Raw genomic sequence first — 72,089 nt, 5'->3', positions numbered from 1 at the left:
AGGAGACATGAAGGAAGTTGGCAGAAAAGCTGGCTGCACAAATTGAGGTGAGATGCGAACACATTGATGAGAGTTGTTCTGCTACAATGGAGAATACTGGCATGGAGACTTCTGTTGAGAATACCAGGCTCAAAAGACATTCATGAGACATATTGAACCTCGCTGATACTGGCAGAAACATATGGAGTGTCAACGTGCACTTTAGGAAGGTACTCAATTCTCTGCACCAAGAACGGGTCCAAGATTACTGACGTCTAAAAGAGAAGAGATGGCAGAGATGATAAAAGCGCTCATGTTCTTGGAAGAGGTCGTGAGAATCCACACGTCCCAAGGGGCATTTATAAACCACTCAGACGACCAAGCACGAAGCACAGGTAAGCCTTTTCCCAGGGTTGGCCCTTGGTACCAAGCACTTGCTCTTCCCCCCTCCCCTCATGTATCCATTTCAAAGATTCAGCACTTGAGTTGCAATGAAGCCAGTAGGAGCTGAGCAAGCCCCTCCTTGTATCAGAGTTCCTCCTCCTTCACATTCTGTGCACAACAGTGAACTCCTCCATTGTCAACTACTCTCGACTAAAATAGATTGGTATTGAATTTTTCGCTCACACCTTGAAATGATGATCTTCCCCTAGATTCAGCAAATGCTGGGCTTATGTCTACTTTGGTGTGAAGGGAGTTTTGTAAGTGAGAGAATTTTTTGCCTGAATTTGGATATTTATTTATCCTCATTTTTTCAAAACAGTATTTGTAACTATTATAATTCAGTTATTGAAATGAAGTGTAATTGTTGGGATAGATATGTAGTGACACTTCTTTTGTGGACAGTCTTTTCCCTTTTGTCAAGTCCCAGGAGCAGGATATAATGTGATTGCTGTATTTTTTGGGTTAAATTGCTTTTCTCAACATAATTAGTCGATTAAACATTCTCATCTTTGATAGACGAGCACATGATTCTCAATAGCCTAGCAAAGCTGCGGCAGTGTTCTCATATCTATAATATCTCTAAGTGCTATTGAAACCAAGCCTATGTAAAAATACATTGTTTGGGTTTCTTTGTGGTTTCCTAAATAATAATTTTTCCCCTTGAATCGCCAACATTGACCAGTATGTGTCATTATTAGGAAAGGGCACCACATGCACAATGGAAACATAGGGTTGTGGTTGTTAATGGTTCTAAGAATTATTTCATTGTTTCTGTTAGTGCTGGAGGCACCAAGAGAAAACTGTTGACCTGCCTCCTTCATGACTTTTGGCTGCTAATTTATATTTTCTGTGCATTTTTCTTATTTGGATATTTCAAGCTGGTACCTAAATTTGGCAACTCTGTCTTATAGTTAGATACAGTATGTTTCTAAAACTGTATTTATTTTGATACATTTCCCATGTATGTAATTCAATTCTGTTTATTATTTGAAAGTCTGCAATGAGGTATGAACATATTGTCAGACCTGGAGTTTTTGGACACATCCTCCCACAACTGATATACAGAAAAATAGCTAAACAAGAATCAAGTGTCTGTGAGTTATGACTAAATTGTGTTAATTTATCCACGCCAAACTGGCAGAGTACCAGTGCAAACTTCGCTCACTCTCTCCCATGTATACAGCAAGATAAACATACACTCTCCCAGCCCTTGACTCAGGAACCCTGCTGAAAAATGCCCAAATATCTCTTACTTCAAAAGTCAGAAAATTCTCACATAACCTGGAAAGAGTAGAAGGCAAATTAGAGAATGGAAATCAGTGCAGGACCTGAGGGAGGTGAGGGAGCAGTAAAGGGGAAACTGTGTTTTACTGGAATGCACACTCTAAAGTGGACAGGTCATTTGAGATGGAAGACAATGTGCTGAGGGTTAAAAGAGTGCATAGTGGACGTTTGGTTGACATATCTGAAAGCAATAATCACAAAATTTCTCTGCAATTCATTCCCAGACCAATACTCCACCTGTTAATTTTGAGCTAGGAGTGCCTGTGGAATCTGTGTGTTAGGGCTGTGGCTGATGTCACAAATTTATTCCCAGGGGTTTGCAGATTGTTTTGGGCTGTGGTTGGTACTATCTAGAGAACAGATCTGCCTGGGTCCTCTCTTAATATTAAATCTGCTGGCATATGTGTTGTGGATTAGCTTAGTAACCCAGGGCCTTAGACACAGTCTTTCCACATCCACGGTATAATTGATCATTTTCTCCATAAAGGAGAAATGGGTCTCATTCAGAGCCATCTTCATCTAGTTTCTAGAATCCAGGGCAATTTATTGTTGAAATCAGATTCTATAGCCCAAGGATCTGCAACTTTCATAGGCAGGATTGAAATTTCTTATTGTCCAAAGCAGAGGTTTTTGAAATGCCCCATGCTTGCCTTTGAGTTCCAATGTCTTATTGCAAGAGTTCTTGGAGCAGAGATCTGCTGAACAATATGTGAATTTGAAGCCTTTCCATCAGACTTGACAACCACATGCTAATGCAACAATAGTTGTGGTGCTGACCCAGTACTAGACTAAGGACCCAACTGTGGCACTGCACGCTTCAACAGGTTCTAATGTGTGACATCATTAGATTTGTTTCCACTTTTGTTTTTGTTTGCAGAGAACCTGAGGGAACCCATTATAAAATTTTGACTTTTCCGTGGCAATAGTAAGGACGAATGCAATTTCATGAGAGTGTATTGGAACCATTCCCTATCCACATATCCAGCCGGCAGCCCAGAAACCATTTGGAAGCCTGTATTCCAGCAAAAATTACTAGTCCCAGCACTGTCAGAGCTATGATAAGCATTTAACCAAAATGACACTCTGCTAACTTTACTAGAATAGGTTGTATTCACCACAACAAAAACCACACTAGCAATCATAGATATAACAGGCAACAGACACAGAAGGAATGCATGGCATCATTACATACCAAAAACAATCCTCACAGCATTAATACTAAATGTGCACAGAAATGATGTCACTTACAAAAGCTGTTCAAGTCTATAATAGATAACTGATAATCCTTAACCCATAGCGATAGAGAGATACAATAAATTTAAAAGAACCATTCCAAATTTTCAAAAGACAGGAGTCTCCTGAAAGAACATGCAATGTTTTAGACCACCAAAATTTACTAGAACATGACTTGAAAAGGGAGGACATAAAAACACTGAAGGAAATCTTGAGTCTATGAATACACATGCAGGCTAGTATAAATGGAAAGAGAAACACTTTAGATGAGCCAAATAGAATCAGAAAACTCAATGGTGAGAATAGCTAAGCTAAAGACAGTCCAAATCGGACTAGATAATGCAGAGGAACAAATAAGTGACTTCGAAAGCAGGATAACCGCAATCACTCAGTCAGAAGACGACATAGAAAAGCAAGTGAAAACCAATGCAAGCAATGCAACTGAAACCTGGGATAAGAGAAAACATACCAGACTATGACTCATAGGGAACCCACATGGAAAAGAAGAAAAGCAAATGGTTTGAAAAGATATTTGAAGAAATCAGACTGAAATTTTCTTAAACCAAAGATAGAACCAGCTATCTCAACACAGGAAGCACAGAGGGTCCAAGCATAATGAACCCTAGTAGGCCTACAACAATATATATTCTAATTTAAATGGCCAAAGTTGATAATAAAGAAATGATTCTAAATGCACCAAAATAGAAACAAGTGCATTGCAAGAGAACTTTCTAATGTCTTCAGCTGATTTCTTAATAGATAGATTGGTAATTTTTTCTTCCCTCTTTCATTTTGTGTTGATCTCTATTCCAAGAACTGATGAAAGGCAGATTCCTTCAGTCTAAACAAGATGAGTTGGCAGAGATTCTATAAGTGTTCAAGTTCTTGGAAGAGGTCATCATAATCAACACATCTCAAGGGGCTTTTTCAGACAATACAAGAGACCATGCACCAAGCCCTGTTTATACTTTTACCAGGAGTGGGCCAATGTATTAAGACTTGCTGTTCCTTCACACTAAACCAGCCATGCACGTATACCTTCAGTCTGCTACTGCAGTTGAATTGGAGCCAGGTCCAATTTTACCAACACTGTAGGGAGAACCTGAGCCTGCTACTGCAGGAGACACAGCACTGTGTCCCATTTCACCAATCTTTCAAGGAGGCCCTGAGCCTACTCCTGCAGGAGACTCAGAGCCAAATCACATTCCACCAGCTGTGTAGGAAGAACCCCAAGCCTTCACTTGCAATGGATCCAGGAATGTGTCCAATTCCACTAGCCTTGTAGGGAGACCTTGAGCCTATTCCTGCAGGAGAACCAGATCTCTGTCATATTCCACCATCCCTCCAGGAAGATGCAGGGCCTCCTCCTGCAGGAGACTAAGGAATGGGTCCAATTTCACCAGTCCTGCAGGGAGACTCTGAGCCAATTCCTGCAGGAGACCCAGGACTGGGTCCCATTCCATCAACTCTGCACTAAGACCTTGAAGTGGGTCCAATTCCACTAGCCTTGCTGGGTGACCCACAAGCCTGATCCTGCAGGAAAATTAGAGATATGTCATATTCCAGAAGCCCTGCAGGAAGACTGAAAACCTGCTCCTGCAGGAGACCCAGGAATAGGTCCAAATCAACCAGCCTTGCTGGGAGAGCACAAACCTGATCCTGCAGGTGATACAGAGCGAGGTACAATTCCAACAGCCCTGCAGGGATATCCTGAGGCCACTTCAGCAGGAAACACATGACTGGGTCACATTCCAATATCCCAGAAGGGAGACTGTAAGCCTGTTACTCCAGGAAACCCAGGACTTCGTCCCATTCCACCAAACCTGCAGTCAAACACGGAGACTGCATCTGCAGAAAACAGAGTGGGTCACATAACACCAGCCCTGTAGTGAGACTACAAACCTGCTCCTGGGGGAGACCAAGCCCTTCACAGAGAACATGAGCCAGCTCCTGCAGAAGAACAAGAGTTGTGTGACATTCTACCAGCTCTGCAGGTAATCCCTAGGCTTGCTCCTGCAGGAGACAGACATCCCAGTCCAATTCCATCAGCCTTTCCAGGGAGAATCCCAGCTTCCTCTTGTAGGAGAGCCAGAACTAGATCTCATTCCACCAACCCTGCACGGAAACACTGAGCTTGCTCCTGCAGGATACCCACAGCCAAGTCATATTCCACAAACCCTGCAGGGAGACACTGAGTCTGCAATTGCAAGAGACTGAGGACTGGGATGAATTCCACCAGCTCTGCAGGGAATCCCTCACCTGCTCCATAGGAGACTAAGAGCCATAAGTTCTGGTGAGGTCCCTAAGCCTTCATCTGCAAAAAATACTACAGAGTGGAGTCACATTCCACCAGCCCTGCAAAGAGAACAGAACCTGCTGCTGCAGGAGACACAGGACTAGGTCCCATTCCACCAACCTTGCAGGGATACCCTGAGCCTTGGACCAAGGAATGGGACAAATTCTGCTAACCTTCTAGGGAGACCATGAGCCTCTCCTGCAAGAGAACCAGAGATGGGTTATATTACAGTATTCTTCCAGGAAGAACCAAGGCCTGTTCCTGCAGGAAATGCAAGAACAGGCGCAATTCCTCCAGCCTGAAGGTAGAGTCCAAATCTGTTCTGGCAGGTGACCCAGAGATGGGTCCCATTCCACCAGCCCTGCAGGGAGACTCTGAGCCTACTTCTACAGGAGACCCAGGAATGGGTCCCATTAAACCAACCCTGAAGGGAGACACAGAACCTACACTTGCAGGAGCCACAGAGCCAGGTCACATTCCATCAGCCCTGTAGTGACCCCTGAGCTGGGTCCAATTACACTATCCTTGCAAGGAGACCCTGTGCCTACTCCTGAAGCAGAATCAGTGATGGGGTCATGTTCCAACAGCCCTGCAGGAAGACCTGGAGCCTGCTTCTGCAGAAGACCCAGGACAGGGTCTGATTCCACCATCCCAGCAGGGAGAAAACTAGCCTGCTCCTGCAAGTGACCAAGGTCTGAGTCATATTCCACTAGCCCTGTAGGAAGAACATAAGACTGCTGTTACAGGAAACTCAGAGCCATGTGCCATTCCAGCAACACTGCAAGGAGACTCTGAACCTGCCCCTGCAGGAAACAGAAACCCAGTCACATTCCACAAGCCCTGCAGGGATACCTGAGCCTTCACATGCAGGAGACCCAGGCCTGGGGCCAATTCTACCAGCCCTGTGGAAAGACCCTGAATCAGCTCTGGCAGGAGACTAAGAGCCATGTCACATTCCACCAGCCCTACAGGTAATTTATCAGCCTGCTCCTGCAGAAGAACCAGAGCCAGGTCACATTCCATGAGCAATGCAGGGAAATTTAGAACCTACACCTTCAAAAGATCCAAGATTTGGACCAATTCCAATGGCACTGCACGGAGACCATGAGCCGTGTCCAATTCCACTAGCCCTGCAGGAAGGCCCCGAGCCTACTCCTGCAGGAGAACCTGAGATTGGTCATATTGCAACAGCTCTAGAATGACCCAGAGCCTGCTCCTCCAGGAGACCCAGGACTATGTCCCATCCACCAGCCCTGCAGGGAAACCCTGAGACTGTTCCTTTAGGAGAACCACAACTGGGTCACATTTCACCAGCAATGCAGGGAGACTTAGAGCCTGCACCTTCAAGACACCCAAGAATTGGACCAATTCCAACAGCACTGCAGGGAGACCATTAGCCAGGTCCAATTCCACTAGCCCTGCATAGATACCCCGAGCATGCTCCTGTAGGAGACCCAGCACTGGGTCTCATTCCACAAGGCTTGCAGGGAGAAACTCTGCCTGTTTCTGCAGGAGACCAACAGCTGAGTCACATTTCACCAGCCCTGAAAGAAGACCCCAATCCTGCACCTGCAAGGGACCTAGGACTGGAACAAAATTGACTAGCCCTGTAGAGGGACCCTGAGCCTGCTTCTGCAAGAGAATCAGAGATGGGTCATATTCCAACAACCCAGCAGGGACAGTCTGAGCCTGCTCCTGCAGGTGATACAGAGTAGCGTGAAATTGCAAAACCTTGCAGGGACACCATGAATCTGCTGCTGCAGGAGAAAAAGGATGGGGTCTCATTCCACAAGCCTTACAAGGAGACCCTGAGCCTGGTCTTGCATGAGATCCTGAGCTGGATCCTGCAGGAGACACAGGACTGGGTCCCATTCTACCAACCCTGCAGGGGAACCCGAACCTGCACCTGCAAAAAACACAGAACCGTGTCACATCCCACCAGCTCTGCAGGGAGACTGTAAGACTAGCCCTACAGGAGACCTAGAGCCAGGTTACATTACCAGTCCTGCAGGGAGACCCTGAGCCTGATCTTGTAGCTCCTCCTGCATCTACACACACACTTCTATGAGACCCAGAGCCAATTCAGGCATCACCACCACTACGGGCTGAGATGCCTCTGCAAACACCAACACTGTCATCTAATTCTCAGAATCAACCCACTCCCAGACCCGAACTTTACTTCCCTTCTCCTGGAATCATTTTTGTTTGTTTTTTTCTGTAATTTCCTTGTTTTCTTTCATGTCATTTAGAGTATCATCTATTTTTATGTTTTAAGTTTACAATAATAAAATTTAGATGTTTTTCCATTTTAAATTGTGCAATTCAGGAGTATTAAGTGCATTCACAATGCTGTGTAACCATCATCACTGTCTAGTTTCAGACTGTTTCTTTCCTCATAATAAAACCCTGTATCCAACCCACACATTCTCTTTTCTCCCTCCCCTAGCCCCTGACATGCCCTAATCCTCTTTCTCTCTGTGTGTCTTTCCCTACCCTGGATGTTCCCTATCAATGAAATCATAAAAAAGGTGGCTGTTTGTGTCTGCTCTCATATTTTAACAAGGGACTGGTGTTTTTTTTTTTTAACTTGAAGTAGTATTTTGGTTATTTGAAAGGGAAACCCAGGTGGATTAAACATGAGATGTACAAAATGAAAATTTTTAGTAACTATGTGCATAATCTCGAGATAGGCACTGCTATTCTATGTGTGATACCAGAGCCAGAAGGGAGATGCTTAGCTCTTCCTGTGGCAAAACATAACCTACAAAATAAAAAATAATAATATTCAAAAGCCATGAAAGTCAAACCACAACCTGGAAAAATCATTTTTCATAACCTAAAGTCAGAGAAAGGTTTCACATCCCTGTGGTCCAAAAACTTCTTGAAACACTGTGTTCTAAACAGAAACAGAACAAACACATGCAATTCCAACAAGAGGAAATGCAGGTGGCCAGTGTATATTAGAGGTGCTTGACCTCTCAAGTGAGGATGCACACAGATGTACACACTTTGGAGACAGCATTGGTCACCATCACACTGGCAGGACTTTAGCCTGGTTACAACCAGCTCTAGTGACAACATGAGGAGGCAGAGGCCACAGTAGATACCCTGGAGGGAAGAGTGAACAGACACTCCTCTCTGGGAGAACAGTATGCAGGATAAATTACAGTTCCACAAGTTCACCCCTTTCCGAGTAGTGCTGATGCTTATTGTTGATCATACTAAAATTCTTGCACAATTTTTCAAAGATGTCTTTTCAAGGATGTTCATCACAGTTCTGGTTTAACTAGTAGGAGATTGGAAGCAACACTAATGTTCATGGAGAAGGGGTGGGATTCATCAGTTCTGGTTCACATGGAGGAATGATTGTTGTGCAGCTGGAAAAATGACTGCTAGGTCTTTACCTGATGTCAAGGAAGCCCTCAGTTTGGATGCTTGTTAATCCATCATCTACATCCCAGATGCCATCTATGACCACATATGTGTCAAATCATCATAGATGTAAATGAATCTTGTGGTGTGTGAGAGACAGAGGCAGAGAGAATAAGAGAGATAGAGACTGAGAGATGTTCACCAAGCCATTCATGACGGTCACTTCTGGGGGTGGGATTTGCAAATCTCTGCACTTTTCCTTTAGGCAACATTTCAAGTGTTCATAAGGTATCTATATTGCTTTACTAATTCTAAGGTATTTAAAGCATATGTTACTTGAGATTCATTCATATTGAATCCACAGCATAAAGTTTATTATTTTTATTTTAAAGTATTTGTTACAAGTACAATCAGCATTTATGAGAGTAAAATGATAAATTCTAAAGAATTAAGAATCAGATAAAGAACAAAACTTTTTGGTGACTCAGACACAGGCCAGCTAGTTGGCAGCAAATGGCAGGGTGGGACAGGTTTCTCTAGAAGGTTGTGTATGTTCTGAATCAGCATCCAATAGAGGCAAGGAAAAATTACAAAACATGTATGCTGGAAACTACAACAGCTTGTTGAGAGTAATTAAGAAAGACCTAGCCCTATTTTAAAATTTGAAGGAGTCAAAGTGACAGAGTAGAAAGACTCACAGCTTGACCTCTCCCACAAATACACAAAGAATTACATCTACAAAAACATTGAATTGCACAGAAGCCTCCTGAAATCTGGCTGACTGTCTCTCATTTTGAAATACAGGAAGATTCTCACAAAATATGGTAAGGAATAAAAAGAAAAAAGACAAATTCAGTGCAGGACTGATCCTGCAGGGAAAAAGTAGCATAGGAAGAAAGGCACCCTCAAACTGGGACAAAACCTCTCTAGCTGGGAGATCAGCTAGGAAAGAAGCAGAGCTTCCAAGGTTTGGAGGACACAGTGGCAACTGCATGGCAGGCAGAACTGGGGAATACTGACACAGAGGGTCCCTGTGATGACCAGCCCTAGACATGAACTAGCAGGGATGAGCCAGGACTGGCTACTGGATTCAGTGAAGAGCCCAGGCAGAGGGTTTGGTCACACTGCAGAGAGGCAGCATCAGGAAACTAGAGGGCATTGTGAGCTCTGGCTGTGTGTGTGTGTGTGTGTGTGTGGAACAGAACAGACTGAAACTCTCATAAAAAAGCACCAATGTTGGTATAATGGGGGAGGAATGATGCATGGCTGTACCAAAGTCACTTTCTCCACTTGGCTCCATTGCTGGTGTGTTCTCATGAGAAGAGAAATGGGGCTTGGTCATAGTCAACACTGCTGCACAAAGGCAGAGCTGAATGTTGAATCTATATCCTGTGCCATTGCAACTTCACAGGCGGGACTGAGATTTGTTTACAGCCCCAGGCAGAGAGGGTGGATTTGCTCTCTCTGGTCACTTTGTGGATCCACACCTCTGGGACTTACAGGCAGTGAGTGGAGTTCTGACTCAAGAAGGGTGGCCAGTGAGGGTATTTACAACAGGGTGGTGTATGGTTCCATATGTGGATGCAGGATTGGGGTTTGAGCTGAAACTGTAGTGGACCACAAATTCATGTGTGTGACTACACACTTGCTAAGGCAGGTCCAAGGGACTGACACTGCTGGATCTGCACTGATGTTTCCTGGGGCTCAGAACCTGAGGGGCACCAGAGTAGGTGGCTGACATTCCCATAGCTAAAGCAGGGATAAAGCCAACATCAACAAATAGTACTTTGTAAGTCTGCATAACAAGTGACAGACAACACCACAGAGGGAACTCCCCAGTGGAAATCTCCTGCCTATTTTTCTTCACAACTGAAGTGCTCCCACCCTGCCTACTACACACCACAGCTCAGAAACGGGTCTAGAAGAAATACATAGAGCCAGAGAAATATAAGTAAATAAAGAAGCTGAGGAACCACTTTCAATTAAAAGAACAAGAGAAATCCCCTGAAAGAACAAACAGTAAAATAGATTGATAGTCTACTAGACTTCAAAAAGGGAATGATCAACACACTGAAAGAACTAAAAGAGACTATCAATAGAGACAGAAAACTTTGAAAAGAAAATTTAAACTATAAAGAAGAGCTAGTTAAAAATAGAAAGTTCAACTACAGGCAATCAAAAACAGACTAGATAATGCAGAGGAATGAATAAATGACTTAGGAGACAAGATAAAAGAAATAACCCAATACAGCAGGCATAAAAGCCAATAAAAACCAATTAAAGCAAGATAATATAAAGTGCGCCAGCCTATGCATAATAGTGGGTCCCAGAAGGAGAAGAAAGAGAAAAGGGGATTGAAAATATAGTTAAAGAAATCATGACTGAAAACTTTCCAAACCTTAAGAAGGAAAGAATTATCCAAGTACAGGAGGCACAGAGGGTCCCAAACAAGAAGAAACCAAACAGACCTACACCAAGATATATTATAATTGAAATGGTTAAAGTTAAAGATAAAGAAAATATTCTAAAGGCAGTGAGAGAAAAACAAAATTTTAGTTACAAGGGAGCCCCATAAGCATTCAGCAGATTTCTCTACATAAAAACTTCTGGCCAGAAGGGAGTGGCAAGATATATTCAAAGTCCTGAATGAGAAAAGGCTGCAAACTAGGATATTCTATCTAGAAAGACTCTCCTTTAGAACAGAAAGAGAGAGAAAGAATTTCACAGACAAGCAAAACTAAAAGAATTCAGCAGTACTAAATCTATGCTAAAAAAAAAATTGAAAGTTCTAATCTAAATAAAACATAAACAGGAAGCTATAGAAATTAGGAAACCATAATTGGAAATGCAATAAATACAGTGAATTGCAAGGGAAAACATGAAGATATAAATAAGTCAGTAAGTCAATAAAGAAAGCAAGAAAGAAAGAGAGAATAGCAAAGTCATAAAAGGTGAAAGAGGAGAGCAAGAGAATATAGATTTTGTTCCCTTTTTTTTTTTCTTCTTTCTTTTTGTCTTCTTTCTTTTTAGGATGCACTTGAGCCTACATGACTATCAACTAAAACCAAACAGATGAAGTAAGGGGTTACCATACTTGAAAGACAAGATAACCACAAATCAGAAGTATATAAAGAGTCATAAAACCCAAAAAGAAACCAAGCTTATAGAAAAGAAATTTATCATATGACAAAAATGAAAAAAAAATTAAAAGAAAGAAACAAATAAGAAATACCAAATCAACTGGAAAACAAATTTCAAAATGGCAATAAAACCACATCTATAAAATAACTACTATAAATGTCAATGGACTAAGTGTTCCAATCAAAAGAAAAAGTGAAGGAGGAGGAAAGATGGTGGAGTAAAAAAGATGCTCAGAGCTCACCCTTTCCCACAAATTCACCAAGAGTGACATCCACAGACACACCCACCACCCAGAACACCTGCTGAACTTTGACAGAATATTGCCTTCTTCAAAAGATAAAATTTTCCACAAATCTGGTAGGAGAAAAGAAGAAAAAGGAAAATAGTTCAGGACCATTCCAATGAGGAGGGAGCTGCAAAGGAGTAATAGCATTAATACACTGGGTCTACCCAACTCCAATGGCGAGTTCAGCAAGATGGAGAGGGAACATCTGCGGCTCGGATCTGTACAGAATAGCCTTTGACTGACAGAACTAAGTTAATTGGGCACAAAGAGTCCCAATGATCCCCAGCCCTAGACGTGAACCATCAGAGGTGGGATGGGACAGGCTGTCTGAGTCGAGCAGAGGATTCGGGCTGACTGTACAGAGGAAACCTTGGGGGACTGCAATGTTCTGTGTGCCATGGCTGGGAGAGTATACAGATTAGAACAGCCTGGGTCCCCCATAAAATCCAAAAAAAAAAAAAAATGGCAAAGCAACACTGCTGGTGTGCCCTGGGGGGAAGGGGATCCGTAGCCTTTGTGTCCACAGACCCACAGTGCCATTATTGGAGACTTCTTGGGAGAAGAGAGTCAAGGCTCAGCCATAGCCACCATATTTTCTGGTTCATGGTTCCCAGGTGAAGGAGGGGTCAAAAGCCGAATCCCTACCTAGGGGCTCCACAACCTCATAGGTGGGACTGAGATTTGTTTACAGTCCCAAGCAGAGGGGACCATTACACACCGATGCCTCTCTGAATTGGCTTTTCTAAGACAAATGGACAAGAAGCAGTGTTCTGGAACAGAGCAGGGATGAGGGCTAGTGCAGCTGTTTTCTCTGAGTCCACCTATGAAGCATGGACCTAATGCGGCAGGGGAGCTACCTGCCAACTACCTTGCACAAGTGTGGTGCTGGGACCAGGCATCTGGTGGGGGTGCAGACCACCCACAAACTAATGCTGGGACACAGACCAGGAGCACGACTGGAGGGCCTCTGGAACCAGCAAGTGGTGTTTTCACAGCAGGATTTGGGCAGGAGTGTGACAACCACAGGAAAAAAAGGAGCTCCTGCTCAATAGCCAGGGCAGACTCAGGCCACCAGAACACCAGCCACACCACCAAAAAAGGGGATAACAGGCAAAAGGCATGGAAGGAAGACGTGGCAACCACCCATAATTAAAAACAACCTTATGACAAAATTATTAAGAGTGCATATTCTTGGAGAAAGGCCAAGATAGTGGAGTAGAAGGATACTTGTATCTTATCCTCTCCAATAAATACACCAAGACTGACATTCACAGACACACCCATCCACTCAGAACATCTGCTGAACTTTGATAAAACATTGCCATCTTCAAAAGACGAAATGTGCCACCAATCTGGTAGGAGAAACGGAAAAAAGAAGGAAGAAATGCAAAATGGCTTGGGGTTGGTCCTTTGAAGAGGGAGCAGCAAAGGAGGGATAGTGCTGGTTGACTGGGTCTCCCCCTTTCCAACGGAGAGGTCAGCAGGATGGACAGGGAACCTCTGAGGCTCAGATGTGTACAGAACCGCCCTTGACTGACAAAATTAAGTTATATGGGCACAAAGTGTGTCAACAACCCCCAAACCTAAAAGTGAATCAGGGATGGGAAGGGACAGGCTGCTGGATCCAGGCAGACTCTGGTTGACTGTACAGAGGTAACCCTGGGGGACTACAGTGTGCTGTGGACAACTGCTTGGATTGTATACAGATCAGAACAGCCTGGGCCCCCCATAAAATAAGAAAAAAAAATAAAGCAAAGCAACTTTGCTGGCTTGCCTGAGGGAAGGGGAGGTTTGTCCTTTGTCTCTGCTGACCCACAGCAACATAACTGGTGATTTCTCAGAAGAAGAGAGATGAGGCTCAGCCACAGCCATCATACCCATCCAGGCAGAGGCAGGGTTGAAACCTGAATATGTACCTGGCAGTTCTGCAGCCTCATAGGTGGGACTGAGACTTGTTTACATCCCCAGACATATAGGAAGGTTCTGTCCTGGTGCGTCTATGAACTCGCACCTCTAAGACAAATGAACAACGAGCAGAGTTCTGGCAAAGAGCAGGGACTAGGGCTGGTGTGGCCATTTGCCTCAAGCCCACCTACAGAGTGTGGAACAGATGTGGAGTGGGGAGTAGCACTGAACAGAGGAGCAACCAACCCAACTACTGTGCAGGACTGCTGCACCTGGACACGGCATTGGGAAGGGGCACACCCTGCCCACCTACCATGCAGGAGAGCAGCACCAAGATGCAGCATTGGGAGGAGATGTGACATGTCTACCTACAGGCACTGGGAGCAGCACAGACCAAGGGTGTGACCAGAGGGTCTCTGGAACAAATGAGCTGAGTTCATGAAACAAGGCAGGGGCAGGAGCTGTGACAACCACAAAACAAATAGGAGTCCCCATTCAATAGTCAGGGTAGGCTCTGGTTAACAGGTTAACGGCCACATCCGTAACCAAAGGGATAACAGACAAAAGGCACAGAAGTAAGACTTGGCAACCACACTTATTTAAGAAAGACCTCTTGATAAAATTATTAAGGGCACACAATCTCCACGGGAACATCCTCTCTTCTTTTTCTGTTCCATTTTCTTTTACTTTTTAAATGTTACTTCTTAAATAATTTTTATATTTCTATTTTTAATCCCTTTTAAAATTTTCTTTTAAAATACTAATATTATTATCTTTCAATTTGTCCAATTTCATTTTTATCTTTGTTTTGTTCTTCTGTTATGATGATACTCTGTTCTCAAATATTTTTCTTCCTTTAATGTTTTAAAAATTCATCCCAACTCAATTGTTATCTTGTTTCAATATGTTCTTCTGTTATTGATTATACTGCTTTTAAAACTAATTTCTTTGTGCTTAGTTTTATTTCTGCATCCACTTTATATAAATAAATAAACTCCTAAAGGACGACAGTAGATAACTGATACTCCATAAGCCATAGTGCCAGAGAGATATAAGCAAGATGAAGAAGCAGAGCCACCTCTCTCAATTAAAAGAACAAGATAAATCCCCTGAAAGAACAATCAATGAAATAGACATTGATAGTCTACTAGATGATTTCAAGAAAGGAGTGATCAAAGTACTGAAGAAACTAAAAGAGATTGTCTATAGAGACAGAGAATATGTCAAAAAACGAAATTGAAACTCTAAAGAGGAGCCAGTGAAAATTGGAAAACTCATTTGCTGAGATGAGAGTTGAGCTAAAGGCTGTAAAATGTAGGCTAGATAATTGAGAGGAATGAATATGTGACTTAGAAGACAGGACAACAGAACAGCTGAGAGAAAACAAATAAAAACCAATGAAAGCAATATAAGGGACCTATGGAATAACATAAAGCATGCCAACCTACTCATAATGGGGGTCCCAGAAGGAGAAGAAAGAACAAAGGGGATTGAAAAGGTATTTGAAGAAATCATGACTGAAAACTTCCCAAACCTAAAGAAGGAATCAGATATCCAAGTACAGGAAGCACAGAGCGTCCCAAACAAGGAGGTCCCAAACAGACACACACCAAGACATATTACAATTAGGATGACCAGGGTTGAGAATAGGAAATGATTCTAAAGGCAGCAAGAGAAAAACAAAGAATGAGATACAAAGGAACCCCCATAAGATTTTCAGCTGATTTCTCTACACAAACAGTACAGGCCAGAAGGGAGGGGCAAGGAATATTCAAAGTCCTGAATGAAAAAATGATGCAGCCTACGATACTTTATCCAGCAAGGCTATCCTTTAGAATAGAAGGAGAGATAAAGAACTTCACAGACAAGCAAAAACTAAAAGAATTTAGCAACACTAAACCTATGCTAAAGGAAATATTGAAAGACCTACTCTAAACAGAAAAGAAGCAGGATGCTACAAAAAGGAGAAAACCATGATTGGAAAGGTGATTGCTACAATGAATTACAACAGAATAAACATGAAATCATAAAAGAGGACATCTAAATCATTAAAGGTGGGGGAGGCGAACAAGAAAATGCACAGGTTTCTCTCTCTCTCTCTCTCTCTTTTGTTCTTGGTAGGATGAGTTTGAGCTTATATTACTATCTGTTTAAAACAAACAGATATAGTAATGGGTTAATATATGTAAAAGTAGGGTAACCACAAGCCAAAAAGTTACAATAGAGTCACAAAACTAAGAAGACACCAAGATAATAAAAAGGAAAATTATCAAACCACAAAAAGAAAATGAAAGGAACAAAGAGGAAATACAAAATCAACTGCAAAACAAAGTTCAAAATATAATAAACACATATCTATCAATAATTATTATAAATGTCAATGGACTAAATGCTTTAATCAAAGGATATAGAGTGCAGAGTGGATAATAAAGCAAGTATCTACAATACACTGTACACAAGAGACCCACATTAGGGAGAAGGACACACATAGATTGAAAGTGAGAGGATTGAAAAAGATATTCCACAAAAATGGAAATGACAAGAAAGCAGGAATATCAACAGTGATTTCAAATAAAATAGACTTTAAAACAAAGATTATAAAGAAAGATTAAGAAGGACATTTTATAATGATTAAAGGAGTCATAGATGAAGATATTACATTCATTAACATATATGAACCCAACATAGGAGCACCTAAATACATAACAGATAAAAAGGGAATATTTGATCGGAATACAGTCATGGTAGAAGACTTTAACTATCCATTAACATCACTGGACAGATCTTCCATACATAAAATTAATAAGACAACATAGAAATTAAATGATAAAATAGAACAATTTGTCTTGGTTAATATTTTCAGAACATTATATTTCCCTAAAATAGAATATACATTCTTCCCAAGCGCACGTACCACATTTTCTAGGATAGATCATATACTTTGGCACAAAAGAAGCATTAACAATTTGAAGAAGATAGAAAATATTTGAAGCAACTTTTTCTGAACACAATACCATAAAACTAGAAATTAACTACAGAAAAATAAAGGAGAAATAAATGACAGCATGGAGATTAAACAACATACTACTTTAAAAAAAATGGGTGGATGATGAAATCAAAGAAGAAATAAAAAAACACAGTGAGACAAATGATGATGAAAACACAACCACACAGAACCTATGGGATCCAGAAAAGGCAGTGCTTAGAGGGAAGTTTATAGCGAATCAGGTCTACCTCAAAAAAGAGGAAAAACTTCAATAAACAATCAAACTTACCACCTAAAAGAATTAGAAAAAGAAGAGCAAATAATAACAAAAGTAAGCAGAAGGAAGGAAATAATAAAGATCAGGGAGGAAATAAATAAAATAGAGATATTAGAAACATTTGAAAAAATCAAGCCAAGAGATGGTTTCTTGAAAGAGTAAACACAATTGACAAAATTATGCTCTATGCTGGAAATTGACACAACAATGCAAACTGACTATAACTCAATAAAATAAAAATTAAAAAATAAATATATTAACAAAAGAAAAAAGAAAAGGTAGTTTCTACTCACCAGACTGGAGGAGGGGACTGCACCCCATGCAGGGTCACACCCCATGGGAAAGCCTGGGGTCAGAATTGGAGGAGCAGGGTGCTGTGGACAGGATCTGTCACAGGGTTTCTGCAGGAGGGGAGGGTGAGGCATGTGAGCAGGCTGAGGACTGGCCATTTGAGTAAGTTCATGGGCTCTAGGGTGGAGGGTCTCCCCCAAGTGTCTGGACTTGACTCTGGGTGAGTTGGGCAGGTGGACAGTGGCTCAGTGTGAGTCCAAGTCCAGTGGAGGGGGTAGTGTGTTAGATCTAGAAGGACTCCTTCTGGGGTGGGAAGGCCCATAATGGAGACAGGAGGCCAAGCCCAGGTGACTGAGAACAGGGTGTGTCCTGCATAGGCCTGCAGGGCAGACGAAAGCATCCAGTCTACAGAAGGTGGAAACACGGTCCATACAAGGGCTCAGCTCAGATGTCACCCCCTCAGAGGAGCCTTCCTTGCCTGCACAGTCTACAGGGACAGCCTCTTCCACGCACATCTCCAAAGCAGACACCTGCTCCATCTCCTGCATAGCATTCAGGAACCGGGCCCCTGCTCCAAGCCCAGCCATGGTTCCGCTGCCCTGAGGAAAAGCCCTCACAGGAGCCATCAAGCCCTGCACGACCTGGGCCCCACCTCTCTGTCTCTTCTGCCACCACTGTCTCCACCTGACCCTCTTCTAATCCACTCCTGCACTCCCCCAGCCCTGTGTGCTCTCCAGAGCACGTGTCCCTCCTAACATGCTGTGTGTGCTCACTGTGTCTCATCCACTGCATGCCTCCCACCCAGGTCAGTATCCAGTGCACAGTAGGGCTCAGTAAGTAGAGAATGAATGACTCTTACCATCACTGCTGGGAAGACCTTTGTCTGTGGCCTACAGTGATCACACACACGTCACACATTCGCTGAGGTCCTACTGTGTGTTGGGCGGGTTCCATATACCGGGCACAGCAGGGAGTGAAGCAGGCAGGTCTCCATTCTCATGCAGCAGACAGCCTGGTGGGGGACACAGAGAAAATTAAGTATAATATACACAATGTCCGGAGGCGATATGTTCCATGGAGAAAAATAAGGTCAGGGAGGACATTTGAGCAGATTCCTGAAGGTGTTCAAGAAGCAGGCGGAGAGAGATCCTGGCTGAAAGAGCAGCCAGCGCAAAGGCCCTGAGGCCACAGTGGGATGCGCGTGGAGGGTCTTAGTTATCCATGTGAGTTCTTAGTCCTGCCTTGAGTACGTATGTTGCTTTTATTTGTAAACCTTGATTTCACCTTTAAAGCAAATTAAACTGCATCATCAATCTGCATAATTTAGCCAATTCTGTTTCAGGTGTTGTGGGCACAATGGCGGGCTAGTTACTTGGGTTGGTAAAGAATTACCAGCGTCTGAGAAGGGTCTAGGAAAGTTTAATAGGGACACTGCTATAGGCAACATCAGGCCACACAGGCAAGAGGTGCCGACACGAGCGCCAAGGTTGAGTGTGTGGGGTCTGTTATTGGGGGGGGCTATTCACACAAGGAGGAGGGGGCTGCATGATCAATTCATGCACAGGTACCTGGTTGGTTGTGAGATCTGTCAGGGGCTTCTCTGAACAACAGGCTTTACCACTTTAATAAGGGCAGGATGTGAGGCCTCTCTTCCTGGGGCAATGAGTTTTCATAGGGTAAACACACAGCAAGAGAAGATGTTTTATAGCTTGTGGAAATGCAGGTGTGCAAAGGGTCCTGCAGTGGGGAGTGGGAGGTAAGGTGCCACTGGGCTCTAGGCACACAGAGAGCCCAGGGGTGAGGGTGTATGACTCTAAAGAGTGCCACCTGGCTTCACACCAGGGACTTTATGTGAAAACAGGAGAATCTAGGTTGTCAGCACGTGTCTACTCAGTGACCTCCCTAAGCCTAGCTCTGTCAGGCACCAGGTGGCTGTGAAATGAACATGAAAGTCCCCACCCTGAGGACCCCAATGAATGAACATCTTGACATCCTCAAGCCCCTTCCCCTGCACAACCACCCCACCTCATCTGGGTCTCAGGCTCTGACCCTGATATCAGTGGCACCTTTGTTCCCTATATCCAGCTCCTCTGGAAGTATCTGTGATGAGCTGTTCCATGTCAGCGAGCCCCAAACTGAGCTCTGCCTTTACCCCATGAATGCTTCCTCCCTGTGAAGCCCCTTGTGAAGGAGCCACCACTAGCAGGATCCTTCAGCCCTGAGTCTCTGCCTTCCCCACCCCTCCGATTTCCCCCAGCCCATGATCCCCTCTGGAGGTCCCTATTATCCTCTCCCTCCCACTTCAGTCTTGGGCTGCACACCAAATCCCTCTTCACAATCTCCCACAAGACAGGTCCAGGTCCACTTGGGGACACTGAGGTGACACAGGTGGGTGTTGCTGGGAATGAAGAGCAGGATCCTGGAGCAGAGGAGAGGCAAGGGCTCCCAATCCACCAGAACACAGGCTAAAGTGGGGGCAAGACACCCATAAAGGGTGAGGCAGGCATCACACTGCAGCCCCGCCCTCTGCTCCCCCAGGGTGCCCTGTGTTTCCTGCTTTGGCCTGGGGGACTTCCCCCCTCACTCTCTGTTAGAGGGGTGCCCATTCATTCATTCACACCCTCATTCACCATGTACATGGGTCCTGCTCAGTGCCAGGCCTCAGCTGGATGACAGCTCATCCTTGGGGACACAGCTCAGATCTCACCTCCTCCATGAAGCACTTCTGGATTCCCACCCCTCCTGAAGTTCCTCTGGCCTCAGTTGGGACCACTAGGGCTGAGACCACACTCTGATTACCTCCCAAGTCTGTGATCTCTGTGAAAGCCCTGGGCCCAATGTGGAAAGAGACTCAGAAAAATGGGGCCAAAAGGGGCTAAGAAAAATGTTACTAGTTCTCTATTACAGAGAAGGGCACTGAGCAGAGAGAGGGCAGTGTCCAACCACAGCTACAGAGGAGGGTCTCAGTGAGCCCTCCCTTGGCCCTGTTACTAGTTCTCTGTTACAGATGAGGACACTGAGCCACAGAGAGGGAGCAGAGCCCTGCTATAGCCTTGGCCCCACGGCCTGTGTCCTTTATTACTAGCTCAATGCTGCCAGCAGGGGTGTGGGCCTGGAATGGAGGTTGAAAGCAGCCTGACCCCCAGGACGCCTTCATACACAAAGTCAGTCTCAGGAAACACCCCTCAAGACCTACTCTACACCCCTGGGATTGGGACCTGATTGCTGTTCCTGGAAGCTGGCTGGGCTTCCCTGTGAATTGGCCCAGGAGATGCTTGGGACCGACACAGGGCCCCTGAGGCTCCCTGTCCCCAGATGAGCAGCTCTGGTCCCCTTGACTGTCCCTGGCAGAGGCCTGATGACATAAGGTGTTGGCCGGGTAGCCAGCTGTGGAGATGAGGAAATGGGAGCAACATGCAGGTATATGCAGAGGTTCAGGTATTCACTCAACAATCATTGATTCAGGCCTTGCAGTGTGGCTGGCCTGGGCCCAGGCCTGGGTGTCCAGTAGTGAATACAGTCAACCCCTTGAGCCTTCTGGGAAAGCAGTGCTCAGAGAAACGGGCCCTCAGAGCCCCCATCCTGCTCCCCATGAACAATCACACTGAGATGAGGCTGCAGCCATGGGTCCCAGTGGAGGGTGAAGGGAGGAAGGAAACCCAGAGTGGGCACTGACCATGAGCCTGGACACTGGAACCAGATGGCCTGGGCTCTGTAATCTGGAGTGGTCACCTCCCCTGTTCTCTCTGTGCCTCAGTTACTTCTGCAGAAATGGGTGATAACGCCTGTCCCTGCCCCACAGATTTTCATGAGGAGTCAGTGATCTCTTATGCGTGTAGGACAGTGCCTGGCTATGGGTAAGGATCCTGCTCACCTCAAAATAGTCTGTCCCACTTTAAAGATGAGAAAGCCAAGGCTAAGGGGGTTATGAGACCAGCCTGGGCTAGCCCCCTTCTCATGCTCTGCTGTCCAGGTCTCCTGCTTTTACATCATCCCTCTGCCCCCATATCCACCCAGCAAAGTAGATGCTGAGAATCTGAGCAAATCAGAGTATGAATGGAGGCACACCCTCTCCCCAACTTGGGCTCTTGGGGCGGTGGGCAGGATGGGGATATCAGGCTCCCCCAGACTGTCCAGGAGGCCCAGCATGTCCATCACCTCATTTCCACTCAACACGGAGGTGTGTGTCCAAGGGCCAGAGGGCGATGGAGTAACCCAGGGTGGGTGGATGCTAGGTAGGTGTGGGAGGCACAGAGTGGCCCCTGGAAGACAGTGTCCAGGCAGCCAAGGTGTGGGGAATGAGGGTGCCCAGAAGGGGCAGAGGACAGAGTCCAGCCTGGACACCACCCCCTGCTGGACCCTGATCTGGGGTGAGAATTGGGACAAGCCAGGGCCCCGCTAGGGCTCCTCATCCAGCAAAGAGGTGAGGAAAAGTTAAGGAGACAATGGAGGCTGACCCCACCATGCTCCCTGTGTGAGGGTGCTGCTTCCAGGATCCTGGAGGTTCCTTAGACCCTTGTGAAGTGGCTGCTGTTTCCAGCCCCATGTGGGCAGAAGAACTGAGGCAGGGAGGACAGAGTGACTCAGGACAGAGCTAGGATTCATCCAAGAGTGTGTGCTGGGCCTCTCGCTGAGAGCAGCCTCTGGGCATCATGGACTCAGGAAGTGTCTTGTCCTCCCTCTTAAGGCTCCTGGCATGTTAGGCAGGAAAGGTCCCAGTGCCCATACCTGGGCCTCTCTGGGTGATGCTGACATGTGGGATCATGATGGTCCTGGGAAAGGAGAGAGAATGTAGGCTGGGCGTCAGGTCTGCATCAGACCCTAATGATGCCCTTAATGTTGTGTGACCTGGAAATTCCCTGACCTCTCTGTGCCTGGCTTTCCAGCTCTGACTCAGAGGACTGCTGTGCTTGGCACACAGTAGGACCTCAATCAGAGGAAAAAGCCAGCCCTTCCCCAGGAACCTCTCCTCTTACATGCCCAAAGCTAAGCCCATGTGCCACACATCACCAGAGCTGATACTTGACAAACAGGGCAAGTGAAATCCAGCAACCCCTCCCTCCTGCCTGAGGCCCTTCCCTCCTCAGTGACAGTGGCTCAGAGCAGGTCTCTGCATCCCAGAAGCCTGAACTGAGCCTTGTGACCTGGAGGAGTCCCTGTTCCACAAAACTTTTTTTCCAGGTGCTTCCAACAAGACACAAGAACACCTGGTCAGTCTCTTAGCTGCAAGGTCCTCCCTTTGCAAATTCCCCCATCACATCCGGGCTAGAAGATGTGAGTTCCAGGGCACATGACCATCCAAATGATGACTTCAGGGAAACATCCCTGCCCACACTGCACTCTTCAGAGCCCACCTTCTAAAAGAAGGGGTAGTGACCCACGGTTGTGCACAGTTTTATCACAACACAGCCCTCACCCACCCACCATTGGAAACATGTGAGAAGCAGAGATTCCCAAGTGCCTGGACCCCTGTCATCCAGAAAGCAGAGGTTAGGGTAACAGACAGAAGGGGAGAAAGTACTTTCATACTATGTATCTGATAAGGGGTTAACACCCAAAACATATAAATAACTCTTACAATTCAACAGCAAAAAAACAAGCAATCTGATTTAAAAAGTGGGCAGAGGAACTGAATAGACATTTTTCCAAAGAAGGCACACAGATGTCTAACAGGTACATGAAAAGGTGCTCAACATCACTCACCATCAGGGAAATGCAAATCAAAACCACAATGAGATATCCCCTCACACCTGTCAGGGTGGGTGTCATCAAAATACAAGAGATAACAAGTGATGGTGGTGGTGTGAAGAAAAGGGAAACTTCTGCAATGTTGGTGGGAATGTAAATTGGTGCCATCACTCTGGAAAAGAGTAAGAAGACTCCCCCAAAATTTAAAATTAGAACTTCCGTATGATCCAGCAAGTCCACTGCTGGGAATATATCCAAAGGAAATGAAATCACTATGTCAATGAGACAACTGCACCCTCACGTTCACTGTATCATTATTTACAATAACCAAGATATGTAAACAACCTGTGTCCATCAACAGATGAATGGATACAGAAAACGTGATGCATATATATGTATATATAATGGAATCTTATTCAGACATTAAAAAAATGAAATCCTGCCATTTGTGACAACTTGGATGGACCTTCAGGGTATTATGCTAAGTGAAATAAATAAGACAGAGAAAAACAAATACCTATGATCTCATTTATATGTGGAATCTACAAAATAAACCGAAACCCATAGAAACAGAGATCAGGTTGGTGGTTGCCAGAGGTGAGTCAGGGGGTGATTGAAATTCGGGAAGATAATCAAAATGTACAAATTTCCAGTTAGAAGATAAACAAGTCCTGGGGACATAATGTACTGCAAGGTGACTGTAGTTAACAACACTGCGCTGTACATTTGATAGTTGTTAAGAGAGAACCTCTTAAAATTTCTGATCACAAGGAAAATAGTGTGTGACTATGGGTGATGACAGACGTCAAGTAAACTTAATGCAGTGATCATTTCACAATATGCACATGTAACAAGCCATTATGCTGCACACCTAAAGCCAACAAAGTTATGTGACAATTGTATCTCAGGAATACTTATCCCAGGAAGCGGGGGTGCGAGCCTGGACTACCTACTGCAGGAGCTGCCTTTGCCCTCCAACAGCAGAGGGTGGTAGTTGTGACAGGGACTGTAGGTCCCTCAAAGCCTAGAATGTTTACTGTCTGGACCTTCACAGGGAGAGTGTGCAGACCCTGCCCTGGAAGACGGTGGTCATGGCAGCAACAACGGCCTGCCTGTGTGCAGGCTCAGCCCAGACAGCTCCTGTGCTCTGCTGTCACCGCATTTACTTCCCTCCACACCCTCAGAGGGAGAGGCTTCAATGTTCCGATTTTACACATGAGAAAATTGAGGCTCATTTGCTTTGAATTATTGACCAAGTGGTGGGGGAAGCTTTGAACTCCAGTGTTCTGATTTCAAAGCCACATCTCAGTCCTGATTTTTAGAAGGTGGAGGTCCAGGCACTGGGGACCCTCCACCTTCCTCACTTGTAGTCTTACTCCAGGGCTGCCATCCCCGAGGCGTCTGGGTGAACACATTTAATCCGCTTACTCTGCACCAGCTGAGCCCTTGGCTGCCAGTCTGTTGTCGCTGCCTGACACCAGCTGAGTTTTACAAGTGAACCATCACCCCCTGCCAGCCCACCTGCCCTGCCATGTGGGGCAGACCCCTCCTAGCCTGGTCATTCTAAACCCTTAGCTCACACATTTGCACAACTGCATCGAAAGGGCCCTACTCCCTGTGTGGAGGTATCGACAAGGGGAAGGGAGGGGAGTTTTGGGTGGCCCCTTACTCTGAAGGTGACACATGACAGGGACATGTTCATGTCCATAATGGCACTCAATTTGAAGCTAAGAACATGGTCACAGCGAGAGGTAAAAGCTGAGAGGCTACAAGGCTGCTGAGAAAGGGGCTTGACTATTGAATTGTAAATGTGTAATTTAATTTAAAAATTAGCCTCCTGGGTGATAAAAATTTGCCCCTAAGGCCAGAATTGGCCACCTGACCCCTGGGAACCCCTCAATTCCAGGATGTAATCATCTGAGCATGGAGGGGGCTTAAATTGGGGTGCTGTCCTCTCAGTCATGGTGCACCTGCCCACATGTGCACCCATGAACTGCAGTTCTCACACATCAAGGCACCTCTCATGCCCTGCCAAGGAGGTCCAGGTCATAAGGAAGGGATGACAGACTGTGAGGTCACACGTGTGCCCCTGCAGGGGTGAATGTTGTATAGGGCAGAGCCCCCCCACTCTCACCTCCAGGAGGGGTGCTGGAGGGAGCAGGACTCCTGAGCCCCTAGGCTTAGCAAGCATCCTGGCTGAGGGTGGGGAGGCTGTCCACTCTGAAGTCATAGGTCAGATGGTAGATTGGGGTCCCACCCCCACAGCTCACCATTGAGACCGTCTAGTCTGTTTTCTCTGTAAACTGGAACCCAGTCACCCTCACCCTCAGAAGTAGGGGCAGCCTGTGTAAATTACAACACAAAGCCCTGGGCTGTTTCAGGTGCCTGGGGGTGTCCAGGCCCCTAGGCCAGGCAGGTGGGAGAGGAGATGTATGGGTTAGCAGGTGTGAGAGCAGGGCTGAGACTTGGCTGAGTGCATGCACTCTAATATCCAGGAACTGCGAGCTACCACTAGCAAGTCTGTTCACTGAGGCCATGTGTACTCTCCCTTGTCATTTACAATCCCCTGTTTGAACAGAGGCCTCTGGAGTCTATTAGCCACATTGTTGCCTGTCACCACACTGTTGCAGTTCCAGGGTCTCCATTTAGCCAGCTTGAAGGAATAGTGAAACTTTTTCTTAAAACCAGTGACAGAAAACCAAAGTGGCTTAAAGAAGCAAACAGGGCAGGAGAGAATGACTTACCTAACTGAGACATCCACAGGGAGATAGCTTCAGGCAGGGCTGTACCTGGTGCTCAGTGACATCAGCAGAAGTCATCTTTCCCCACCTCTGGGCTCTGCCACTGGTGTCATCTTCACATGGCTCTGCCTTTACGAGAGCAAGATAGTCACCAACTGCCACAGGCTGACATCACCACCCCTCAACTCCCAACTGAAATAGAACTTCTCTGCTCCCAGGATTCCAGCAACTAGGCCTGACCTCCGTGGAGCCTGATTGGGCTGGTGCCCAGCCCTGAGCCAATCACAGTGGCCAGGGAGGATGGAAAATGCTGATTGGCCAGATCAAGGCCATGTGACCATCCTCTCCAGGAAACCTGTGAGCTGTTCACCTGTTTTCAGGTTGGGAGAGTGTGATGTCTCCCAGAGGATCCTGCTACTAGCACAAACTGCAGGTGGCACAATGAGCTGAAATGAGCCTGTCTGCTTGGTGACAAGTGACAGGTCACTTAGTGGTTCCCTGTTCCAGGGAGGGAGACATGTCCAAACAATATTGGGGCTTCAGAGCCAGAATGTAGTAGAAAAGCCTCCCAGTCTCCCAAAAGGTGGGAAAGTGAGCAGTGACACTGGAAAGGCACTCCTCTCTGTGGCCCTTGGCTTTCTCCTTGTTACAGTGGAGAGTGCAGTGTTGCCCCTGACAGCCCCCTTCCCTGCTGGGAGGCCTTTGCAACAGGTGGAGAGTGCTTGGAAAAGCCCACTTATTCTGAGGAACTGTTATTGCTCCTGGTGGCATTATTATTTTCATGTCACTTGTGAGGTGGGCCCTGAGGGGTCCCTGATCTGGGGGCACAGACACCCACAGAAACATGACCCAGTATTGCATTTCATTCAACAATGACTTACCGAGCACCTACTGTGTGTCAGATTCCCAGAGTAGAGCAGTGGTGTTGACAGCACAAGCCCCTGCCTCACCTCATCTCTGCATCCCAGGTGGGGTCACCAGAATGGGAGTTCAGGAAGCAGAGGACGTGGCCGAAGCCTTGTGGGAACCCCTGGGTTTTTCTCTGTGCTGAGGGCACTAGCAGCACACCGATTGTGGGACTCAGTACCCGCAGGACCCAGCATTGATGGGTAAAGGAGAGGGGCATTTCTACAAGCCCATCCTCACTAACCCCAGGCTCCAGAGGGCAGCTCCACTCTGCTCAACCCAAGGGGGCATCTTCCACCATCCTGATCACCCTCTGGTATTACTCCCGGCTCAGATGCACTTTTTCCTGTGGCAGCTACACTCAGAATATGTGTTTGTTTCTCTCCCATGTGGTTAAGTGGACTTCAGATACATGATAGTGATGGAGTAGCTAAGCCTCTGGGCAGATTGCTGGGTGACCCGCGGAAATTGCTGCACATGGTGAGCTCCCTTCTGCCAACCAATGGGCCAGGCCCCACCACTGTTCTGTCTGTTCTAACTCACTTAATCTGCACAGACACTCTGTGCAGGACATCCTGTTATCCCCCATCTCTGATGACCTTGAGTGGACAAAGCTTGGGTTAGAGAAAGTTGCCCAGGTCACATTGTTGACAAGTGGGGAGCTGGGGATTTGCACCCTGGTCCCAGGAGTCTGGATCACGGAAAGGCCTGGGTGGGGCAGCTTATTGCCAAGGGAAGTCCTGCCCAAGCCTCTCCCATGAGAGCCCACCCAACAGCACATCTAGCAGAGTCAGCATTTCCTGGACCAGATGGACAGAACCTCAAAACATCTTTGCAAACAGATTGTTTCCATGTTCTTTTGCAAACACAGAAAGGCCACAGGCCAGGGAAGGATAAGGCCAAGAGTGTTTTCATTGGGGAGAGTGAAGGACAAGTGTGAAGACATACAGCACTCCCAGCAGCCCTCTCGGCAGAGCCTGCCACTGGGTGAGCAGCTACCATGACTACCTACCATAATCCTGTGAGGTTCATGCCTGTACAAGCCTGCCTGTGAGAAGAGCAAAGTGAAGCTCAGAGAGGTGTGGGGACACTCCAAAGACAAACAGATAAGGTGGGATCATCACCACCATGCTGTGCTGGGACAGGCAGTCACCTGTCACATTGCTCATGCACGGCCTGCTGGGAGTAGTGAAGGCCTGATAGGAGCACAGGAACACTGTGGTGAAGGTGATGTTTCTACCTGGGACAGCTGGTACCGGGAACTCTAGCTGATTCTTCATTGTGCCTGCTTTGAGTGTCAGCATGTTGCAGCCTCATGTAGGGGAAGGGCTGCCTCCTTTCCACACCGGTGCACAAGGAAGAGCATGTACACACTGGCATCACCATAGACCACCGGCAGGATCAGGATCTGGAGCTCAGAGCAGAAACTGCCAACACCAGGAACTGGTGCAAGAGGAGGACCTGAGTGCCCCCTGAAACATTTCTAGTTTTAAAAACATACTTAATTAGGGGGAAGTGATAAACAGTTGATCCCTTCAAAATATTCGGTTATCCAAGGAACAACAGCACCTCAGCATTGTAAGAGGATTAACTCAGTCATCAATAACCATCACTATAGGTATGAGAAAACAGTGTTAGGAGTTACAAAATGGTCTCAAGATCATGCAGGTCAGAACTGAGAACCGTCCAAAGCATGTGCTGCATGATTGTCTCTCTAAGCTACCTGAGGCTTGGTCTGCACCTGACACAGGGCAGATGGTCTGAGAAAACCACACTCCTCAGGGGACCCCAGGGAGTTGACAGAGTTGAGTTTGGGTTCCTGATCATCTTCTAAGTTTGGAATTTTGAGATTCTTCTGCACCTGTCCTTCCTCCAGAACAGAATCTGATTCAGGCGGGATTCCAAGGACTGAGGCATGTGTCAGGCAAGAGAGCAGGCATGGCTGGATGAGAGCATCGCCAGTGCCATCAACAAAGAGGCCAGGCCACTGAGATTTCCAGTGATTTAGCATCCTGGCTGGGAGGGGTCATGTGTTCTACAGTGAGTTCTGAGTATCCTGCACCGCCCTCGAGGACCTGCAGGGGGCGCGCGAAGCCAGCGTGTCTTAGGTGGCGGTGCGCATGCGCAGTTCGCATCAGCAGCCAGCGTCTTCCCTGGGGGCGGAGCTTGTTTTCCTCAGGACTGAGCGGGCGGCGCCATGAAGGCTCCAGGACAGCGCTGCCTGCGTGTCCGCGGGAGGAGGACGCTCCCCGCCCGCTGTCTGAACTTACGCCGGTTTCCCACGGCCTGAGCCCGCTTCCTGCCGGGGTGTGTGTGGACCTGACCGAGCTGGGGTCCCGGCCGGCTGGGCAGGAGGGGACGGGTGCGCTGGCGGGCCCGTTTCGACTCTTCTCCTTGCCCGCCGGGAGCGGGTGAGTGTCCGCGTCCATCCGGGCCGCTGGAGTGTACGTGCCCCTGGTCCTCACTGCCCGGGCCCCCGCTCCCCCGTGTGATCGGGGGTGTGTACACTAAGGGTCAGGAGCCGGGATGCGGGTGTTAGTGTCCGCGCCCCTGGTCCTCACCACGCGGGTCCCCCTTCCCCCGTGTGATTGGAGGTGTGTACACCGCGCGGGTCAGGAGCGGGGACGCAGGTGTAATGGGAAAGGGGCTGAGAAAGTACTGAAATAGTTAAAGACAAGTGTGTAAAATCACATTATGTTAATTCTTATATTTTAAGTGTGTCAAAGTCAGAGTTTATCATGCTTTTACTTTCTTGTCTTTAAAGGCATGCAATCATTTATTTTATACTTAAAATATGCTTCTCATCTTATATCGTTTTCAAGTCAAAATACTGCCATGGTTGACATTTTCTCATAATATAGTGACAATCTTCAACATGTGTGAATATAAACTCATTGAAAAAATCTTGCAGCATTCCATGGTGAGTAGTCTTGTTAAAAATAATATCCAGGCCGTTACTAAATTATTACAAAAATATAAATTGTTTTGAATCACTTTTAGAAGTTCCACACACACTGGTATTTTTAAAACACCAACCAGTGCATAGTGCTTAAGACCATTTAAGATGAAATATATTCAAACCTAAAACTTTAGAATACTCAAAAGGCAGGATAATGGCTGCTTTTTCATTGCAAATACATTTTTTCTTCATAAGTGCAAAATACGAAAGTATTCAGCTAAATTTTGTATATCTTTATTCAAAAAGTGAAATTAGAATATAATCTCCTTATTTTTTATATTAAGGCTATTTCCCATAAAAATTGGTATTTTTATCTGTAGGATCTTAATTGTCCATTCATTTGTTTTTTCTTTTGGTTTCTTTAACAGAGAGTGCATACTTGTGTCTTTTTAGAGTTTTTAATTCTGCTAACTTATTCCAAGAGACTTTCTGACACTGATAGTAAATAAGGGGAGAGCCCTTATAGTAACTGTGCATCTTTTCATGTAGTCAGGATTTTTTTTTTTTTTTTTTGGATAACATTTTTTTACAATTTCCACTTGGTTCACAATATTATCCCATTATGAAAACTCAATGAAAAATTGTAATCTGTTTACACCAAGACACTTATGTCAGCACAGTGTGCTTGCTGATATGATTTTACATTAGATTATAATATAATTATTTTATTTGATTTACATATATACTAATACACATTTTATATATGTACACACATATATGAATATCTAATAAATGCCATTAATTTGCATGGGGTGGTAGCTGATAACATGTGATCTTTCTGACCATTGGCTATTATGTGTGTCTAACGTACTTCTTAGAACAGATACTAGAACATCACACCTCTCATTATACAGTATTTTAAAGGTTATATTTTATTTTATTTATTTTTAAACATTTTTTATTGAGTAATAGTCATTTTACAATGTTATGACAAATTCCAGTGTAGAGCACAATTTTTCAGTTATACATGAACGTACATATATTCATTGTCACTTTTTTTTTTTGCTGTGAGTTACCACAAGATCTTGCATATATTTAAGATTCCACACATGAGTGATCTCATATGGTATTCCTCTTTCTCTTTCTGTTCTGCTCCACCTAGAATAACATTCTCCAGGAGCATCCAAGTCTCTGCAAATGGCGTTATGTTGTCAGTTTTTGTGGCTGAATAGTATCCCATCATATAAATATCCCACATCTTTATCCAGTCATCTGTTGATGGACATTTTAGGCTGTTTCCATGTCTTAGCTGTTGTAAACAGTGTAGAGAAATCAGCTGAAAACCTTATGGGGGTTCCCTTGTAACTCACTCTGTTTTTCTCTTGCTTCCTTTAGGATCATTTCTTTATCCTTGACTTTGGCTATCTTGATTAGGATGTGCCTTGGTGTGGGTCTGTTTGGGTTCTTCCTGTTTGGGACCCTCTGAGCCTCCTGTGCTTGGATATGATTCCTTCTTTAGGTTTGGGAAGTTTCAGTCATGAGTCCTTCCCACACCTTTTCAATCCCCTTTGTTCTTTTTCCCCTTCTGGAACTCCTATTATGCATAGATTGGCACACTTTATATTACCCCATAGGTCCCATATATTGTTTTCATTGTTTTTTATTTGTTTTTCTCTCAGCTGTTCTGATTGGGTGCTTCCTGTTGTCCTGTCTTCTAGATCACATATTTGTTCTTCTGTATTTTCTAGTCTGCTTTGCACAGCCTTTAGGTCAGCTCTCATTTCAGCCAATGAGTTTACTAATTCTACTTGGTTCTTCTCTATAGTTTCTATTTCATTTTTGACATATTTTATATCCCTAAACCCTATTTCTTTTAGTTCCTTCAGTACTTTGATCACTCTTTTCTTGAAATCTTGATCTAGTAGGCCATCAATGTCTATTTCCTTGATCATGCTTTCAGGGGATTTCTCTTGATCTTTTAATTGGGAGTGGTTTCTCTGTTTATTCACATTGCTCATATCTCTCTGGCACCGTGGCTTAAGGAGTATCAGTTACCTACTTAACCTGGAGATGGTGTGCCCTTAATGATTTGATCGAGAGGTCTTTGTGTCTTCGCCCTGCTTCGCGAACTCAGCTTGCTGTTTCAAAGGCCTTTTGTTGGCGCCCTCATCTGTGCTGCTCTCAGTGGCTGTTGGCTAGCAGATTGTGCCCCCTCCTAACACTAGGTCAGGAGCTGAGCTCTTACCCAGTGGGCGGGCAGGTCACTCCCCCTCCTGAAGCCACAGTCAGATGCTGTGCTCAGGGGGAGGCAGGTGGGCAGATCACACCCCATCCCAGCACCGTGGTCAGGTGCTGTGCCCTCTCCTGGTGCTGGTCACTCCGCTGCTCTGTGCAGCTGCCTGCTCTGCCTCGGGTAGGCGGTCTGTAGGTGGGCTCGGGGAAGACCGCGGAACTGCCCCGCCTACGCTCTGTGCCAAATCTGAGCTCCTTGTTTCTCTTGGCAGCACAAGTTCTCTGAGGTGTCAGGGTAGAAAGATCCTCCCTGCCTCAGGCTATAAACAAGTCTCAGTCCTGCCTAGGAGGTTGTGGAGCCCCCACGTGCAGATTCAGGCCTCAGCCCCGCCCCCGCCCGGGCACTATGCACAGGAGGAGATGGTAGCTGTGGCTGAGCCCTGCCTCTCTTCTTGCGGGATGTGCCAGTAATGGCACAGGTCTGAGGAGACAAAGGCTAAAGCACCCCTCCCCCCAGGGCACATGCCTGTTTACAGTTTTGTTTACCTTCTGAGTTAAAATTTACCTGACAATGAGATGTATAAATTAGGCTTTTGAGGTTCATCCTTGTATCAGTAGTTGATTCTTTTTTATTGTTGAATAGTATTCCATTATTTGAATATACTATCATTTGTTTTATCCATCCTCCTACTAATAAATACTTAGGCTTTGGATATCTTTTTTTGCAAGCAAACATTTTTTTAAAAAATGCAAATATAATATACATGCTTAAATGTGAACACATCTTAAGTATGCAGCTCAGTGATTTTTCACAAAGTAAACACATCTATGTAACCTTCATCCAGTCAAGAAACAGAACATTGCTGTTCCACTTTGGGTTTCTTCCCAGATACTATGGCACCCCTTTGATGGACTCACCATCCTAAATTCAGCCACCATGGATTGGCTTTTTTGCTTTTGAAATTTTTGGTCCCATACTTTCCTCTCAAAATTATGTAAGATTCATCCACTAGTGTTTTCTGTAAACCAGTATATTTATTTTTATTGCTTTAAAGTATACAACTTGTATGCATGTGCCACCACTTATGGTCATGTATTGTTGAAAAGTGTTTGGGTCATTTTCTATTTGGGGGTATAACAAATAGTGATTATGAGAATTTTCTGGATGTCCTTTGGTGCTCAGATGTAGAAGTTTCTGAAGGGTACACACATGGGTTACCCTTGGTAATAGGGTGTGTGTGTGTGTGTGTGTGTACACATATACACACACACATATACATATATAACTTTCATTCAAAAAGCCTATTTCCAAAGTATTTGTAAGAATTTATATTCCCACTGGCCATGTGTAAGAGTCCCCATTGCTTGTTGCCCTCACCAATGCTTCGTATCACTTAACAACTAACTATTCTAGTGGATGCCTAATGGTGTTCCAAGTGTGGGTTTAGTACGTATTTCCATTATTACTAAAGAGGTCAGCCCCTTTTCATAGCTTATGTGGATTTTTTTTGTGTGTGTGAGAAGCACCTTTTCAATTTTTTTGCACATTTTAATATTAAGGTTCTGCCTTTTTCTCCACTGGTTTTTGTTCTTTATATGCCCTAGATACAAGTCTTTTGTTGGATATAGGTATAGCAAATATATTTTCCCACCGTGTGGCTTAGCTTTTCACTTTCTTAATGGTATCTCTTGATAAAAATAATTCTTAATTTTACTGAAGTCCAACTTAAAACTCTTCTTTTATGTTTAGTGCTGTGTCCTGTTTAAGAACTCTTTGCCACTTCAAAGTCATTAAAATATCTCCTACACTATTTTCTAGATGCTTTATTTTGGTGGGGGATTAGGTTATTTATTTTAATGGAGGTACTGGGAGTTGAACCCAAGACCTTATGCATGCTAAGCACACATTCCACCGGAGCTTTACCCTCCCCCAGATGCTTTGCTTTATGTTTCAAATTTATTAGATTTATAATCTATCTAAAATTACTGTTCATGTATGGTACAGGGTTTAATTCAATACTGTTCCATTCGTCTATATGTCTAACTTTAGGTAGTTATCACATAGACTTAATATTGTTTTATAATAAGTCCTTTAACATTGTTCTTTAATATCATCTTGGCTATTGGCCCTTCACGCTTCTCTATGTATTTAGAATCAGCTTGTCAAGTTCTACAAAAAAACAGTAACAACAATTAACTTTTGGGGATTTTGATGTGCACATGTAAATCTTTGAATCAGTTGAAGGGGAACTGACATCTTTAAAATGTTGAGCCCTCCAATCCATAAATTTGGATTATCTCCCCTATACTTATTTTTATCACTGCTGTAACAAATTATCACAAATTTTGCAGCTTAAAGCAACACAAACTTATTGTTTTATGGTTCTGTAGGTCGTCAGGAACAGGTATCACTTGGCTAAAAATCAAGATGTCAGCAGCACTATGCCCTTCTGTAGGTCAAAGGAAGAATGTATTTCCTTGTCTTTTTCAGCTTCTAGAGTTCACCCACACTTCTTTACCCATGGCCCTTCCTCTATCTTCAAAGCTAACAGCTTTACAGCTTTCTAATCCCTCTTCCAAAGTCATATCTTTCTGACCACAGCTGGGAAAGATTTTCAATTTTTAAGGACTCCTGTTGTTAGACTAGGCCCATGTAGATAATCCAGGCTAATCTCCCTGTCTCAGAGTCCTTAACCTGATACATCTGCAAAATCCCCTTTGCCATGTAAAATAACATATTCACAGATTTCAGGATTAGAGCATGGATATAGGTAGGGGTCAGTGTGGTGCACTATTCTGTTTATCAAACTGTTTAACATTTGACGCTTTCTGACTAACGTACAAGATAGAAGACCCTAATCATGTTTAGAATGCTTCCTCTGCAAAATATTGGGCACTGAGTTTATTTGAAAGGACTGAAAATAATATTACCACAGGAATGGTTTCCTAATTCTACTGACATTTACTTACTTTATACTTAAATACCCAAAATGGTCAGCCAGGAGTGGAATCTTGGCAAATAAAATAAAAGTATAATTCAAGCTTTTATCACTGAATTTACTAGCTAATTCTATTTTAGAAACAGACAGAAAATAAAACAATTTAGAGTAAGTCTGCTTACTTATATATTAAGTGAACATAAAGTTTTAAAAGCATGTCTGAATATGGGATAAAGTGAGCATCATAAAATGTAATGTTAATATTTAGTACCTGCAAATCAAACTCCCAATTTATAAACAAGTTCATACTGTATAGCACAGGGAACTATATCCAATACTGTTTTGTAGTAACTTATGGTGAAAAAGAGTATGAAAATGAATATATGTATGTTCATGTATGAATGAAGCATTGTGCTGTACACCAGAAATTGACACAACAGTGTAAACTGACTACATATATATATATATTTGAAAGGACTATATATACCAAGAAAAAAATTAGATTGATAACCAACAAAAAATCTGTCAGTAATATAATGCTAGAGACACTGGGACACAAAAGAAAATCTCAGGCATACATCTGTTTATAGAGTCATAGAAAAATTAGTGCCTATGCAAGTCCCTGATAAGCATGAGAAAATAGGAAAGGCAATATAAAAGTTCAAAATGCTTTGCTATGTAAGAGCTGCAAGATGACTCAGACACAAACTTAAGTGGTCAAAATGTTTATATAATTAATGATAACTTAAAGTAATTGAGGACATCATTTTAAATGAGATTAAAATAGCTGCACCATTTTCATATTACTAAGCAAGTCATTTCTGTTTACAGTAGGTTTATATTATTTTTATATGTATTTATGTTTTATAAAGACATCAACTTAGATCCTGGCTGATAACTGACAGTAGAGCAACTGATTGATTTAAATGGGTATCATAGGCTTATCAGATTTCATATGCTTTAAATATACATTAGTTATTAGCTGTCAGGAAGAGTTCAATTTTCATTTATTCTAACATAGCTGTGTCACAGGCAGGTTACTCTGTATTTACAATGGAGGATCATGATAGATATAAAGATATCAAGTCTTATTGATCTTCATAGGGGTGCTTTTATAAGAAAAGGAGAATAAAATAAGAAAAATCTAAAATACTACTTTTTTTTATAGTGTTCTAAAAGTTTTATCTTTATTTTTATTTTTTTACTGAGTTATAGTCCGTTTACAATGTTGTGTCAATTTCCGGTGTACAGCACAATTTTTCAGTCCTTTATGAATACACGTATATTTGTTTTCATATTTTTTCACCATGAGCTACTACAAAATCTTGAATATATTTCCCTGTGCTATACAGTATAAACTTGTTTATCTATTCTATATATACTGTCAGTATTTACAAATCTTGAACTTCCAGTCTGTCCCTACTCACACCCTGTAAAATACTATTAAATCAACATATATTTATGAAGAACTATGAAAAATGGGAAACTATAAGTTGTTTCTTTAAATTGGAGCAAAGAGAACTACTTTAACTGGGAAAATAGTTAAAATCTGGCAAGTTTTATGATTTCATGTTCACCCCTGACAGCTTTTCTTTCCTCCTTTCTCCTTCAATCTTTTTTGGACCTTCTAAAGAATTAAATTAAAAAAAAGAAAAAAAAGAAAGAAAGAAAGAAAAAAAAGAAAATTAAGAAACAGCTTTGCATCTAAAATAACCTCCTAACTGGAAAGATTGTATACTTTGTGAAAAATTTACAGCTGCCAACTTATGATCTATGTCTCTGTCCACACTGCGTTACTTGTTAGGAAGGGTTTTAAAAAAAAAAAAAAAAAGTAAAGAAAAATAGCAAATTATAATGGCTTTTACATTTTAAATTCTTTTCTATGTGTTTATAATCTGCTCTATCATGAGTTATTAAGATAAACATTATCAGCTATACTCTACTTTCCTATCATGCACATTGTGACTCTGAGAAGCACGCACGCTCTAACTTACCATCTGCAGGTGGTGTACAGGTTAATGCAGTTCTTTTGACAATATATGGTTTTGTAGTCTAGTTGTCTAACTACTACATAATGGAAAAGATGTAGAACTACTGGTACCACTGCCCTCGGTCTCTGTCATTTACCTTAAACATACCTGGAAAAGTAGATTCAAAAACTCATTGGCAAGAACATTTTTCACACTCCAGATCTGATATTCTTCTAGAGTTAAGATGGCCATTCTGAAAGAGAAACAATATTTAAGAACATCTTAAATCTTCATTTTCTTATATTATTTGAATAAAATCTGTTTTATTAAACTTGCAATGGTCATTTGCCTGAAAGAAAACTAATGATTTAATGTAGATGCTATGTGTTCATCTAAAAGTAGGCCAGCAAAAATAAGTTCAAAAGTAACCAAACTCTGAAGTAGTGAGTCATAACGTGGGCAATTTATCACCAAAAATCTTCCTCCAGTAAGACCTGGGAAATAACTCACAGTATCTTCTGGTTCAAGGTGAAGATTACTAACAAAACCCACAAAAGGTTCTGGGTAGAGAAAAAGGATTATTTACTAACTTTGAAAGCATTTTTCCAAACTCTCTGGATTATGCCCTTTGACCCTAACAATTTTCTAAGATCTTCTTTAAAACATCTGGCATTATTAGACTTCTTAAGAGATTTAAAAGAACTAAATATATATAATAAATGAGTATCTATATTAACATTTCCTCAAAATAAAATTTAACATTACTTTCACAAGTTGAGTAAAGCAGTATTTTTTTTTTGTGTCAAAGTGTACCAAAAATTACATTTATATACAGTAGACAATATTTCTTGGGAGGCAAAAATATAACCAAATGCCTCTTACTTCATGTTTTGAACAATCACCTTAACAATCCTAGATGAATAATAATGTTCTTAGCTTTTATTACTTAATTATATTTTTATTATTTAATGATTTATTATTTAATGATACTTAATATTATTTATTATTAATGATATTCATGTATTCATTCAATATATAATACCATTCATTATAAGAAAAGATTTTAAAGCACTGTGATGGTACTTATTGGCTTTCATGATGCAACTTCCATTAAAGTATATTAATACCAATGTAATGGTACAAAATAATGGGTAATATTGTCACAGTCTAGTCACCAGTGAATATGGGTAATAGGTTTGGTTGAAAGGTCCAAATTCTATTCTAAATTTTTACCATTTCATTATTATGGTTACACGGAGATGGAGCAGCTAAATGATCTTTTTTTTCAATGTTCAAAAGTACAGTCATAAGAAGAAACTCGGTCTTACACAAAAATAGACAGCAATGATAACCTCCATACTTATCAAACACCCAGAAAAAAGGCGATGGAAATTGTATCTCTACATAAGTTATTTCCTAAAAGAAACTTTCCTATGTTTCTGTTTTCATATATACCAAATAGAAATGGCTACCTTAGTTTTGGGCAGAAAAGTAAATGAAGATGGTTATCTGAATTGCCAAACAAAGATCAAGCCCTGAAAAATTCATTTCTATTATTTATTTCTATTGAGTGTCAGTTAATAAGACTATGATAATTTCTTCTGGATTTGTGATTAAAAAAAGTGTTACTTATTTTTCTAAGCCTGTATAAGACCACTATGGTCTACATCCTACCATCTGCTACTTGGTACATGTCAACATTTGAATAGAAAGGGTCAAATTAACTCATATGTGTCTCACATATATGGATTATCTTCAGTTTCACAGGGATACATAGACATTAAGGCAAACCTATTATAATATCTTTAATAAATGTTGTGAAACTAAAAAAATTCAAGGCTTTATTCTTTGTAAAGTACATGCTCGTTTCTGCTATTATACAATTATTCTGGCTGCTATTAAAGAACTTAGGACAGACCCTCACCAATATTATTGAAAAAAAATTTTTTTTAAACAATATACACCACCCAGATTGAGATAAAAAATAATTTCCATCATCCCAGATATCCTATGGTCCTTCCCAGTTAAATCACCCATCTCCAAAATCACTATTGTAACATGTATTAACATTAGTTCTGTCTCTGTTCTAGAACTTCATATAAATTGAATTGTACAATGTGTTCTTTTATTCTGTGGCTTCTTTTGCTCAATATAAGTTTTGTCTTACCATAATGTATTAAAATGGGAGAAGTAAAGATTATAAACTACAAATGGCAAGGGCTGTCTCTACTTAATTTTTATAAAATGCCTAGCTTATAAAATATAATGTTTTTATGTAAATAACACTTAATGGAGTTGTTTAAAGGTGGAATGGGCTTTCCTTAGGGACAACTTGGAGGTATTGTAACGACAGGTCCAAATAAGCATTTAGCAGGGATGATGTAGAAGAGATTCAAGTATGTATATATAAGGTATGTACACCAATTCAGAATATAATGTATTTTTAGAAAAGAATAAATTAGTCTCTGCTAGACTCACCTTTGTGGTATCATGCGCATTCTATGGGTCTTCTACAATGTTGGATACATCCACGTGTAATTCCTTTAAAACCAGAAACCCAAATCAGTAGTTAGGAAGGAGAAGGTATCATTTTTATTAGCCAGTAGCTGAAGTATAAAGTATTTTCGGTCAAGGTTTTTCTTTTTTTTTTTTTTAATTACAGAAATAGATTGCTTGTTTACCTTAAAAATTTATGACAATTTTCCAGTGGTTTCATTTTTTTTTACATAATACATTCAGTTTATTAAATTTTCTAAGGCAAATTCTCTTCCCAATTTTGCATCTTTGGCTATGAATATTTTGAGTAGCATAATATAGAACCTAGAAGTAGTAAGAAATCTTTTTCTCAACCTCCTTTAAAAAATTCTTCACTCTATGTTCCTGTTGGAAGTTTACATGCAAGAAGATGTATGCAATCAGACTTTACCAGGATATCATCGGTGCAGTTGTCCTTCCAGACCTCTAAATGTGCAACCACGTGTCTCTCAGTTCAACCCTAGAAAGAACTCCGTCACCGTCAACATCAAATACCTTGAAGCAAACTAAAGAAAAGAAACTCTTATGGAGGGAAATTACTTTCATATTCTGAAGTATAATACATTTTATTACAAGCTGCCCTAGTAAAATTACTTAGTTCCTCAAACAACTACATTCTGGATTAAGTTCTTATTTGGAGGACACTGTGTCCTTAAAGTCCTTTGAACTTGTAGGAATTCCTGTAAACTTCACAAGTCTCTCTCCTTATATCATTAGCCAGCTTAGAGAACTCTATCCTTCACCTAAATCTAAAGTTAAATTTCTTGCAAACTGAAAAAGGGCCAAGTTACTATACAATATCTCACAGATTTTGAGAAGGTAATTCAAGCTTTTAAATTAATTTCTAATATTTAAAACTGATCACTTCAGAGTTGATTCTTACAATGCTGAAAATATTCCATCTACATTAAGAATCAACAAAAAGCTGGTACAGTAAGCCCCCTGTAACCATTGGTTCTGCATTCACAGGTATAAACAATAGATCAAAAATATATATATATATATATATATAATATATATATATATAACTTTCCCAGAAAGTTCTCAAAAGCAAAACTTGAATTTGCTATGCACTGACAACTATTTACATATCATTTACATTGTATTTACAAATAATTACATTATATTAGGTATTACAAGTAACCTAGAGATGATTTAAAGTATACAGGATGATGTTCATAGGTTATATGCAAATACTATGCCATTTTACACAAGGACTTAAGCATCCATGGATTTGGTATCTGAGGGGGTCTCAGAACCAATTCTCAGCAGATAATGAGAGATGACTGTATAAAGATTTTGCCTCTCCAATGTAATTAATGTGCACCCAATATTTTTGCCTAAGAACAATTTCAAATCTTCAATGAAGTTTATATACAACAAGCTAAAAATCCGAAATATCAGCACTTTGCTAATTAACATCAATATCAGCAAAATTGCTAGTTAGTCTAGTTGGTTAACTTCCACTAGTCCACTGGCAAAAAATAAATTAAAAAAAATTTAAGACAATAATTAATCTCAATTGAGAAAAAAAGACTTCAGCCTCTTTAATACCAGAAATATAATGTGAACAAATAATCTATCACAAAGCTAGGTTAGAGTAATGGTATACTATCAGGGAAGATAAAAGAAATCTAAAGTTTTAAGATTAAATAATTATCTACTTCACACACCCGTGTAACAATTATGCTATTAAATTGAGTGCATCACAGTACAACATTACTAAAGAATATTGAACTATTAAGTATCATACCCAAAATATGCAGTATTTGTGAAGCTGCATTTTACAAAGATGCAGAGATAATGACCCTAGTGAATATATAAGAATTAGGTTCCAATTAAATGTAAACTGCTGCATTTCCCTAACCAAATATGTTTAAGATTTATTAATGTAATATGCTTATAAATTATGCTATAATATTTTAGCTAGGTTTAAAAGATAAATTTAGTATTTAATAAAATTGTTTTATCATAAATTTAATTTTGCTAATAAAATATCAATATACACAGTGCTAGAAAATAAGTTGGAATTCAAGTTAAGCAAGACAAATTTTCTATATAGACTACCAGAAAATATTTTCTATATGCTTAACATTTTCAAACACATCATGAATAATGTAGTTCATTTATCATGAATTGTACATTCATCTGGAAAATCAACCATTATTAATAACAAAGATCTTAAATTACTCCACAGTAAAAAAGAACAGATGATTGAACTTTACACTGACCTCAGTAAAACCTCAGCAAGAGATTGCTATTTGCCAAAGGGATGAAAATTCAAGCTTTAATCAGATGATTTTTTACATGAATGAATGCTAATTTTTTTCTCTGTATAGCTTCCAAATTTTGTGATGTTTAACACTCTTACATTTCTGTCTTTCAGCCAGAGGTCCTCTGCAACAAGCTGATAACCCACAGGATATCTCCCTAAAATCTATGTGGCTGTCATGATTTTCACCAAAAGCGTTAAATAAACCTGTAAAATAGGAACACAGAATAAATCACAGCCAACAAACTTCCTGTTAATAATGACATGCTTATGAAAGGAGGCATGACTCGCATAAACTGACTTAGTTTTTAAAAGTTATCAGTAGTTTCCACTGTCTTAGGAAGTTTTTTTTTTCCCCCCTGGAATAATTATAACCAAAATTTAACTTCCTAGAAGAAAATACTATCATTTAGTGTTTGGTTTTGTCTGCCTACCTGTCTCTAACTTATATTAATTCCAAAAGTCTAAAGTGATTGTAGAATGTAAAAAAAAAAGTATATTTTAAAAATGTAACTGGAAAAAAGTCAGAGACCACAATTATCCTAATTTGGAAAGACTAAGAAGAAAAAGGAAAAAAGAAGAAGAAAAGTTGAACTCTATCAAAGATATACTGTGTTGTTATTAATAAGCTTCATACAGCTCCTTCATGAAGCAAAGAAAACTAACACACTATATTATAAGAGAAAGAAATTCTGTACTGCAGTCTTCATTGTACCACTTAATCTGTATACATAAATATATTAAATTTCAGAAATAAAGGGCAATTTATAATCTAATCCTGTGGATTTTAAACTTTTCATAAAAAATAAATGGAATCATTTTGTTTTCAAATGAAATGATTTCTCAATCTCTAATTCTAAAAAGGTAAAAACATAACTGCACTGCTGAAGTGGAAGCCCTGTCTGTTCTAGCTCCCCTAACAAATATTTCTAAAACACACTAGAAACCTGAAGAATACAGACTATTTCAAGAATCTAATTCTGTGCCCTCAAAGAGCAGAAAATTGAAGCTAAGAAGTAGTTAAATGACTTGCTAAAAGTAAGAAATTTTTTTTAAAAAGGTCTGAATCAGAAGCAGAACCCAAGCGTTCAGATTTCAAATACAGTTTTTGTGATTATCAGCCATAACTACTCCTTGTAAACCTCATTTAATATATATATATACTATATATATATATATATATATATAGTAGTGAAAAGTTTAGAGCTAAGTGGGGACCTTAGAGATGGTCTAGTCCAGTGGTTTCTTAATTTTTTAAGGGTGGGAGAAGGATACAGCAGTGGAACCTTCTTCTATATAAAAGAAATACAATAGACACTACTCAGCTGAGGAAGAGGTGAGGTCACGTGTGGAAGCTAGAGCTTTGCCTATTCAGTGTCCACCACCCTGACCTTGCACCAGATGCTGAGGCACCGCACTGGAGCACAGTTTCATAATGATTGTCTTGGTCAAACTGATTTTATATATGAGAATATTCAGGTGCAGAAAGGTAAACCGACTTACACAAGGCTCCAAAGGTGGAACAAGGCTCACGTGTTTACCAAAGAACATTTGTAGAAAATAGAAGGATTCCCATCTTCACTCAGAGATGGACAAATTGGTGGTGAAGCCAATGGGCCAAATGTCTCTAAATCAAATCATCCAGTTCGGGATTGAGCCCTCAGCAACCAACAGCATTTCTCCAGATGAATGATGTCTGATTCCTCCACTGACAATCAAATCAAAAAAGACCATAAAATCTCACTCTTCTCTTCTGGACAATTAATTAGTTCATCCTGATAATGTAACTTCTAAAGATACATTTTAATTTCCCAGTTAAACTGTTAAAAAACTACCTAAAACAAAAACTCTGAAAGACAAATATATTGTATATAAAGTGGCATGAAAATTAAATTCAAATTAACATAAAAGAGGCTTTAAAATGGGAAAAAAACTTGTAATTTCCCATTAAGCAGGCTGTTTAATTCCAACATGTAAAATAATAAACTAAGATATTTATTTTTTGCTTCCCACACTTTTATCTGTATTCACTTTGGTGATATTAATCTCTATCTTGGATTTGAAAATTCTTGATCATAGTCTCTCCTGGCTACACAGGTAACACACTAATAGCAGAATCTCTGTTTGATTTATCCTGTCATTATGGTAACCACTTACACATTTAATACTTATTAAATAAATGTACAAAGGGGATAGACCTAAGCTTCTCCTTCTTGGTCCTAAATTTCTTACTACCCCTCCTATAAAGGCAGGAGCCTCCTCTGTAGGACAGAGTGTAAGTGTATCTCCTGAGAAGGATTCCCCAACAAGGGCTGTCTTTACAGCGTGCTTTTAGATAAGATGTTTTTATGGGACATTTCAATAAAAGGATCAAGGACCTAAGCTTCCCAGTATGGTGGGAGTTGTGATGGGCATGGGAGAATGCTCACTTGGGAGGATGAGATGTTAAAGACACTAACAGTGAAAAGGACAGGGCAAGATGAAGGGCGATTGGGAAACAGGACCACAGAGATGTGACATCTACTTCCCACTGTCATCTAAGTGATACCTACTTGAAAGAAATATTTTTACAGTTAAATTCTATAATGGGGGGTTATTTAAATGAAGCACACATATACTCAATGAGTAGATCACATAATTTTTAGAGATTCAGAGTGCATTAGCATTTTCAGAGTACTTTTTACATCAATAACTAGTATTTATAAATTCCTGTGTGCTAAATAATTATGTGGAATTATTTCCATTTTGCTTTTAGACTTACTACAGCTTAACCTATTCAATGCACTGATACAGAGTAATTTTTCTAATGAATAAAAATGATAATATACAACCTTGTTAAAGATTCTTTAATTTCTCCATCACCAGATTTATGAACACTTAGGCCTATGTGTCAGGCCCCATTTCTTGCCAGCTTTTTCACCAACACCTTACATTTAGGTTATATTGCATTACCCAGAGGTCGGGAAATGTTCTTTCACACATCCATGTCTTTATTAGGTCCTGTGTCCTCTGAGGAGAAACCTTCTCCCCACTTTCACATCCTTCCATTTTACAGCCTAACCACTAATCCTTCTGTAAACACCTTCTAATGCTTTCCAACCTCACCAGCTACCCCAGGGTTTTAACTTCTCTCCTCCACAACTGTCCTCCACTGTATATAGTATCCAATATTCAAGTGAAGTATGAGTCCTCATTTACAGGTCTGTGGCCTCTCTAGATTATAAAGTATTTGGATTCAGAAACCTTGTGCTTTTATCACTGTAGCTGCTAGAATTCATTTCATAGGACCTGATACATTGTAACCACACAATAAATACTTGCTGAATGAATGAATGAATGAATGAATAGCCAAGGCAATCTTCACAGCCAAGGCTTCCCCATCCCAGCTCAGTATTCTTTCTGTTATATCAAAGAGACTCTGCCCCATGAAACAATAGACCATGCACATTTTAACAAATGTATACAATTATTAGGAACTATTATTAGAACAGAGACTAGCACTACTGTTCTCATAGTTATGTCACATAAGTAGTGTATTAAAGCTCATTCTGATTTGTTATTTATACAAATCAGCTATGTCTGTCACCAGTTTAAATATTAGTAATTTAGAAAACAAAAGTTATTGATTTATCCACTCATCAAAAAACATTATGACAGATCTACTTACATACCTCTTTTGTCAGTTTATATACCAACTGGAAAAGAAGGGGTATACAGTCAACTCTGAGAGTATAATTGCCTGCAAAATAAATAAGAGAGTATTTTAATACCTCCAAATGGACTTCAAACCTGTATTTAATTCTAACTTTATTTTCTAATTATAAACAAGATATAACAGATTTCAAATTGAAGGCATCATTCCTGGAGAATTAAAAATAGGGTGGACCCTACAGATTATCATATTCAGTGAAGTATGTCAGACAGAGAAAGGCAAATATCAAATTATATCACTTATATGTGGAATGTAAACAAACAAAAAAATGATACAAATGAACTTATTTACAAACCAGAAATACATTCACGACATAGAAAAGAAACTATGGTTACCCAAGGGGAAAGGGGGAAGGGAAGAGAGATGTTAGGAGTTCAGGACTAACAGATATACACTATTATATATGAAACAGATAAACAACAAGGACCTACTGTATAGCACAGGGAATTATATTCAGTATCTTATATTAACCTATAATGGAAAAGAATCTAAAAACAATGTATATGTATATGTATATGTATATGTATATGTATATGTATATGTATATGTATATGTATATGTATATGTATATGTATATGTATATAACTGTGTAACTTCGCTGTACACCTGAAACTAATATTACAAATCAAATGTACTTCAGTAAAAACAAATAAATAAAATTTTAGGATAGATAGATAGGTAGGTAGATAAATAGACAGACAGACAGTCTGGCTAAAACTAAAACACAAGGTGGAAATAACTCTTCAGGAGCCAGAGAGGCTGCAGCACACACTCAGGATAGGAGACTGCAGAGGCAGACTCTGCTGCTAAGGCCGCAGCTCCTGCAGTAACAGTAAGGGCCATTGCTCATTATGGCAGCAGTACCTAGGGGTCTTTGGCAAAGGAAGTGGTAAGGCCATAATGTTCACGTTTTTATTCATTCATTCAATTCAATATCAAGACGTTAGACTAGAGCGTGTCAGTAACTAACATGTATCCTGTGACACTTACCTAGAAATGACCATAACACGATGAAAGCCTACAGATGCACATGCCACATGTCAGGGTCAAAAGGAAGTCTGTAGTGGGTGCTTATTTCAGAGTTGTTCCAATACATACAGGAACTATTTCTGTATGAAATACTTTAGCCCAACTTTTAAAAATAGCTCCACAGGAAGAATGTCAAAAGTACTAAAGTTTTAAGTAGTAATCCAACATAGGCCAATGGTAAATATACTAAAGAAATTAGGATCAATAGCTTAGTTATGAATCATATTGATTCATTTGAATCATAATAATGTTCTCTCTGGTAAAATGGAGAAATGGAGGTATTATTGAGGCATCTCATAGAAAGAGGATAATCCTAGTTTATGAGTTGGAGTTGACAGACTTAAATACTGGTATACTATTTAATGACAATCTGAAATAAAATTTACCTTCTGTGTATGAGTCTGCATTGATATATGCAACCTCTCTCTCCTGGAGTGTTTTCACATTCTCCTGTAGTTGAAGCAAAGCAGTCACTTAACTCACGGCATTTACAATTGTGGAAATACAAGCAAAACAAATTAACTCATTAAAAGAGTGGTTTGCAGATACCATTATAAATCAAATGCCTATGCCTTTGACCATAATTTTAAGAAAATGCCATTAACTGGTTGATAATACTAATGCAATTAAAACAAGAAAGAAAAATATTAGTGATGCTGTAGCCACTGTTCATAGCAACAGCAGGGAGACCCAGAGGAAAACTGTCCCTGATCCCCTGCACCATAATATGAAGGGGTAAGGCTCGGAGATGCTCAGCCTCACCCTGGATCTACTGGAAGAGAACTGCTCAAAGTAAGGCCTGGAAATCTGTATTTTTAAAAGGTGTCCCTGGCAATCCTTACAGACATTAAAGTATGAGACCCCTTGACGTTGGGGATCCAAGTAACTTTACCATATTAAAAGTGAGGAAGTTGGAAATTTGATTTATCAAGAATTTTTTGAAAGAGAAGATATTGATGAAAAAGGAGGGGACGATAGAGAAAAAACTAGAGGGAGAGAAGAGTGGCTATTAGGACAAAGACAAGACATTTCTCTCTCACACATACATGCACACACGCACACACATTCTAGAAAAATACAGCAGAAGAAGACTAATGCCATCATACACATGGGAATATGCGGAGAGAGCTCTTTTCTTCTCTCTGTTTCTCTCTCTCTCTCTAGCTTGCTACCTTATAAGAGCAGTTACAGTAAAAACATTTAAAGCTGTGACTGGTCATCCCACAAATGAGAATTCTCACCTCTGCACTTGGCCACACGGGATAGATGACAGCTGATTCTGCTGCAGAGTTTCCATTATGACAGAGCTACAGTAGAAATAAAAAAGATTCCTTAACTATATGTAAAGGTAAATGTGCTGCTGAATATGATCAAGAAGCTAGTAGAAAATGGGAAACAATATTCAAATTGTCTTTTAATTCAAATGAATTTAAATTAATGCAAGGCATATTATCTTGTATCTTGGATTTATTTTATCTGTATTCTAAGCTGCTTAAATTATAGAAAGACACATGTATTTCTATATACATGTATTCACAAGAAATTACATATTTCTAAAAGTAAGTGACCTTAATGAATAAGATCTGATTCATGTAAATAAGTGTATTATGAAATGCATGTTCATAACACCAACATAATAATAAGACTTTGCAATATACATGGAATCAAATATGATACAAGTAACTGTGATTTTATTCCCATACTTATTTGATTCATATTATTATTTTAAAGTATGCGGAAATGAGTAAGAAGGAAAGCATTTTAAAAACCAGACACAATGATAAGAAAGATATGATATTCTTTAAACCAATTCTATAAAATTTGGACTCATAAATGATGAACAAAACAGAGGATAGTCACAGGAAAGTGCTTTTTGGTGCACCTGCCTTTAAAAAAATACACAAGCCTACCTTGAACATGTAAGAACTTAGAGTTACTGGACAGAGAGCCTAAGGGAAGAAGATGAAAGAAGGGGGCCTATGAGAGACACTTTAAAATAAAGCATTAAGAGCCAGTGACAAATGAAAATTAAATCATAATTGAATTAAAAATAAATCCTTGAAATTTTAGAGTAATTCAATTTACAAAATCAATGTATTATACTTCCCAATCAGGCACTTTTGTAAATGGTAAAATATACGTATGGTTACAATTTAGTATGGAATCCATAAAGGAGAGACTATAATCAGAGTATAGTCATCTTAAAAGAGCATGTTGTTTTCCTAGATAGAAGAAATCCAAGGAAACTGTAAAAACTTGAAAATTAATGCCAAGGATCTATATCAGATTTTCAATAAGCTAATTCACTTGTCAGAAGCAGCTTCCTAGGTTTGACTATTTTCTGAGCTTACAGATTTTACTTATCACAAAACAAATATAAACAGAAACTAAAATATTTTAAAAATAATGAAAAAATTGGTTTGTACTTAGTAATTAAGAGGTTGTTTTGTTTTGCCAAACTGATGTAAAAGCAAAAACAAACTCTATTTCTTAAATTTTCTTGAGTATTTATCCAAATTAAAACAATATCAGGTAATGGAACACATCTGTGATTACCCTGAGTTACATGTTGACCAAGAAGATACATTTTCTGTCTTAGTTACCTCAGCCCATTTGTGGAACCCAGAAGTCTGATTTTTTCTTCATCCCAGCCGGCAAAAATGGTAGTTCTTCTCGGTCTCCAGCCTGTAATCATTGTTAACATACATGGTTAGGTACATCTGCCTAAAAACAAAGGAAAATTCACTCAAGTCACTTTCTGTCATCACTTGCCAAGGAAACATTATTTACCTCTACTAATCAGTTTTCCAAAATTCTGGACAACTTCTTATAAATCAGCAGTTCCAATGGTTAGGTCAATACCTCCAAATACCCAGAAGTCCTGATGATCTCCCAGAATAACACACCTGTTTGGAAAGGAAGGCATTCAAAAGAATGACAACTTAGAATGTATTACAAAGAGCAGTAATTTATGTTTTTAAATTAAACTTCCTCCTGCTTGAGTTTCCACCATAGAAAACCATCAAGGTAGTGTCTCCTTTTAGAATTTACCTTTTTTTCCCCACATTTAATTATATCACATCAACCAGGAAAAAAATATTAAGAGTTGATTAAAATATATCTTCTCTTACTCCTGTAATCTTTGTAAAAACAAAATGTTTTAAGACATTTTAAAAAATTCACCAACTCACCAAGTTTCACAGATCCTCAGGTAGTTCTGATTACATCGTAAATGCTTGTGATTTTCTTGATGTTATTTTAACCTTCCTAGAATTTCACAAAGGGAACAAATTACTTCACATACAGCATTATGTCTAACAGGTTCCTTTCAATGTTTTGTTATAAGTCTCAGAAGTACAGAAAACTGTTTAATAGGATGATAAATTCCCATATGCCCACCACCTAAATTCAATCATCGTTAATACTGTTGAACTATTTGCAAGCGAGTTGAGCAAATCATGACAGTTCTCTCCTATGTATTTAAGAATGCACCTTATGGTGAAGTTAAAAAAAAAAAATCAGTATTTTATATTTTTCCTCCCTCATAGCTCTATTGTTGGTATTTATTTAAACTTCAAAATTATTATTCAACGTGAAAAAGAATCTTGTTCTTAGCAATTTTTTTAAAAAAAATGTGTATTTGTCCATTTAGAGCTCAAATCAATTAAGGGATATAAGCCCCAGGTGCTTTTTTTGATATTTTGACCAGGGAAAATTTCTGTTTCTGACTTTTCTCTTAAACTGTTACTGAAGCTACATGCTCTGTTTTCCTTGTGTCTGTATGTGTCTGTTTATAAATCACATTTGTCATTGTGTGCCTCTAGCAGGTATTAATACATGAGATAATAAAGTCTCCTATGTTAAAGGAACTCCATTCTAGTTGAGTTAAATATAGACTTTTTAAAAAAAATTCTTATAAAATAAAACTGAACTTCTAATATCTTAAGAGTTCTGAAATTTTAAAACAAGCTTCTTACAGAACTTATAAAATACTTGCAGAATCCAAATTCACATTGCTAAGGCAAATCATTAACCAACAAGGCTCATTTAACCATTTTAGTTTAATAAAAACAGCTATCTCCTCTCTGATTCATCAGTGTGAAGTTTCCCTTTCCCTCTACATTTCAAGCCAGTCAAACTAAAGTTCTGATCATGCCATGCTGTTTCCCAACCCTGCACAAGCTGTCCTCTGCAGCTGGCGTTTACTGCCTGTCTTGATTCCTTGGAAATCTTACTGTTTGTGTAAAATTAAGCTCAATGAGCACCTGTTCCGTGGTCATGCCTCCTTAACACCAGTGCTGTCTGGGGTTAGTAACAGTAACGACTATGATGGTAAGCGCACGGGGCCATGTAGCAGTTAAGCGTTCACCACTGTGACCATCTAACCCACCCCCACAGAAGTGACCGGTGAACTTCGCTCCTTTCCCCCTTCTCTCCTACTCCTTCCCTTAAGTTAACCTAGGGTTTTGCATGCATAGTGTTTTGACAGTTATCTGAAACACTGTTTTAAACCGTCAGTTGAAAAGGGAAGACAAAATGTTACACCTGGCCCGGAGGAGGAGAGGGGTGGGAGTGGCCCAGAAGAAGCCGAACGGGACGCGCGGCCTCGGATCACAACACAGCCCCGTTCCTTCCCGAGTTTCGCACCCGGGAAAGCAGAGGCCTGGGGCCCGGACCACCTCGGGGCCTTCAGGGGAGGCCGAGGGAGGGACGGAGACCCACGCAGGGCTGGGGAGGGGCCCGCAGGGACTCACCGTCTGTGCAGCGGCTCCTGACCCACGGCTGGGCGGGCGGCGGTGGCGGTTGAGGGTGCGGTGCCGGCTGAGGCGGCGGTACCGGCTGAGGGGGCTGAGGCGGCGGCGGTACCGGCTGAGGCTGCGGCGGCTGCGGTACCGGCTGAGGCGGCGGTACCGGCTGAAGGGGCTGAGGCGGCGGTACCGGCTGAAGCGGCTGAGGCGGCGGTGCCGGCTGAGGGGGCTGCGGCGGCTGCGGTACCGGCTGAGGCGGCGGCGGCTGAGACGGCTGAGGTGGCGGCGGTACCGGCTGAGGCGGCGGTACCGGCTGAAGGGGCTGAGGCGGCGGTGCCGGCTGAGGGGGCTGCGGCGGCTGCGGTACCGGCTGAGGCGGCGGCGGCTGAGACGGCTGAGGTGGCGGCGGTACCGGCTGAGGCGGCGGTACCGGCTGAGAGGGCTGAGGTTGCGGCGGCTGCGGTGCCGGCTGAAGGGGCTGAGGCGGCGGCGGTACCGGCTGAGGCGGCGGCGGCTGCGGTACCGGCTGAGGCGGCGGCGGCTGAGACGGCTGAGGTGGCGGCGGTACCGGCTGAGGCTGCGGCGGCTGCGGTACCGGCTGAGGCGGCGGCGGCTGAGACGGCTGAGGTGGCGGCGGTACCGGCTGAGAGGGCTGAGGTTGCGGCGGCTGCGGTGCCGGCTGAAGGGGCTGAGGCGGCGGCGGTACCGGCTGAGGCGGCGGCGGCGGCTGAGACGGCTGAGGCGGCGGCGGTACCGGCTGAAGCGGCGGTACCGGCTGAGAGGGCTGAGGCGGCTGCGGTACCGGCTGAGGCGGCGTTACCGGCTGAGAGGGCTGAGGCGGCGGCGGTACCGGCTGAGGCGGCGGCGGCTGCTGTACCAGCTGAGGCGGCGGTACCGGCTGAGGGGCTGAGGCGGCAGCGGTACCGGCTGAAGGGGCTGAGGCGGCGGTACCGGCTGAGAGGGCTGCGGCGGCGGCGGTACCGGCTGAGGATGCGGCGGCTGCTGTACCAGCTGAGGCGGCGGTACCGGCTGAGGGGCTGAGGCGGCAGCGGTACCGGCTGAAGGGGCTGAGGCGGCGGTACCGGCTGAGGCGGCGGCGGCTGCGGTGCCGGCTGAGGGGGCTGGGCGGGCGGCTGTGGCGGTTGAGGCCGCGGGTCCGGCTGAGAGGGCTGAGGCGGCGGCGGTTGCGGTGCCGGCTGAGGCAGCGGCGGCGGCGGTGGCGGCCGCTGGAAGGACTTGAGGGACTCGAAGGCCTTCGCCAGCTTTTCCAGGGTCGCCATGGCGGCCTCCCGCCCCGCGGGGTCAGCCCCCGGAGTCGCAGGGCCGACCGGCGGCTCTGGTCAGCAGCGGTGGCAGTGAACGGGGCTCGGGGCTGCCAGCAGGTGCGGACCCCAAGCGCGCGGCCATCTTGGAGCCGTCCCGACAGCCCCCGCGGCCCTGCGTCCTGCCACGCTCCGCCGGTGGGGCGGGGCCGGGCCGCGGGATTGACAGCCGGAGGCAGCGGCCTCCGCCAATGGCTGCCGCGCCCGCCCCTTGGGCCCAAAGAGCCGACAGGGCTGCTGGAGTCACTGCGTTCTTCCCGGCGAGGGGCGAGGGGTACTGCACGGAGATCGGGAGGGCGGTTCGGGGGCGGGGTTGCGTGGCACGGCGAGGACGGTGGGGAGGGCGGGGTGACTTGTGATTGAGGGTCTCTCTCGGCGAGGGGCGTCCCCGGACGACGCCTAGCGGTGGCAGGGAGGCGGGCAGTGGGCTGGGAGCCCGAGACCCCCGCGGGGAGCTTGCCCACCCCGCGGCGCGGGCGGAGGGCCGGCTGGCCGGACAGCCTGCTGTAATATGCTGACTGTTATATATTTGGCCTTACCCTTGTTAGTTGCCTCAAATCACTCCTTGTTCACCTTCATGATCATTACCATAGATATACTTCTTACAATCCTCGTACTTACTATGTTCCCTCATGCTACAGGGCCATACACATGCTATTCTCACTCTCAGGAATAATCTTTTACACATCAATGCCCTACTCCCCTCAAGAGATTTGCCTATCTAATTCCAATCACTCTCAGTGCTCAGCTAATTTGTGAATTCATAAAGCCCATTACATTAACATAATTTCTTAACACCATGTCATTCTCCTTTATCACATTATTAAAGTATGCTTTATAATAACATAAAAACTCTTCCATGCATGAAGGTAGATATTAAACAATTAAGTTCACAGTATAAAGTTGTAAGTACATATACTGTATATTATGAAAAATGTTAAGGAATAACATACTATCGTTAAATTCATTCACAATTTTTCATAGAAATATGGAAATATTTATTCCAAGTTGGATCATCACTATATGTGTGTGTGTATATATGTATATATCTTTCATCCTTCATTCACAATATAAGTTCTGATAAAATATTGCCAACAATTAACTTTTATACCCCAAATTACCAATAAAGGAATAGGAAAGAAGGGAGAAAAGAAGAAAGGAAAGAAGGAAATTGAGGGGTTTTAGAACTCTTGAGATTGAGACATATTAGATAAAGACTCAGATCTGTACATTTATGTATGATAATTATTTTCCTGAAATTATATAAAAACATAAAGAAAACTGAAAGCAAAATATAAAATTATTTACAACCCAAATTTGAGGTTAATTTATATCTTCAATTGATATGCATTTTGTAAATTTAATATTACACTGTTCCATTGCTATAATATAATCAAATTCATAAACAGAAAACTATATATGATATATACATCCTCTCACCATTGATAACATCTCTGAAAGCATTTTTGAAGTAGAATACTTTATAAAGTTTTTATCATTAGAAAGGCTTTGAATATTTTAACACTATTAGATTTAATTTGCTTCATAGTACTATTTTTTCCATTACATGAGAAATAATATCTTATATGGTTTTGATTCATTCTTTAAGTAGTTTGTTAATATTGTGTAATAAGTGAATTCATGGAATTGAGGAAAGAATGTATTTTAGGGCCTGACATGTAACAGTTTGACTACAAATCCTTCCTTCCTTCCTTCCCTCCTTTTTCTCTTTCACTAACTCTCATCTTCCTCTCTCCCTCTCTTCCCTACTTTCTTCTTATTCCTTCCTGATTTTAATAATCAGATTTACTAGCTAGCAGGACCATTTTACTACCTCTGTAGATCTAGTCTTCCACAATTATAGCCATCTTATTCTACATTATATTAGTGTGATAAGCACACATATAGATTACTTTTATCAAATATGTAACTTATAGTTTTGATTTTAAGTTAATTAGCTATTTAATTCAGATTGTCCATCATTTCTTAGAAGTCATGGAGTATTCTTTCCAACACTTAAATGAGATATGTAACCAATGGAATTTTTTCAACAGAATAGTGAAACTGAATTTTAGCAGTGACATGCAATAGTTTTGTGGATATTTATTGATAGAATTTTGTAAGATCTCTTCTGTAATGTATACAGTATGTACATTTATTGCACCTGTCAAAGAACTCCAGGCTTTGAAAAGAGAGGTTCTAATGGATCATGTGTTAAACTGCATTGGTTGATTGATCCTTATAAAAGCATGTTTAGTCATTGCTTTTTTTGGTAGTGGTTTTACCAAAAAAAAAACTGACAAATTTAATTGTGATAGTTAACAAATAATTCATAGATTATGTGTTATCACATAAAATAGAATGAATAATTGAATGCAAAAAATTCAAAATGACTACTTCTACTCTATTGAAGTGTTCATATTGACAACTACCGTCTCCTTACACAATAGTTGCATTTAGTTAAATGTCTTGAAAAACATAATTTGGAAAACTCAAGGTCCTCGGGTGCCAGAATCTTTAATGTGCAATTCATTTTCACAATTTATGATTCTAAGAGAGTTGCTCCAAGTCAAGAAGAGGGAATCTGTTAACCAAAATTGGCAGAGAGGTACAGAGACGATTGCTTCCAGGTAGTTTCTTTTTTCAAAGACACACAGGCATTGTGTGAACAAGACACTTCTGTTGTTTTTGTTTTTGAGTTAAGATTTTATTGTTGAATTCTGATCAAAATAATTTATACATTTTAAATTTGCACTGAATGAAGGGAAAATCTGCACAAGATGGATCAGTTAGATTGAACTTTGTATTCTCTTTTGACAAGTGTGTGTCCCTATACTTTTGCATATAGATCAAAAACAATACTTCAAGGCATTCTCACCAACAGCAAGCAGATCTCCAATTTAGAGTGTCTTGTCTTGCTTTTAATTTGCATTTAGAGTGTACCTTATTCTAGTTGGGAAGTTGTAGTCTCACTTCTGTAAGTGGAATAGTGAAGCTGTTTATATGTGAACTTGTTACATGTTGGTAATATTGTGTCTGTTGGGGGCTGGGAAATAAGTAAGCTTAATAAATTGATTCAATTTTGAGTGTGTTTGAATTTAATGAAACTTAAATTGTACTAATTGATTCTCAACACTTTAATTACAGGTTAATTTCAGATCATTGAATTGTTTTATATACATCAGGGCATCACAGATAGGATAGAATGATATGTTGTAATATTTTGGATACAGTTATTTTGGTTTTCACACTAATTAAAAGTTTTACCTCCATCTCCACCAAGGACAAAGGGACAAGAATACAGTTGTTTAGAAAATGATACATTTGTAGGCCATCTGCTCTTTGCATAGAACTGCATGAGCATTTGCTTATAAAAAGGAATTACGCTCCTCTTTTTAGTGTGCAGATTAAAGACAAGCCAGGAGAGAAAATATTAATGCAGACAATGAGAGGGCAAAAGCAATATGATTTGTTAATTACTACAGGAATGTAAAATGCAGGTGGAAAGGTACATCAGTGAAGGTTAACCTAAATCTTGAATTGTGAAACAAGCTATAACCGTGTAATTAAGCTGAACTATTTACAATTGTTCAAATGCTTTGAATTTTTTAATCTCAAATCCTTTGCTCAGAATGTTCTTCCCTGTGTCCTATTAGCTTGTTATTTATTTTGAAGATTTTTCAGAATTGCTCCATATTATCCTTCTGTAACTCCTCTGAACTACCCTCAGTAGAATTAAATGTTTCCTCCATTGTGCTCCATTAGTAGCTAGTACATACCTTTATCATATAACTATTCAGATACTTGTATATCTCTTCAGCTTGACCTTAATCCCCTAGAAGTCAAAGCTTTGTTCTATTTTTTCTGTATCTCCATTTCCTAGTGCATGCTCCCAGATTTTATTCCTCTACTCAAACCTTACTATTGAATCTATACTGGAAGTATCTTCTCTAGACACTCTTTGGGGAACCTGTTTTTATGACTTATAATTGCAGCCCAAGATATCTCTCATTATACCTCTAACTTCAATCTGATCACCTCCTCTGAAGTTTGACCTATACTCAGCTTTCCACCTGACATCTCTGCTTTAGTGCCAGAAAGGGTGTCTCTAACACATTTTGCAAACTCATCTCACTCCTTCCATAAACTATGTCCCCTATTTTGCTGCTTAAGCTCAGATTTTAGGGGCCATCCTTGATACTTCTGTATTCCTTAGTCCTCACATACAAAAAATCACCAATTCCTGATAATTATATTTCCAAAAAACACCTTCTTGATCTTCAGAATCAGGGCCACCACCCAGCATCTTCTAATATCTTTCTCTCCTTTTATTCACTGAATTTCAGTTGCACTGGACTCTGGTGTACTGAAGACTGTGACTTTTACCCATCTCAGTACTTAAATGTGATGATATTCTACCAGAAAAACATGAATTTGAATTCTTGGGCATGGCTATTTCCTTCTCTTCACTCAGCTCTCAGGTTGATTTACTTCTTTAAGGACAATATTGGGCTGCATATTCTATACAAGAATCTGCTACCCAGATTGTTTTCTTACAAAGCACTTGTCTCTTTCTTAGTACTTAAAATGTCATTATTTTGTATTCATGTCTGCTTTATTATATAATATTCATTTCCCCATTCTAATTTAAAAACCACGAAGATAGTAATCATCTCACCATTATGTACCAAATATGTAGAACAAAGCCAAGCACATAAGAACACCATAAATATTTGTTAAAAAGATGAATGCATAGATTGAGAAAGAATCAAGAGAAACACCATAATCAGAAGGATAGAGGATGCTATAATGCAAGTTTCGTGGAGGCAGGCATATTTTGTTTTAATCATTATATCCCTTTGTCTAAGGACATTCTGATGTGTTATATGTATTCAATATTTGTTGAATAAATGTAAGAATTTAGAAAGCAATGTTTAAAGCAGTTTTGAATGACAACATCAATGTCAGGATATAGATTCAAGAAAAATAAAATTAAATCCTTCCACATGAATGACACACTTCAGTTTTTACAAAATTTCTGCTAACTATATTCACTGCCTTATCAATCAGTAAATAAAAGGGGTAAGAGCAGTTTTTTGGATCACTGAATAAGATAATGTAATCAAGGTAATGAAGAAGCAGAAATAACTTAAAATCAAGGAACACAGTAATAAACTGACTAATTATCAAAATGACTTTCATGGAGAAGAAAAAATAACAAAAAGCACTCATTATAAATTTTGATCTGTAAGTAACAAAGGGAAAAACAAGAATTTCAAAAAAAATTAAGTATACATTTAATGGTATAAAACTTCTATAAAAATTGGTTTTCTGTCACTTTATACAATAGTTATCCAACTGCAAAACTGTACAATAACAGCTTTCACATTTATTTCTTCTAAAGTCAATGCGTTAGGCTAATTTCTCCTATCCCATTTCTGTTTCTTTTCACTCTCTCCAGGAGACAATGGAAAAGACTTCTAAATAACTACAGCATTTGGCCAGTTCACAATGGAGGGAAAAATGAATGGCGTAAGGAGCTAAAAATCATCTATAGTTTGAGTGTTAACTTTCAGATGATAAACAACCCTCAATCTATTTTAGATTCTATTTTAGAAAGAATGAGAGGAGTAAATATGATATAACTAAATATCCATCCAAATAAATTTCAGAAATACACATAAATAAATTTTTAAAAAAGTTAACATAAAAGCATAATTTAAATTACAACTTAAACAAGGCTTAAATTTAATCCTAATTAAGCTACACATATCTTTGTATAATGTTCAGTGTGAGGATCTCATTAAATAAGTGTTTTCTTCTAAGTCTTCTCAAAAAGCAAGGGCATTATATTGTTTTTCATATGCTTAATGATATCTGTTTTGTAGTGTACTCTGATAGACACTAAAAAAATTCCTTTTATGGGCCCCAAGATCCCTGACATCACAAGGAAATGATTCATTTACAACTTCGGTAACAGATGAGTTTTTAAAGCAGTGATTTGGGACTATTGTTAATAACAAGGTACATGAAAGCTTCTTTATAAAACTAAAATTGTATAATAAGTGAGGGTTTATTATATTAAATGGTAAATGTATTATGTAAATTGTTTCATGGAATCCCACACTGGGGACCTGGGCCTATTGTTTCCCTTTGAATAACAGATTCTTCCCTAAATCATTTGAAATCTGTTCCCTGTAAATTTTAAATAGGATAACATTATTTAGTTATAATAGAGTAGTTTAAATTTAAGCACAACCATTCTGTTTCAATTATAGAAGTGTCATTGGGATTTAATTACACAATTTGAAAGACTGAGAGCAAAAACTACCTGTGTGCTCCTGATCTGGGAAGGAAGGCCTATCTCCTCCAGACCAGGGTTTCTGGACTTTGGCATTATTGCCATTTTGGACGGAATTGTGCTTCTGTGTGTGTCTGTGGTAGGGGGGAGTGAGGAGGGATGCTGACTTGTACATTTTATGACATTTAGCAGCATCTTAGACGAGATCACAATAGCATTGCACTCCTAGTATGACAATCAAAAATCTTTGCAGATCTTACCAAATGTCCCAGGGATGAATTACTCCAGGTGGAGACCTACTGCTTAAAAAAATAAATAAATAAATAAAAAACTCTGAGCAACCCACCTGGCCACTTAAAAGCATAATCATTCAGCCTCTCTTCCTTGGATACCTGGTGGAATCAGTGCTGCAGCTGTCAGCCATTCCCTACGAAAATCACTGCCTTTGTCTGAAGTAGTAAAGCTGAGATACTGCACTCAAGAACTCACTACCAAGCAGTGAGCAATCTCCTCTCTACAAACATCATGGACTCAAGTCAGGAGCCCTTTATCTTTTACCCTCTTCCTCCACCCTCTAAGGTAGATGGAGGTAGTAACCAGATGTGCTTTATTCAATCTATGGTTTCTGCTAATAGCCACATTAGAGAAATGAAGCTGCTCTTGTTGTTTCAAAAACTGACCCCATGCATGGAGGGCAAAGAGAGCCTGAAGAAAGAGGCAAACCACTCCAGACTGGTAGGTGGCAGGTTTAATAAGCATGGGAAGTTACATATGAGGTTTGTCTTGGGTGGCTGTGGGACAAATAGACTTCTGAACCTGCCCACCAGAATCTTAAAAGTTTATTTGCAGGACTTTACTGGATTCAGTCACATGTACTTTCAAGATGGTCTGCATCATACATTGCTCTCTCAAGGCTGTGTCCTTGAAAACAGCTCCAGCTGTGGGAAAGGTGGTCAGAAGTTACATGGCAAGGGCAGGGGAGGGGTTGAGGAGCCTCTGATTGGTGGGTCCAGCTCATGAGTCAGCTGAAGTCACATACTCTCATTGATGACCTCCAATAGCTCTTTGTTTCATTTTTGAAGCTCAAAGATCAATCTTTACCTAAGCCTTTATTAAGGACATGTATGTGTTAATAAGCCAGGGCTGTTGACATTTTACATCTATTTAAAAGACCATGGTGATGTGTCCTTCCATGGATTGTGATCACATGTAACCATAGGTCCACAGTTTCTGCTCTGGAGAAAATAATAAATAGGAACAGTGCAGAATCCCACCTTTAGATGAGCAGCTACCTTCAGATGTGGCTGACAGAGGACAAGGCCAATAAGCAGGCTAGTCCACTCTCATCCATCCTTTCTAAGAAAGAATCAACCACAGCTCAGGGTCTCTAGAATTTCTAGACAGGTGAAGAAAGCCACATTCTGGCAGGGGGCATGAATAGTGAACTTAATATCTAGATATCACTTGATATTTAATTTGTCAGGGAAAATTTATTGAAATAATTTTGTCCAATTCCTGTTGGTCAGTGTTGTATCAGTTATTTTGTGTTGAATGAAAGAAACACCTGGAAACTTAACAACTTAAAAAGATAACCATTACTTCTGTCAGGTTCTCTGGGTCAAAGCAAGTCATAGACAAGCCCAGATTCACAGAACTGAGATGCAGATTCCATCTCTTGAATAGGAGGTGCTATAAAATATGTTAGTCATTTGTTTTGTAATTTTTCTTAGATGTTCTGAATTTCATTAATTTTGCAGTTAAAACAATTAAAGGAGGTGTTTTTCAAAGAAAATATCCTTAATTTTGGCAGGAGCTATGAAATTTATAATATAGATTTGCACAATGTTTATAAATGATTCTATTTGAAGAGCAGGCATAGACAATTGTATTTTATAAAGTGCCAAGCCCAGGAAAAAGGTACTGCTTCTAGGAAAATTGACTGCAAGCCTTTTTTCTACTTATTTCTTTTTCTTCCTTTGTTCTTTCCACTCAAATTCTTGATACTTGGATGTCCTCACGTGGTAGAACAGAAGTAGTATTTTTTTTTTAAATAACATTGAATAAATATTTTACTATATCCTCTTACACAGATTCCTGTAATATTAATCTATAGGTTTATTTACTTTTAGGGGAAATCATGATTCCATTAATGTGCCCAGGATCTTTTAAAGAGTGTTTTTGGTTCATATTCAGATAACAGATGCTCTGAGGCTATGTAAACTACATAACTTTCTCTCTGCCATGACAACAATTATAAGCACTTTGTTTCTGGCTTATTTCCATAGCTTTTAATATATAAAAATTCCAAATTATATCATTTTATATTTGGTGTCTGTGTATTTGCAAACATACTATTCACATGGAGATTTTGCTTATAAGCTTAAAAATGACAAAAATATTTGTATAAAATTATAGATTTAGGAGTCCTATAAAGTTTGCTATTCTATGATCATATATATATTATATATTTTTCTCTTAAAAAATAAGATATATTCACAAATGTACTATAAGACTGTAGATCTAAGAATAAAGGCTTATGCCACAAAGAAACAAAGCACAGTATGAAAAAGGACATGAAGAAGGGACATAAGAAAGTTTGAAGCCATTAAGTAAGAAAGGACAATAGAAAAGAGGATGAGGAGGACAATGATATAGAGTAGTTTAAAAAAATTACAAAAAAGCAATGTATGTTTTCTTTCCTCTTTTTCATAATTTTATGTGCTTTTACTGTTTTCAGAGTAAGCCACACAGTAAAAGAAACCCACATTCTACTGCTGAATACTCAAGCATGCTTTGAAAGAAGCCATGGTTTAAACTGTGTGGGACAGCAGAATAATTCGGTGGACCTGAGCTCAGATCTAGTCCTACCCCGACATTTGCCATCTGAAATGAGCTGGGGGAGCCTCCCTGAAACTCATTTTCTTCAACAGGAAATTGAACATGATAATAGTTCCCTGTTAGTGTCAATGTAAATTTTGAATTTTTTTTTAACACAATCTTTTTTTGAGGTGAGTGGGGACCAAGGTAATTTGGTCTGTTTGTTTGTTTGTATAATGGAGGTCCGGGATTGAACGTAGGACCTCGTGCATGCTAGGCATGCACTCTACCACTGAACTCTACCCTCCTCCTCAAATCTGAATTCTTGAAAAATTAAAATATGTGCAGAACAGTGTAATAGTTCAATAAATGGTAGATATTTTACAAATATACACCAACATATTTTTGAGGAACCACTTTCTATTCTGTTTCTGTTATACAAGAAATTTTTATATTTGTAGTAAATAAAATATATGCAGATACTTGAGAAGTCAACCTCTCAACCTTTGCTCAACCTTTAAGCAAACACGTCTAGACTGTTTAAAACTTCAGGGATGTCAAAAAATTTCAGTGGCATCTTGCTGATATTTATGTTTTTTGACAAAATCAAGGGTTTAAAAAATGTTAGTGTAAAGTTGATTCACCAATACTTAAATACTTAAAAAGTGCTTTTTTCCTCTTGTTCATCTGGACTGGAACTCAAAGCTTTCACAATTCAGTTCTCACATTGATTCCTTTGGACATCTTTCAGTACATGGGGTCCTATCTCTGTGTCTAGACAACTTTTTCATAAGACAAAAGATGTTTGAGTAGTGTGTGTGTGTGTAAATTTTTTAAGAAATTATCTAATAGATAATATCACTGCCTTAGAGAAAATGCTCCACTGAAGATCAATTGAAATTAGAAGAATATCTAAGACTTTTTCATGGCCAAATTGAGCCCATATTATTCCTTCACATCCACCCCATAAAACTTGTCATGGTTTTCTTCAATCCCACTAACTTTTTCTCATCTTTTTCTCTCTTTCTCTCTCTCTCTCCCTCTTCCTTCCTTCCCTTTCTTCTTCAATTCTTTGGAAACCTCAAGCCACTATCCTCTTTGGAAATTAAGCCTGACATTCTCTTCTCCCAATATCCTGTTGTGGCTGAGTGTCCATTTGTCACACCCCAGCTTGAAATATAACTCCCTAAGAGAAGACATTCAGAACACTAGCTCTAAAATAGCCATGAAAACATCCTCACTCTATACCTCTGCCCCCTTATTTCTTCTTTACATTTTTATTTTTTGCATTCTGAAATTAATTTACTTATTTTTTTTTTCATTTACAGTGTCTCTCTCCCAGTTAGAATGTAAGTTCTTGGAATGCAAAAATTCCACAGCCCTTTAGTATAGAGAAAATGTGTGATGAATACATAGTATATATATTTGAATGACTAACCTTTTGAATCAATAGATGTATGAATATATTAATAAGGGCTGGAGAGGGGACAGGGAGACACACTTTGACTTACTCCATTCATAATTATTTCCTAAAGAATGGGTGAGTGGTTTATCTCCTGGAACACATGTAAGTCAGTGTTACACTCCTATGTGTGCGTGGGGAGGAAGTTTATTATGACATCACTGAGTGGCTCACTTGAATCTCCTTTTATCCTGAAAATGTTTAGATATATCTGCTGTGCTACACACAGAAAAAGTGATAGAGAAAGCTGGCCACCACTTGGTTTATTCCCTTCCAAGTCCATTATAGTTTTCAATTTAAATATGAGAGATAATCAATACACTGGGTGCATTCCAGATGTGTTTTTAAGACAGTAAACTGTAAATGTGATATGACCTGAGGTTGAAAAAAGAAAACTGTGTGCAGAGGCATCAGTGAATTTCAGTGCCATCACTGAGCAGAAGTAGCAAGAAGGATTTTGAAAGCAGGGAATGCAGCTTGTTCCTAGGAGCATTCTAAGTTTTAGGCAGTTTCTGCTTTTTTTCTCTTCCAAAAATATTAAATGATCTTACCAATGTTATTCATCTTTCTTACAGTAATTTTATTTTACATATTTACCATGGCTGATTCTACTAGAACCTGAGTTAACCTATCACAAGAAAATCATTCTGAACAGAGACACAGTAAATTATCACAAGCTATGGGTTAAAGCAGTTTATGAAAAAAACTATCTTACTCAGGAAACAACTTAAAGGAAAATTGGATTAATTCTCTTCAGGAAGCAAAAAGTGTTTGTTTATTTAGTTATCTGCTTAGACATCAGGCATATAATGAAATTATAGATAGATATGCAAGTATATGTATATAAAGTCCTGCTCTTCTTTTCTTCAAAATTCCTAGATTTTCTATGAAGTCTTTTCTATTAGCTTCATTACATTCACCCTTTTATTCATTTATCTATAAGTAAAGTTGTATTATAAAATTACCAAATGCCAGGCACTAATCTATAGTAGTGAATTCACAGGTCCCTAGCCTCACAGAGTTTACACTGTATTGGAAATTATTAGCTGGCATTTAAGAGCACTCCTGATACTCCAGCAGTCTTAGTTCTTTGGTGGGCATTATGTTAATATCATTTCTCATTCAAAGGACAAGGAGATGAAGTCTCAGAGCATGCAAATCACTTCTTCAAGATCATCAAGCTAGTAAGCATTAAATATGAGATTTAACCCCATCCAGTTTGCCCATGCCCACGAGTCCAGCTGCCATGCTATTTCACCTTTTTAACACATATTCTTCTAATACGTATTATCTATGCTACTCACAAGTTTCCTTGCGTTTTTAAGTAAATTTAATATTTTAATGGTGAAAATAGAAAACAACACAGAAATTTGGAAAATGGAGAAAATATTCATATTGACACCATGTTATAACTATTATTCTCTAAATATTCTCATGTTTCAATCTGTTAACACTTGGAATCATAGTTCATGAGCAATTTCACCTCCTGTCTTTTCCATTTTATTATAATGTTTCCATTATGTTACATGCAATTCACATACATTTTATTATAATGTTTCCACAATGCTACACAGAGTTCATAATCATTATTTTTAGAGGCCACTTAAATGTATATTGAGTTGATATAGCATAATATAATTAATAATCTCATTGGTAGCTATTTTACTTCACTGGAGGGAAGAACCCCATGATTTTATCACATAAAAAAGGTCTTTAGAATTTCAATTCAATTTAAATTGAACATGTGCAATTGCTTGACAACTTTATGATAGCTAGCCTTCCAGGTACTGATATGTCTCCAAAAATGCACTTCAACAAATATTTCTTGTAGCCTAACATTCACCACTCACTGTGATAGGTCTTAAGGATGTTTAATTGGTGGGAAACAGTCTCTAAACTGAAGAAGCTTCTAAATCAGTCACAGGTGACAGAAATCCAAAACAGTATTAGCTAGAACATATAAAAATGCAGCAAGTCTAGTAATGTGGTGTTGATTAAAATGGATGTGATAGCAAGGGCTTTGGAAAAGGTGATATTTACACAGAAATCTGAAAGGGTGGTAGAAATTGTTTGCTTAGGTTGAGACTGCTCAGGCTGCTATAACAAGATACCACAGACTGGGTGGATTAAACAACAGGCACGCTTATTTCCATACCATTCTGAAGGCTGGCAGTCTGATATATAGTTGCCAACAGGTTGGTCTCTGGGAGACCTCTCTTTCTGCCTTGTAGATGATGATCTGCTCTCTGTGTCTTCATATGTCCCCTTTTTTGTATGTACATGGAGAGAGAACCGGTATCTTTTCCTCTTTTGATAAAGACAGAAGTCCTGTGGGATTAGGGTCCTACCCTAATGACTTAATTTAACTAATTACCTCATAAGTGTCCTATGTATGGCCACAATCACATTGGGGGTTAGGACATCATATGACATCATATGAATTTTAGAAAGACACAATTCAGTCCACAACAGATAAGCAGAAGGGTGGAGATGAGAAATGAGTTAAATCCTGAGGAAGGGAAGGGATAGATGGATAGATAGGTAGGTAAAGTTCATCAATAATACATTTAGAAAATTGTTTTAAAAACTTATGATGGGGAGAGAAGAAACTAGTAAAATAACTTCATGCTATCTTAGAGGAGATTAAATTGAAATTTCCAGCAAAATTAACAATCACAGTTTGAACAGGTCACTTAAAACAAGACAGGAAATCAATTATTTAATAGCATTTTTAGTTTATAGATTTGCTTCTAGTTAGGGTCAAGTATGAATAATTAACTTACTTGATTACAAAATCATTCTGAATAATCTGCTTATAATTTTAAAGATAATATGAAAACTATAATCATAAAATGTGAGAGAAGAAAATATATAGAGAGATGAAAGAGGGTTGTTAACAAGAAATATGTACCTCCAACAGAGGTCTCTAAAGAAACTAAACTAAACCTTTGTCAGGGCAGGAGACAGGAATAAGATTATAGACTCAGATTCTTCTTTTGACCAATATTTGGACAAACTTGATCAGATTGATAAAGATGAAAAGATGACACCTGCCTTAAACTTATTATCTAATAATGATGTACAAATGTTTTCAAAGGCTGTCTGTATTTCAATATATGAAATCTCTCTGTATTATGGGAGTTAGAGTTCAAAAAATCTTCCTTTGTGGACTCACAATATATGTTAATATGACAGCTAAATTTTTTACATAATTTTAGAAAATGAAAATGATTTATTAAATACAATTTTAATAATTTGATTTATAAAAGAGCTGGAGGTGGCAACCCACAATAAATTAATCTATTGTGAATTATGAAAATATTAATCAGCTTGATGTAAACATCTGTGGTTCACAGAAATGGCCTGGAATTATTTATCAGTGTCAATTCTCCTTTCTGCCTCACCTAACTCCACTTAATGACTGGGACTCTCATGTCTTTGTCATTACATAGGGAATAGAATATGTGCCAAAACATACAGCTCAGGGTTTAAAAGTTAAATTGCATGAATATTTATGAATACACTGTCTAGTATACAAAAATTCTAAAATACCTCAATGATTGAGATTTAGCATTCAACTTGACAGAGTGAGAAAATGTTCGCTTTAAATTTAAAACAAAATAACTACCATTTCTTAATCTGTTAGACTGTACTAACAGCTTTACCTCCCCTATTTAATTTAACTGTTCAAAACAATTTTATTTAAAAAATACTGAAGAATGCATGGGAATGCAAATTGATGGTAAGTTATAAAGCCAGAATTTGAAATCAAGTATATCTGATTCAAGATGCCATACTCATTTTTCTCATCTGCAAAATTGAAAAAATATATACCATGTCCTCCTTAACTCACATTATATTGAGGTTCAAATGTAAGAGTGAGAATATTGTAAATTGTGACATCAAAATAGTTGTACAATTATTTATTCAGCTATGGGTGATGGTTGCTACTACAAGCTAATAACAACATAAAACTCATATATATGTGGATAGTTGAGTTAGAATGAAGTTCTTCAGTGGATTAACAGGAATTACTGAAAACTTGTTTTGTGGTTGTTAAGTTCATCAAATCATTGAAGAAGAAATGTTTGAAAAGTCCTTTAAATCACATAAAGAAGGTAGATGTTTGATCCAATTCCAAATCAATATCCCTTCCTCCTTTAAAAATATATGTCTAATTTCCAGCTCACTTTACAAATTTTTTCCAAATCTTTCAAACCTCTATGGCATTCTTCTCTGGTGTTTCTATATGAAAAGCTTCCTGGATGTCTGTTTTATATTGTTCTAGTACTTATCCAAATATTCATTTTTAATTAACATTCCCTATCTCTATTTCCTAAGGCTGTTATGTAACTGTGTCTATGATACCAGAGAGATCACGGACTTTGCTTCTGTAAGTCACAAAACCCTTCAACTAATTATCCTGCAATTAGCAATGCACAATGAAGAAGTAAGTTCTTAATATTTGCTTGTGGTTGACAAGTATTATGACAATGCAATTTTCTGAAAAGGCTACCAGCTCACTGGGAGTGTTTAACAACCTGGGGCCTGACATAATTGACCATATTGCATTCATATCTAACATCATGAGGCCCACTATAATATAAATGATGAAACTAAGCAAATAGCTAAACTGATAGAGACTTTATGCATGGATTAATGTCTTTGAAAAATGTTTATTAGTGTATTTGTACCTCCAGTATGTCTGAAAAATGTAGGTAATAATCTACCTTCTGGAACAGCACTGAATATATATATGTAAATGTGTGTATATAAATATATATGTATATGTGTATATATATGTATGTGTATATATATATGTGTGTATATGAATACATTTACTTAGTTTCACATCCACACACCCAGAAGCAAACATACAAAATATCCATTATATATATTTGTAAACTTATATAGAGGACTTCCTTTTTTATGTGTGAACTATGCACGTGGTATCTTATTTTTAAAACACATTATGCGTATAAGAAAGACTGCATTACACATATCCATATGTAGGAGCCTAAGCGATTGTTGATCTTTTTTTTAAATAGGACTATTACTCCATGATCTCTTATTTCTAAATCCAGAACTCTCTTCCATAATGTCCTATGAAGGGGAAAGTGGCATGTGTGTTGAAGAGCAGAAGTAGATGAGAGGCCTTTGTAAATCAAAGAATGAAAACTCATCATTTTGTCCTTAGATATGTGACATAAAATTTAACGACATTCGTCAAAGGAAAAACATTCAGGAAAAACTTTAAGTCCCGTAGTTCTATTTGTTAAATGTGATATAAGTTGATCTTTTTTATTGCTTTATGCTTTTTTTTTTTTTGAAAAATGAATTTTCCTCATTGAAGAAGTTTGCCCTGCCTTGGAAAACAACTTGCCATCAAACAAGTTCACAAGATATTTACAAGCTTGGTGCATTAAAGGGAAGAATTTTTGTATACAAGTCTTTGCAAATTTTCTTGGATGAAATGCAAGAAGGGTTTGATTTCTATGAGATTCTACTTGATGGCAAACAGGGCAGAGCTATCACATGGTTCCCAGGAGGCTTACACCCAACAGCATGAAAACTTGGAAGTCTGGCTGTATTACCTTATGTGATGACTGCAGAGTTCAATCGCATTTAAGATTTAATATCATTGGCAAGATGCCTCCAGCAGCCACTGAATAATATGGAGTAAAAATGTCTTAATCTCCAAAAGATTGCTGCCTTGTGAAGTAAATTACTCTAGTTACATTAACAAGTTAACTAGGTACAAGGTGAGAATATAAAATCTTAGAACTAAACTCTGGTTCATATATATTCAAAAGGTAGCAGGATAAAAGCAATGTATAGACTAAGAAGAAGCAGGGAGAAATTTGTGATGTTTGGACACCAAAGATGTCTGAAATTTATGAGAAAGAAGTATCAACCTAGTGTAAAAAGCCGGGTCTCCTTTGGCTCTAATACTAAGTTTGTCATTTATAAGTAGTGTGATCTTGGACAAGTAACTTAAATTCTTAATATCGGTTTTCTTGATTGTAAAATTGGATTAATAATGTAACTTAGCTCATGGAATTATCGGGGAGGCTTTAAAGGATAAAATACATTAAATTATTAGAACATCTAGACTTTTATACTATAGTTTTATGTTATTATCATTATCAAAGTCATTAAAATTAGGAATTAAAAGTGATCATTTTCTTCACTTTTCTATATGTAACTTCTATTGTTACCACAATTTCTTTATTTCTTAATGCCTAAATTCAGTTCAAGCTCTAAAGAGAAAAGACTGAAATTTTTCTATTATTTTAAAGGGTTAATAACACATTCTTTAGAATGGAACAAAGTCTCTTATTCTTTATCCTAAAATGACCCACTAAAATAGTAACCTGTAAGTTACAGAGAATTTGGTAAATCTAAAAACTCACCTTGCTATTTATTTTAACATTAAATTAAGATGAATGCAAAGATTCTTTAATCTGGAAATAAAGATTAGAGATGCATCAGTACATATTTGGTGATTGAAGCCAAAAAATTAGTAATTTTGGACATTAGGAAATTTAAATCCTAGGACATTATTTAAGAATGTACAACTGCTAGACTGGCACTAAAACACAACCACTGGAGTGGAGGCTACCAATTGTAAAGCTAGTATTCATAAACACTAAGGACTTCTCTCACAATACTTTGATATTTTTTCCCCAAAGTGTGACCAAGGATAGAGCATTTATCGAGACTTAATTGTGATAAGTATCAGGATTATGTGTTTGTCTGAAATCCATCAATGAAACATAATGAAATAGTCTATAACCACGGATTTAATATTTCCCCCGTCATTTGATTGTGAATATGGGGGGTGGAGAATAAAGTTTAATAAAATTTCAATCACATAGATGCAATAGCATTCAATCTCAATATCCCAAACAAGTGGTTCAAAACAGAATGTCATATATCAAATCACTGATATGCTCATCCAGGACAATGACATTAGCATTTGTCATCTTGTCACTCGTAAAAACCCTGAAGACCTCAAGAGGCTGAAATATCCATTTTCCTGCCCCCAAAGGCCAGTCTCAGATAGGTTGATGTAAATTCTCATGTATTTAGAATCAATTGGAGACTTTTCAATAAAACTAAAATTATATAGCAGTTTTAAAAAGAATTTTACTCTCAGAGGAAACACAGCAGTAATGAGAGAGAGAAAAAATAAAAAAAAAAAACCCTTGCATTTACTTGGCATTAGTTTTGGCTATTTAGATTCTGCTTTCAAAGGATGTCCATGATAATTATTTTTCTTTATTTTCCTTCGGATTGGCCCTTCATTTGACAATGACTGTGTAAGCTCTATGTTTTGAATATGTGGCTGATTGACAACAGCAAAAGAGGAAGAAATGGTCACTTAACTTGAAACTCCACAGGAAAACAGGACACTCATATAAAGATGATTTTAAGAGCTGAATATATGTTATTCTGTTTGAAAATCATTGTACTGAGAGAATTTTAATAATAATATTTTAATTAATGTGTGATGAGAAGGAACTCTGCATTTATGGTACTTGTACAATATTCACTTTGATTTCATGTCTTTTAAAAATATATTTTCTACAGTAACATATCTGGTTCATTGACAGCCATTTATACTACTCATTAGATGATAATACATGAATGAAATTGTAGTTAAATGCATAAACTATCACTACAGGAGGCAAAGATTCTAAAACAAATGCATTAAAGCTGTCTGTCATTCTGCCTGATGCTCCAGTTGATCGCTGATATTTAGGTTGCCATGACAACATGAAACGTGTGTACTACTTAGCATTTAAGAATTTATTTTAATTTTTATCCTTATTTGATTTTTTAATATATTAAATGATAATTTCTCACATATTTCTGTTATATATCAAAATAATAAAACATTTGAGCACCTTAAACTTTTCTAATGTTATTATAAATATTATTGTAATAAATTATATAGTTAATGTTTATGAAGTTACAATAAATTATATAATTAATAAAAATATATAGCTATATAGTTTTCTGACAAATTATTAAAATACTATAATAAAGGACACAAAAAGTTATGGCAAATGCTTTGCCCTTATGGAATACTTCTTTATTCCTAGTAATACAAATAATTCTAAGAATTAACAGCAGCCCTGATATTTAATAATTTAGTCCATACACACACATGCAGACACACATACACTCACACACTAACACAAAAAATCTTATACTGGCCAATGTTAAGGGCTCCTTCTTAAGAAGAAAGTGTCATATCTAACACTTGTTTTGTTGTTTTGGTGGTTGAAACTCTCCCAGTAGGGACTTTGCTTTATTGGTAACCCTCTTTTCCCAAAATGCCATCACAAGGAAATGACTGATTCAACTGTGGCTAAAGAGTTTATGAGTGATTTGTTCACAACTTATTTCTATTTTTCATTTTGTGAAGATCAATGGAAGTCAGCAGTTATGATACTTAAAAATCTAAACAGCATTAAGTGCACCACCACATAGTAGGTCCAGGAATGTTCCCATGTGTGTTTATCAGCTTTACTTATACAAAAGCCTACAGCAAAACTCCAAAGAAGGACTCCATCTTTTCACCTCCTGCTCCTGGGAAGGCAGTGGGGATATTCAGCCTGAGGGGCCAATCATATTAAAATAAAAGGTAAAGAAATGGAGCACAACCTTATGCAAGGCCAAAAATAATATAGACCTTGTTTAGAACTATTACCTATTAAAGGACATGTGAAAAGCAAGAACAACTACAAATAAACAAACACCCTTTGATCCCAAAAGCCTGTCTTTCCTTCCCACTTCTCTGTTAAAAACCACAAATAAACTTAATAAGGTTATCAGTGTTTTCATATGACACCTTAAACTCAGGAAATGACCAATATTCAGCCCAATTGGCTTAGTTTGTCAGGGATTGTCTTCAAAGAGAACATAAGAGAAAATACTTGGTGTTTCAGGGAACATTATTTCTTCCTGATGAAAAGGGAGAGTAGTAAGAAAGATCTCCTCTACACACTTCTTC

At 39.9% G+C, this 72,089-nt stretch overlaps 1 protein-coding gene across 1 annotated transcript; it reads right to left on the bottom strand.

Annotated features, from left to right (window-relative positions):
- Positions 1-30,006: 30,006 nt before the first annotated feature.
- Positions 30,007-56,567, bottom strand: LOC141576721 (uncharacterized). The gene is made up of 14 exons (XM_074360141.1): positions 56,505-56,567; positions 51,172-53,005; positions 49,609-49,684; positions 49,208-49,323; positions 49,021-49,102; positions 48,328-48,366; positions 47,659-47,724; positions 46,804-46,867; positions 45,348-45,415; positions 43,180-43,384; positions 41,776-41,883; positions 39,796-39,910; positions 39,348-39,410; positions 30,007-37,122 (listed from the first exon to the last, which is right to left on the bottom strand). Exons 1-3 carry the CDS (start codon positions 56,565-56,567, stop codon positions 49,671-49,673), a joined length of 1,911 nt encoding a protein of 636 aa, XP_074216242.1. The 3' UTR covers positions 30,007-37,122; positions 39,348-39,410; positions 39,796-39,910; positions 41,776-41,883; positions 43,180-43,384; positions 45,348-45,415; positions 46,804-46,867; positions 47,659-47,724; positions 48,328-48,366; positions 49,021-49,102; positions 49,208-49,323; positions 49,609-49,670.
- Between the last annotated feature and the right edge of the window lie 15,522 nt (positions 56,568-72,089).

The sequence above is a fragment of the Camelus bactrianus genome, unplaced genomic scaffold (genome assembly GCF_048773025.1).
Source record: "Camelus bactrianus isolate YW-2024 breed Bactrian camel unplaced genomic scaffold, ASM4877302v1 HiC_scaffold_26, whole genome shotgun sequence".
Lineage (NCBI taxonomy): Eukaryota > Metazoa > Chordata > Mammalia > Artiodactyla > Camelidae > Camelus > Camelus bactrianus.
The sequence above is the reverse complement of the archived record's forward strand: the minus strand, read 5'-3'. Positions and strand labels throughout refer to the sequence as shown.

Excerpts from the sequence above, each read along its gene's own strand:
- LOC141576721 (XM_074360141.1), bottom strand. The coding sequence starts at position 56,567 with ATGTCAGGTGGAAAGCTGAGTATAGGTCAAACTTCAGAGGAGGTGATC. Across the intron at positions 53,006-56,504 it reads TGATCAGATTGAAGTTAGAG|TCAGCATATTACAGCAGGCT; the intron begins GTATAATGAGAG and ends AATATATAACAG.